General features: G+C 39.0%; 2 protein-coding genes across 6 annotated transcripts in view; both read left to right on the top strand.

Moving 5' to 3' along the window:
• The first annotated feature begins 27,220 nt into the window (after positions 1–27,220).
• On the top strand, positions 27,221–46,179 carry LOC127422343 (hepatocyte nuclear factor 1-beta-A). 2 transcript variants are annotated; one of them, XM_051665798.1, is made up of 10 exons: positions 27,221–27,706; positions 29,777–29,976; positions 31,160–31,430; positions 32,827–33,062; positions 37,912–38,072; positions 39,003–39,129; positions 41,166–41,345; positions 41,508–41,626; positions 41,911–41,955; positions 44,412–46,179. In XM_051665798.1, exons 1-10 carry the CDS (start codon positions 27,336–27,338, stop codon positions 44,430–44,432), a joined length of 1,731 nt encoding a protein of 576 aa, XP_051521758.1. In that variant the 5' UTR covers positions 27,221–27,335; the 3' UTR covers positions 44,433–46,179. The 2 variants fall into 2 exon arrangements, with proteins under 2 accessions (XP_051521758.1, XP_051521759.1); XM_051665799.1 differs by lacking the exon at positions 41,911–41,955.
• A 14,889-nt stretch (positions 46,180–61,068) lies between these two features.
• synrg (synergin, gamma) overlaps positions 61,069–72,089 on the top strand; it is a 67,660-nt gene continuing 56,639 nt past the window's right edge. For all 4 annotated transcript variants that reach the window (XM_051665356.1, XM_051665355.1, XM_051665353.1 and 1 more), the window contains exon 1: positions 61,069–61,121. In XM_051665356.1, coding sequence (XP_051521316.1) covers positions 61,087–61,121 — 35 coding nt within the window. In that variant the 5' untranslated portion in view covers positions 61,069–61,086. The remainder of the gene's footprint in view (positions 61,122–72,089) is intronic.

The following is a 72,089-nucleotide window of genomic DNA, read 5'->3' as shown; positions in this document are numbered from 1 at the left end:
TTTTGGTTTCTTTTTTCTTTTTGCATTGGCTCCGCCGAGTGGCTGGAGCTTGTTTTGTGAATAACACTTTTTCTTATAGAAACTTTTGCATTGACAAAAGATTACTTGTGCATTGAAATTCCCGGCCAGTTTGAGAGTGGACACTACGGATGACCGCAAAATATCTACATGCTCACACAAAGGATGTCTTTTATAAAGTTGATGGATTGTGTAAGTCATGGTATATACTTTTATGCGGCCTCCGAGTGAATTGACTCGACCATCTGGGGAACCGGGATGCTGGTTTTGTTTCTTTTTGTATTAGTTCCGCCTTGCTGAAGCTGAAAAATTTGGAAAGATATGGGGTGGACATGTGTTTTTTTAGTGCTGGCTAAAGTAAGAGCAAGGGAATCATTATATTGATTAATAAACATCTACAATTCAAATGTCTCAAACAGACTAAGGATAAATTAGGGAGAGTCATTATTGTTTTAGCTGAAATTCAAAGGCAAAGATTGATTTTGTCTAATCTTTACGCACCTAACACTGATGATCAGGGCTTTTTTATAGATCTTGAAGGGATGCTGCAAACCACTGGCACCCCTCATGATATACTGTAATATTGGGAGGAGACTTTAATCTTTTGATGGACTCAGTCCTTGATCACAGTGAAGCAAAAGTGTGTAAACCCGCTAGAGCAACATTGACGCTTCACAGGATGTGTAAAAATCTTGGTCTTACGGATATTTGGAGACTTTCGAACCCATCTGGTAGGGACTATAACTTTTTCTCATCAGTCCATAAGATTTATTCTAGAACAGATTTTTTTTTTTTATATCCAAATTCCTCATTTCATCTGTTGTGGATTGTTCAATTGGAAACATCTTAGTCTCAGATAATGCCCTGCTGAGTTTAGAGACGTTGTCACATATAAAGAAAAATAAAGCATATAGTTGGCACCTTAATGTGTCCCTTTTGCAAAATCCTGAATTCCAACAAATGTTAAAGACTGAAATCAATGTTTATATGGAGACCAACTGGTCCTCAGTATCCTCTGTGGGCGTGGCTTGGGAGGCACTTAAGGTGGTTCTTAGGGGTCGGATCATACAGTATGCCTCATTCATCAAAAAATCCAAAGCACGAGAATTCGTGGAGCTGGAAGGAAATATTAAAAGTGCAGAGGCAGAGCTGAAGCACCGTATGTAAGCTGATGACCTCAGAGAATTGACCCGATTGAAATATAGATATAATACTATTTTGACTAAGATTGTTTAAATTGTACACTTACTTAAATGTTGCATATGGCAGAACCCAAGATTGTGTATTGGCAAGTCCCCTTTCTGTTGGCCAGAGTGGATTGTGAGGGGGGTTGCTACACTCGGTGACCTATATGAAAGTGGAGTGTTGAGATCGTTTGAAAACTTGGTCCAACATTTTGGGATCCCCAGACCTCAGTTTTATAGGTATTTACAACTGTGCCACCTGCTTTGTACTATTTTTGGGAGTAGCACACACCCCCCTAAGGAGGCAGATGCTTTGGGAGAGGTGATTGCAGCTTTTGGAAAAGGTCATGAAGCATCAGTGTACTACTCCTTGTTAATTCAGAGTCTGGGGGATGGAGCCTTCACTTCTCTCAAGAGAGCATGGGAGAAAGATTTCAACTTGGCATTGGAGGAAGGAGTGTGGGTTAAAATTCTTAAAAACGTTAAGTCTGCATCTAGAGATGCAAGGGTGCATCTTATACAATTCAAAATTTTGCATAGATTTTATTGGACCCCCATTAGACTGTATAGGCTTGGTCTTAAAGACACACCTACATGCTGGAGATGTCAGTCGGAGGATGGAGACATGGTCCATGTTTTTTGGTGGTGTGTCGTGATCCAGAAATTCTGGTCGAAGTTTCAGAATTTTGTGTGCGATGTGGTGGGCACTCGGGTTTCGTTTGCCCCAGACTTTGTGTTCTATGTGATGGGGCGGTCATCGATGTGGGGGATGGCACATTGAGAACTGGGTTCTGACCTGTGTGATGATCGGCAGGCAGGTTATTTTGAGGGGTTGGAGGTCAGCTGGAGCGCCCCCATATCCGCAATGGTGCACGGAGATGGGGAGGGTAGCGGCTTATGAGGAAGTGTCATTGGGAAGACGGGGTGATTTAGATTTGTTTGTCCGGAAATGGGGCAGGTATTTGGAAGTTTTGGGGGGCTCTCGGGTGGGGTGTGGAGAGAGTATTATAGTATAGTTTTTAAGTGAGTATGATTATTATGTGTGTATAGGTATGTGTATGTATGTATGTGTATATATATATATATATATATATATATATATATATATATATATATATATATATATATATATATATATGTATGTGTGTGTTTGTGTATGTATATATTTACTTATGTGTGACCACAGGATTGTTTTTTGGGGAGGCGGGGCTGGGGGGGTTGTGGGTTTTAATTGTTGTGTGTATGTATATATATGTTGGGCCTCATGTAGTCAGATAGAAGACAAAGGCAGGCCTAACACAGTCGTAAAACCTAACTCAGGCCCCCACATAAGTCATAAATTACACTAATAAAAATCGTGCCAAAATCAAACAAATCCCATGAAGCCTTTTCACTAAAGGATCGAACTCTCAACTCCTATTGGATGAGGCACACAACAGAACGCACCTCAACCATGACATCATCAGGAGTAGAAATACCTCTGAAATGCTTCCGGGATTTGCTTCCAGCAACTTTGTTCGCCGTGTGTAGACGCAGCTCATCGCTGCTCTCAGGTGCAGCCTCGTGGCACAAGGAAGTAACGTCCAACTTGAAACTGTGGCCATACAATCTCCATCTCGCTGGACGAGTTGAGATTACTCTGTGTTCCACTGAACACTCTAACGGATCCGAAAGAAACCGCCGAGCAATCCGCATCTTCATCCGTTTGCCTGCAGAAGTGAAGAGATTAAAGATTTCTCTTCCATCTTCAATCAAGTCGACGTTTCTGATTTCTCCGCCAGCCCGCCGAGAATCAGCAGCCGTACCGACCGCCGACAGAGCGAGGAAACGGCCTCCCATCATCACCCGAGCCTCGAGGAACCGAGTCTGAGTTAAAGGATGGATGAACACACATTCTGCATCCTCATGCGATTCAAGTAAGAGGATTACGTCTGGGCAGAGATAGAATATTATAGTGTGTTATTCTTGTGTTTCAAGGTTTTTGCTTGAACAGTTTACGGACCACCATGTCTGCTCATAATTAATACTCAGGGTATTAATTATCACAAATTTGATTTGCTGTATTGTGGTCCAACCACTGTGGGCTGTTGTGCATTTCTGCCATTGCGGGTGAGACTGGCAAACTGAGTTTATCCATTAAAGAATCAAAGAATGTGGGACTGTTTACGAGCCGTCCACCGCGCCTCTGAGTGATAAACTAACAGCTACTTTCTCTCTCACGATCGCGAAATTGGCTTTGGGGCCGTCACTTAATTCTCTCTCTCTCTCGTACTAACCACACACACACACACACACACACACACACACACACACGTGACCCCTCACAAACATTCTGGCACACATTTTTGGCTAGTAGATAGCTTCGTGATAAAGCTCAGCTTTGTCCCTAAGCTACCATTGACTGGTTTCTCTCCGCCCACATTCGCGGCCATATTCCCTGGCCGGAAGTCTCGCGTGACATACTCTCCACGAGAGTCACGTCCGCCATTTTGTGCACGTCCCTCCTTACACACACACACACACACACACACACACACACACACTCGCTCTCTCACACACACACACACACACCCTCATGTGTTATAGGATTATTTTGGTTTCCATATCTAATCATATCTCTGTTTAGTTTGTAGTTGTAAGTCGGAAGTTTATTGACTGCACTGTATTAATTATTAATTGATATTACTGCATAAATAAACTTTGTTTATATTACAAAGAGAAGTGTTTTGGTTTGTTTTGCATACGCCTGTGTCATGCTGACGGGATGTCAGTGCTCGGATTCAAGCCTTAATTCATTGTTTTTTTCCCAAAAATCGATATTCTTCGGATGTCGATTTTCCTAGAAAAACAATCTAATATTGAGACTGTTTTACTATCTGGTTATTAGTCCCTGATTCCAGGGTGGTGCCCCGTCAATGTTAATCCTTATTAATATTCTGTTGATTTTTGATAATTGATAATTATCTTTGATGATTGTTGAATTTGAATGATCAATAAGCTAGTGTTAATTTTAATTAATGTTTCATCGATGTTAACAATTATTGATTATCTTTGATAATTGTTGATTTAAAGGATTAAAAAAAGCTAACATTGATTCTCATCAATGTTCTATTGATTTTAATAATTAATAATTATCTTTGATAATTATTAATTATTGCTAATAACCAAACCCACTCCTAAACGTAGCGCACTACATTTACTGGAGCCCCGTGTGAGGATTTAATGAGTTAGATTAAATTAATTAATTAAAATATTAATTAATAACTAAAGAAATAATTATTAATTATTTCTGATAGTAACACTGATCTAAACAACCAGTAAAGCCCTACAAATATATGTGTTTTTTGTTATTATAAGATTTAATAAAAAATGCTAATTACAAAAAAAACAAAAAACTCTCCGGCTTCTCTGAAGAGTTAAAGGAATGTTTTCACGAGAAAGAGACATCAGTTGTCTCACTTGCCTCCACTAGAGTTTCAAAACTGACCTATACAATATCTCCTACTGGCTAAGATTTGCCAACATACCAAAGTTGGCATTAAAAAGTCAGAGATTTCAATATGAACTCAAACATTACAAGACCAAATTATCTGAGCTATGCCATCCACAATACTTCTAGCTCTATACTCTGACTTCATTAAAAAAATTCTCATTTGTGTCTATTTTTATTTGTCCAAAGGAATTTTAGAAGAAACATTTGATATAAAGTTGATACTTAAAGCATAAATGAGCTATGAAAGAGCAACGTCTGAGCAACACAATTTTTTCTTTTGTTTAGCAAGCTGAAACTCACTGAAGTTGATGTTGCCTAAACTAAGCTCTCGTAAAAACACCAAGGCAATACTTTTTACAATCACTGTGAACGATTTAACATTCCTCATATAATTTTTTTCTACTGCAAAGTAACACCTGTGTTTTAGATGAGTGTAGATACTGGGAGGTTCTAGTAGAGGGCAGGTTACATCGAAGTGTGTAAAACAATATTTCCATTTAGTACAGACCACACCAACATTGATTAGTGTCTGAGCTGAAAGGGAAATGTGCTGATTCCACAACTCATCTGTTATACATTAATAGCCGGTAAAAAAAAAATGTAAATAAAGAGGAAAAAGATAACCCGCTACGTTGCTGTCAGAACAGGAGAAAATAATGCTGACAGAATAAAAGCTCTTGACACTTCAGGTTCCAGATTCTGTGGTGTATATAGGTGCACGTGAGCCTCTCAACATAACCTAGGGTCAATTTAGGTTTATATCATAATTCTTGAGAAAAGGTATAGGAAGAAAATTCTACAAGAATAACTGCGAGAAAACCCCCCAAACCAAAACAAATAAAGATGCCAAAATATTTGAAATAGAGAAATTTAAAGAATAAAGTTTTCTCTGATAGATCAGGTTATTGCAGACTTGATTGTTGTCTAATGTGTTACGTTTGTAGGTGATAGGGTCAGACAGTAAAAAAAACAAAGTCCCAGTGTGATAACACTGAGTGTCCTTGAAAGGATCTTGAAGGTGATGAAAAGACATAAAAGTTGTAATCAACTTTTGTGTAAAAACACTTGCTGCAACGCATGCAAAATATCACCATTGTCATAAAAATGGGCTATGACATTATAGCCTATAAACCCCAGAAGACTCTACATCAGTGGTTTAGTGCCCTTTGTCTTTGGAGATTGTGAAAGCATCTTTCTGAATTTTTCAAGTTTCAGAAAGCTTTACATTTGCCCGCAAAGTTCCCACAAAAGCGACTTTAGATTTTGTCGTTTCACACCAAGATGACTTTTTGATTAATAAAGTTAAATGAATAAATAAGTTAATGGATAAAAAGTTTTTTTTGGAGGGGTGGTGTTGTCTGTTTAGATGACAAAGATCACTGTGAATTCAGCAACAGTAGTCTGTGCTTACTGAAGTTTAAACTACTTTCCCCCAGTGGCCAAAGCTGGAAGTGTTGTTGAATACATTTTTCTGGGACAGATGTCCACAGGGTGGCGCCAAAAGTGAGTTGTATATTTAATTGTAAATGATGTAATACAGTCAACATGAAGGCATATTTTACTAACTCTACCCATTAACCCAGACCCCAACCCTAATCCTAACTGTTGGTGGAGTAACATTTTTATTTTAGGGCGAAAATGCAACCTCCCAATTGCGCTCACCAGCACCTGTCAATAATTCAGCAGTACAGGGTCGATTTCCAGTTTGATCATTTTGAGATTACATTAACACAGATGACATGAAATAATATTGACATTTTGTGGCTCCTCCCTTTTCCAAGAGTTTTCATAGCATTTTTGTTGTGTCAGTAGAAGGTCAATTGAGAAGAAATATAAATTTTAAATTATAAATAAAGTGTTCATAACTCCATTTAGCTCTGGTGATTCTTTGATTAACCTCCCATAAAAGAAAATAAAAATTCAAATAAGCCTAATTGACTTCTTCCTGAGGTGTATTTTCTGAAAACTGTGTGTACTTCTACTCGGCTATGTTTACTCTGCAGGGTTTTGGTAAGAACATTCCACTTCTCATGGCTGCTGATAGCCATCCTGCATGCTGTTGCATTAATGAGGCAGCTCTAAACCTAGTCTTAATCTTAGAGGAAACCAAGCAGGTAATTGCCTTTGAATGTTTAATTTTGTGTGTATTTTGGGTGGGGGGTGAGAGTTGGAGACATTGAGTGGATTTGGAGAGGAGGATCAAAATAACATTTTAGACATCACTGATTTTAGACTTCCAATTTGACTCTGGAATGGTATGGAGTTCAGGTCACAGGAAGGAACCTGAGTGCAGAAATGAGGGGCAGAGACCATTCTTATAGAGGCAGAATGAGGGGCAGAGACCAGTGCCCAGTTGCAACAAACCAACATACATATACTGTAGATCTGTTGTGGTAATTGATTTGTTTTTTTGAGTTGCGTCTTATGGCACCAATGAGTAAATCTTCCACAGATTGATGCTGGACAACAGGCGAGTAAGCGAAACTTTGGAAACAGCTGCTGAACATGCAAATACCCACCAAATGCACCACACCAGAAACATTAATAACTACAGTAACTAACACACAGTCATGTGCCCTGTAACAGGTATAGAGCCTTTGGCCTTCTTACATCTGGAATGTTTAGGAGTGGCAGGGTGTTGGCAGACTAAACATTGCAGATAAAAGAAGGCCAAGGGCTCTATATATATGGTACGATAATTTATTTCTCCTCTTCTTTCAGTCTGAGTTTAATTTGAGTTGTTATGACACACAATACAGATTAAAAATTCCATACACTGTAACTTAAAAAGTAATTGTCCATGCTGCTTTAAAACTTTATGAAATATCAACTTGACATGGAAAGTTTAAACCAAGTATACAGATTTTCAACGTAAGTTCAAATCAATATTTAAGAATTTCATTGAAAATTTGCTATTTGGTTGCTTACACTTCTACACTTCTGCCAACAAAAACATGGATAATTTAGTTATCTCAAGTTTAATCAGTGGAATTATTCTAACGCTAAATTTTAAGTTATAATAAGAGAGAGACAAAATAGCTTTTTACATTGTTTTCTTTCCCAAAATAAAATAACCTAATTGGATTTGGACATTGGTAAAGTATAAAATCTGGTAAGTGAATGTCCTCCACCTCCAACCACCCGAGTCATTTAGAAAACAAGAATCAAGCTAACACATTTGTCTCTTGTGACCTTTCACTATCATGATGTCCACATAGGCTTGAGGACAAAATGGGATTTGGTTGGCGTCTGTCTTTCCCTTCTTTCATGCCTCAGTGTGCCTGCATGTGTGTTTTTGGGTCATTTGTTTTCTCTGAGTCATTCCATTTGAAAATGTGGCAGCTATTAACCTGAGCACCAGCTGTCTGATTAATTACCCAGGTCTAGTCAGGTGTACAGGGCTATAGCCCAACATATACGCCTTAACAGAGGAACTGCCAAGAATGAACTGTAACTATTATTTTCCATTTTCAAAGAGCAGCCTGCTTGAACAAAGTGTCAAAGTGTCTGATCATTTGAGGACATTTTGGCTGCACAAACTTTCAGGACCGGTAAAGTAATCTAAGAGATTTTTAAGAAATTAATCTGACTTCCTTTGAAACCAGTGTTTATCAAAAAATTTTAACAGACTCTTTATTTTATATGTAAAAACAAATATGTTAATTTTTGTTGTTGTTTCTCTGGCATGTGATTTATGAAATACAAATGTTTTCTGATTTTTATAGACTGTGTGGAAATAGCAGAGATATCGAGTTAGAGCTGGGTGTGTCTCCTTGTGTTTACCTGAATCTACAACTCTCCTCTGCAGTAAAGTTGTTTTGTTCTGGTTTCCTTTGTGTTCACTTGATTGATATTGACCCATTGCTGGTCAGGCACAGGAAATATGCTCAATTAGATGAACATTTGGAAGACAAATTTACTGTTACTCATAATATGAGTGAAAATGATTTTGCCCATTTCTTGTATACAAACTCTCTCTTTTTTGACTATTCTTATGAAATAGAACCTAGAAATAGAATCTTAATTTTAAACTAACCTGATAAAAGCAGGCCTAATCTTTTTATTTCAGTCTGAATCCTTCTCTTATCCAACTGTAATAGGTGTGGGTGAGAAACAGATCAATATTTTAGTAAATTTGTACTATAACATTTTCCTCCCTGCTCAGTTAATCTCCACTTTAACTTTCACATTCTTCTTCTTGTGTTTTTGGTGATTCACATTCTTCATGCCCTACTGGGCAAATTGACTTTTTTTGCTAGAAATATAGATTTTTTTCTCACCCATGCCTTTCATATCACTTCTGAAGACATGGATTTATCCACTGGAGTTGTATGGATTACTTTTATGCTGCCTTTATTTGCTTTTTGGAGTGTCAACATTTTGGCACCCATTTATTTGCATTGTATGAAACTACAGAGCTGAGATATTCTTCAAAAAATCTTCATTTGTGTTCTGCAGAGGAAAGTAAGTCATACACATCTGTGATGGCATGAGGGTGTGTAAATGATGAGAGAATTTTAATTTTTGGGTGAACTATTCCTTTAACCAAACCCACTGGCGCATAGACTTAGCGCATTCTTGCACGAAAATGCCAAAACAGAGATTTTTTATAATGAGATATCAACTTCCACGGCCATTGGAGACAGCATAATGGTCAACTTGGATCACATGAGCCTTCTAAGACAATCATACAATGACTCTGATGTCAATGAACTGCATTCAGAGTGTTACGACAGTAAATTACAGTTTGCGGGTACCATACAAATGAATGGGAAGTGCTGTAAACTGACACCTACCTGACACAAAATTTCACGTAATTTCTCTTAAAAAACCTCAAACCAACACCTAAACCTAACCGATAGTGTCCTAAAAGTAAATGAGAGGTAAAGAAAACAGGTATCCTCAAAGCACATGAGTGGTAAAGAAAACAGACATCCTTACCCTAAACCAACACCTAAACTTAACCAATAGTGTCCTAAAAGTTAATGAGAGGTAAAGAAAACAGACATCCTTACCCTAAACCAACACCTAAACCTAACTGATATTGTCCTAAAAGCAAATGAGAGGTAAAGAAATCAGACATCCTTACCCTAACCCGATACCTAAACTTAACCAATAGTGGACTAAAAGCTAATTAGAGGTAAAAAAAACAGACATCCTTACCCTAAACTAAAATCTAAACCAAACCAAACCAAATCGATAGTGTCCTCAAAGAAATGAGAGGTAAAAAAACAGACATCCTTACCCCAAACAACACCTTCTTCTCCATCCGTGAAGCAGATTCACTCTCTGTCTTCCAAAAATGGCTAAAAACACATCTTTTCCATGAGCACTTAACCATGCACTCATAAAAAATAAATAAAATAAAAATTATATATATTCTTGTTGCACTCTAACCTGTCTTGGATACTACTATGCCGGTGCTAGTGAAATTTTGTAATGCAGCATTTTTCGTAGTGCTGTCTCCTTAAGATGAATCACTTATGATGTATTATTCCTCTTTTGTAAGTCGCTTTGGATAAAAGCGTCTGCCAAATGAATAAATGTAAAGAAAACATCCTTACCATAAATCAACACCTAAACCTAACCAATAGTGTCCTCAAAGCAATGAGAGGTAAAGAAAACAGACATCCTTACCCTAAACCAACACCTAATGCTAACCGATAGTGTCCTAAAAGCTAAAGAGAGGTAAATAAACAGACATCCTTACCCTAAACCAACACCTAAACCTAACCGATAGTGTCCTAAAAGCTAAATTCAGTAGTACGTATGTTAATGTAATCTTGTGTTGAAGCAGTAAACGTATTTGGCTTGCTGTCCGTATACTGGAGGGCTCGGAGCGCGAGACTTGACTCGAGTCCTGATTACCCCCGGACATTACTTATTTAGATAATGAATCTAAAGAATATGTGGAGCTAGGATGTCAGGAGAGTTGTCACAAGAAGCAGGTAAGCAGTGGCTTATATACGCTTGCTTATGGGCTGTGATTTGTCAGATTAAAATGAACATGCTCCTCCCGAATCTCTGTTAATTAACTTCATTTTAGTAGTTCGTATGTTAATGTCATCTTGTGTTGGAGCAGTAAACGTATTTGGCTTGCTGTCCATATACTGGAGGGCTCGGAGCTCGAGACTCGACTCGAGTCATGATTACCACCCAACAAGGCATAAAGATGAAAGATCGGTACAATGACTATGGTAGGAAGTATCTAGGACAGCGAGCCAGCAACAGTTCTATTTGGTAAATTGGCTTGGCGGATACTTCTTCCCCCCAAAATCTGTATATAGGGAGCACTTTACTTGTGTTTGAAGGTGCGTTCTTGTACGATGGCTGGTCAAGAGGGCTACACTGCGATTCGAACGGGAGACCACCACTCATCGTAGAAGTGGATGGGCTCACAGCATGAGAACGGGGAAGGTGAAAATGAGAGATGGCTCGTGCTGCTTTCGAAAGGGAGGGCTCACTCTGCGATTCTAATGGAAGACTGCTCTATAGAGAGAGAGAGCTCACGGCATTCGAACGGGTAAGCCCAGCATGTATTCGAACAGGGAAGGTGAGAACGAGTGTTGGTTGTGTTGTGTTCGAAAGGGAGGGCTCACACTGCGATTTGAACGGAAGACGGAGGTTTAGACGAATTACATTTATGCAGATATAGGGGGCTGTACCATTGATATATTGCATCTAATCAGCCAGCTTACGGAGGCAGCCTCACGTAAGGGCCCGATTTAGAAAAAAATGTGACCAGAAGCATAATGATCTACTGTATGTAAAGAGAGTTGCAGCTTTGCAATGCATACGGAAATGCAGGAGAAATGTGCTGGGGAATACAGTACATCTTAATAAACAGTGTGAAATAAATGCATAAAATGATCTGAAAAATAAGCGCTTTGGCTCTGTTCTGCATACTGATATGCAGGAGAATTGGACTTACAATCATTACTGAAGGATTCACTTGTGGTCATTCGCTCCTTAGGAGTATGTCTGCCCCCTGCTGTTCAATATACTTCAATAATGCTGAGAGGAAGCGAGACACGTTGCAGGATGATTATGAATGTGTTGGGACGTGGCGCATGATCCGCGTCTTGCGGAGCCGAATTCGGCCCGTGTCTGTTCGGACAGAGGCCGTGTATAACTGCAGTGTGCTGTGGAATGTAGTGATGGGAAGTCCAATTCTTTTCTGCAAACCGGTTCTTTCGGATGGTTCGTTTCAATAAACTGGTTGAAAAAAATGATTCACCAGTTAATTTATGTAATCACATAATGACGTCACTATATATAATGCTAATACGCAGGCATCATAGAATACACGCACAAACACATTCAATAAAGCCATATGTAAGGGCATATTGCTGATTATAACATTTTATTTAATTAAGTTATAATAATAAGGGTGTTTATTTTCATCAGTATTTCATTCAGTGATCTTACAACACATTCTACATTAAAGGTTTGCACCTAAAGCACCCGATACTGACACTGATATAAAAACGTGGATGTTCTACATGTTTAAAGCATAAAAAGTGATTAAACTAGTCTTAATCAACTCACCCTTTTTTACCAGCTCATCACAACTTCAGATATAATCTGCATGCACAATACTCAATAGTAAAATTTGTTTACATCTCTCGACTAAAACGTTTCGCCCCCTCATTCAAGTCCTCGGTTCACGCATGCTCATCAGCTACTCACTGATCAGCAGTTCTCAGTATTATGTCCGAAAGAGGCGATTCTCAGTTCAGTGTAGTTGACTCGAGAACTGTTATGAGTGATTCATTGTACTATTGACTCGAGGTCCATTACGAGCGAGTCATTGTACTGTTGACTCGAGAGCTACGTTGATAAAACGGTAATACAGTCAAGTCATAAACATATTTCCAGTATGTTTTATTTGTTACACTCTCTGTTGTTCAGCAAAATACACCTGAACCATACATTTCACCCCTTAATCACACACATGCTCAATGTCAGCAGCTCATCGGTTCTCAGTATGTCAGACACCTCCAAAAGAGGCAATTCTCAGTTCAGTGTACTGTTGACTCGAGAACTGTTATGAGTGACTCATTGTACTGTTGACTCGAGAATTGTTACGAGCGACTCATTGTACTGTTGAATCGAGAGCTGTTGCGACCCGAGTATTCAGTCTGATTTGTGAACTAGTTGGAGCGGCTTATTGCAAAGAAGAGTTGGCAAAAGCAGATATCACCAGTTCTAGAATCATATTACTCCTGGTTATCTGCTCATTTAGAATCGGAGTGTCAGGCACATCCGAGAGACAGGTTAAGATAGAGTAACTTGTGAATCAGAGTTGACTCGAGATGCGAACTGTTTCAAAAGATTCAGTCTGATTGAACTAGTTCAACTCGTTCACTAAAAAGAACTGGTTCAAAAGAACGACTCGTTCATGAACTGGACATCACTAGTGGAATGGTCAGAGTGAGTGCTGTGCGGTAGCGAGCTTGCATTAAAATGTCTGCGTTGGTTTGAAAAAAAAAGTTGTCATTAGATTATCGGTCGACTGGAAGGAGTTCTCTGTTGCATGATGCCCCTGTGTTCAGAATAAATCATGCTCCAATGGGCACTTTGGAGGGAGAAATAATCATGATATTCGTGTTAGAAGATGACGAACAATTGCTGGATAGAGCATGCCCTAAACAAGCTGTGGCGAGGTAATGAGGCTGACAGGAATCACCTGTGTGGCAGAACCTGATTAAAAATGCTGGGGAGTTCGAATCCCAGGGCATGCTGAGTGACTCCAGCCAGGTCTCCTAAGCAACCAAATTGGCCCAGTTGGGGTAGAGTCATATGGGGTAACATCCTCGTGGTCGCTATAATGTGGTTCGTTCTCGGTGGGGCGCATGGTGAGTTGAGCGCAGATGCCGCGGTGGATGGCGTGAAGCCTCCACACGTGCTATGTCTCCGTGGCAACGTGCTCAATGGGCCACGTGATAAGATGCGTGGGTTGATGGTCTCAGACGCGGAGGTAACTGGGATTCATCATCCGCCACCCGGATTGAGGTGAGTCACTACGCAACCACGAGGACTTAAAAGCGCACTGGGAATTGGCCATTCCAAATTGGGTGAAAAAGGGGAAAAATCCCGCTTTCAAATAAAAATGGAACTCTAATGGCATAAAGCCGGAATGGCGCCCATTCGTGGAGGCAGCTCGCACTGCTTTCCGGGTGGAAAGTTTAGATAGGAGAACATGAGCAGTCGTAGAGAGCTGTTTCACATTTTTAAAGAGCCGGAGCAGCCAGTTTGCGGAAGCAACTTCACGCTATAAAAAGAAAGAAGACAGAGAAAAAATATAACACTTAACATGGTAGCCGTCAATACTGCTAAAATCAAAAGAGCTGCTGTGACAGCTTTTGTTGAATAACGAGATTGTTTGGATGAAAGAGCTGTTCTAGTGGAGCCGAATGCTTTGCAGCGAAGTTGCATCCGATGATCCGACTGCCTGGGACTGTTCGTGGGCAATGGGCGGGGCCCAATGCCGGAAAGACTCTCATGTCAGGAGAGTTGTCACAAGAAGCAGGTAAGCAGTGGCTTATATACTCCTGCTCGTGGGCTATGACTTGTCAGATTAAAATTAACATGCTCCTCCCGAACCTCTGTTAATTAACTCCATGAGAGGTAAAGAAAACAGACATCCTTACCTTAAATCAATACCTAAACCTAACCAATAGTGTCCTCAAAGCAATGAGAGTTAAAGATAACAGACATCCTTACCCTAAACCAACATCTAAACCTAACCAATAGTGTCCTAAAAGCTAATGAGAGGTAAAGAAAACAGATATCCTTACTCTAAACCAACACCTAAACCTAACCGATAGTGTTCTAAAAGCAAATGTGACATGAAAAGCACATTTCTGAAGCAACCACGTCATTTCGTGTCTCTTCTATGACACTTTTGGCTCACGTGTCAGCTTGCGTGCTTGTCTGGGCTCGAGCTTGATCTTCGTAGTCCAAAATCCAACACTATATCAGATGAGCTTCTGCACATATTAAAAACATTGGAATAAGTGTGTAAATGTAGGTGGGTCTGTAAAATAAGCGTTAAAATATATAGTTTCTGAAATAATGCGTTAGACTACAAGTGTTTTGATATCATAAAATAGCAGTGTGTGAGCAAAAAAAAGTGTTTATAAAGTCTTAATCAGCCACTGTATCGTGATTTGTGTGAAAGTAAAAAACAAAAAACGCACAGTTGCTGTAGCACCTCTAGTGTTAATTTCACCTGGAAATGGCAGTGAAACGTAGGTTGCATTCTTGTATAATAGCCACTAAATCTTTTTTTAAAGCTAGGCATTTCACCTAACCCTATCCATAGACTACCCCTATAATCAGAGGGAAATTATTGATTGATCACAATATTGTTCAAGCCCCAATTCCAGCTCTAATCCTAACCCAAAACTTAACCCTATGATCTGATTTTATGTCTGGCAAGCTGTTCCAGGACCAATAAAGGTGTTAATCAAGGAACAACTTCATGGTTAGCAATGTGATGTTCTCTCCCAGACATTGTAATCTTAAGAATGATTTTCCCCCTGAATGTTCAAACATGTTTAGAAAGCACAGACTGCACTTTTTTAAATGCATGGATTTACAAGCTTGTTAGAGTAAAGCCTTGTGAATGGTACTCCCAAGCTGATGTAATGATTGAGAATTGTGGTGGGACAGTACTTTCCAGGCAATAAGGAAGGGGAGGTGAATGCATTGGGTCATGGAGCCCTGATGAGGAACTAAGACTCTGAGGACACCCTGACACTGAACAGAGACAGGGTTCTCCCATGCCTACTTCATTTATCTTGAGAGTAACCTCTCCTTATTGGAGACAGGTCTGCCTTCATCTATTTTCATCTAGAAGGGATTTTCACTGTGCTATGTAACACCTGTTGTACTTGCTATGAGATGCAAGAAAGAAACAGACTTGTTCACCCCCAAAATATTTTTTTTGTCATCATCTTCTCCCTCAAAACCTTTCTTTCTTCTGTGGAATACAAAAGGAGATGTTAGGCAGAATGTTAACCTCAGTCCTCGATCACTTTTATTATCTAAAAAAAAGACAGCCTAGTCTCATAGAATCACGTAACTATACCTAATTATTTTTACGTTGTACATAACACAACACTTTTCTGGTGAAATAAATGCTAGAGGTGCTAAAACAACTACTTTTATTCCCTTTAACACAAATCACCAAGTAAAATTGCACTGTTCCTCACATAATGCCATTTTATGACATCAAAACATTTTCACTATATTGCATCAAGCACAATATAATAGAACTGCTGCACTGGCACTGCAAAGGACTGGAGTACGAAACTTGAGGGGAAAGTATCATATCACAAAAAGATGTGGTTGCTTTAGCAATTGCGTTTTTCATGTCACAGTTGCTTTTTCTGACACTATTGGTTAGGTTTAGCTTTAGGTTTAGGGAAGGGAAGCAGGTAGGTTTTGTTGATTTAAAGGTGCACTCAGTAACGTTTTTGTTTTTGTCATTTTGGACTTACAGTAATACCTAGCGGTGTGGATGCAGCATCATTCAAAATCAATAGTTTTCAGTTACAGATGCTATTGTAAAAAAATCACTATGCACAGTCAGACATGATTCATTTAATCTATTTGGGAAAGTGTCTCATAACAGGGTGTAACGCTTCCCCAGTTCACTGTGGGATTCTTCCGTTACCCCCATATCTAGCATGGCTTTTAATTCCTCCCGAACCACTATTTTTTTGTGTTCGGGTAATCGGTAGGGATGACTGCATACCACTACCCCTGGGGTCGGTTCGATATTGTGCTCTATGAGATTCGTACGACCGGGAAGAGGCGAGAACACGTCGGAGAATTCTTCTTGCAACCTGGCAACCTCTGTGATTTGTGATGGTGAAAGGAGGTCTCCGCAAGTGGTTGTGACTTGATTGGTGGTTTTTAAGTTCACCTCCAGTCCGAGCTCCTCCCTCTCTGGAACCACCGTTGCCAAAGTCATGGGGATCGCCTCTCTCCATGGTTTTAGAGTATTGAGGTGATAAATCTGATGTGCTCCACCTCTATCCATTCGTTTACCTTCATAATCGATTTCCCAAACCCGCCTTGTGACCTCAAAGGGCCCTTCGCAAGTAATTTAGAGCTCGATGTGGGGAGTAATACAAGGACTTTCTCTCCCGGTGCAAAGTCCCGCAGCCGAGTACCCCTATTATACAGCCAGCTTTGAAGTTCTTGAGCCTGGAGCAAATTCTCCTGTGTTAATTGCCCCAGTGTGTGGAGCTTTACTCTGAGGTCAAGAACGTATTGAATTTTGTTTTTGCTGTTTGAAGGTCCCTCCTCCCAATTTTCCCATAGGATGTCAAGCACGCCATGTGGTCGATGCCTGTACAATAATTCAAATGGGAGAACCCCGTGGAGGCTTGCGGGACCTCTCATACTGCAAATAATAGGGGCTCGAGCCACTTGTCCCAATTTCGAGCATCTTCATGCACGAACTTACAAATCATACTCTTTAGGATCTGATTAAATCGTTCAACCAAGCCGTCTGTTTGGGGGTGGTAAACGCTGGTCTGAATCGATTTAATCCCCAATAATTCGTACAGTTTGCGTAGTGTACGTGACATAAACGTCATGCCCTAAACAGTGAGGATTTCTTTCAGAATCCCTACTCTGTAGATTATTCTGAAGAATGCCTCCGCAACACTATGTGCTGAAATGTAGCGCAGAGAGACTGCTTCCGGATATCGCGTTGGGTAGTCCACCAGAACCAACACAAAGTGATGCCCACGTGCCATCTGCTCTAATGGCCTGACGAGGTCCATGCTAATTCTTTTGAAGGGGACCTCAATCAATGGAAGGGGACACAATGGCGCTTTTGGGGTGGCCGGCAGATTCACCAACTGACATTCACGGCATGCCGCACACTACTTGTGAACATCCCCGTGAATGCCCGGCCAATAGAAATGGGCCATTAGGCGGTTTAGTGTTTTTCCTTGCCCTAAGTGATTGGATTATGATGAGATGTTATTCCAGACGGCCCTTCTGTATCAATAATTGGGTTGTATCTTCCTTTGTCTGAGTGCCCTGCATCACTCGATACAACCAATCCTTAATAATCTAAAAATACAGGTATGCGAGTGCCATGTCTGGCTGGAGGCGTTGACCGGCAATCACTTTCACTTGGCCAAAAGCATGCCTAAGGGTCTCTTCTTGCATCTGCTCCAGAGGGAAATCCCCTGCAGGGAATCCCCTGAGGGCGGGGGAAGCTGCGGCTTCCCCCTCCCTTGCATCATCCTGATGAGGAGCTGACGTAGATGGACCCAGCCAACGAATTGTCCATTATACACGATACACTTTATTACTGGACTCATCCACACAAATTCCCTTCAGTAATGTTGTAAATTTCAGCCAATTTGTACCCAAAATTAGTCGATGGGTGAGGCGGGGACTAACCGCAGCCTCGACACTATGCTTTTGTTCCCGAAATTGAATAATAATGGACACTAAGGGGTAATCGTGAACATTCCCATGCACACACCTCACCCGGCATGCTGCATCCAAAGCCCTGCCTTGAACCAAGCATTTATGAATTGAGGTTTGATTACAGCCTGAATCCACCAAGGCTCGATATGTATCCTCTTGGATACCCACCGGTATCTGGTACATCCCAGCTCGATTGGGGGAGGCCTGTGGCGCGTCAGGAATCCGAACCAATGCCCCCACCTCCAGCAGATCGGTCCAGGTTTTACGCCCACCCCGCTGGCTGTGGAGTCGCCAACCTTTGGGGGAGAGGAGAACAGCCACAGGGGGAACAGGAGGATTGGGAAAATCCTGGGTCCGAGCATCCGGTTTCCTGGCCAGGGACCCCCGGCTCTGAGGAGCAGGAATAGGAAAAGGGGAGGAGGGAAAGGAGAAAAGGCGAGAGAGAGAGAGAGAGAGAGAGAGAGAGAGAGAGAGAGAGAGAGAGAGAGAGAGAGAAGAGGGCTCGCCGGCCCCCGGGTATGCCACCAGATGGTCCTCCGCTAGTTGGACAGCCTGGTCTAGTGATACCGGATGGTGGCACTGGACCCACTCCACATTCTTCTTGGCAACCAGGTGATGAGCTGTTTCAATACCACGAGATCTATCACTTCGTCTGCATCACACTCCTCCGCCAGCAGCCACCGGCGACAGCCATCATGGAGCTGCTGGGCGAATGCGAACGGGCGGCTGAGCTCACTAAACGTCAGCAAGCGAAAGCACTTTCGGTGTTGATCCGGGCTCCGGCCAACCTGTTGCAAGTTGGCTTTCTTCAGGTCCTGATACCCCAGGGGGTTGGCGACGGGGAGTTATTGTGCAGCCTGCTGGGCTTCTCCCGACAGCAGCGGCAACAGCCGGACCGCCCACTGGGTTTCTGGCCACCCCAATGCTTCTGCTGCCCACTCAAACAACTCTACAAAGGCCTCCAGGTCATCTTCTGGGCCCATCTTAATGAGCGTGAAGTGGGACATGGTGGGGCACGCAGTTGGGGTCACGCCGGTAGATTCCACCTGGGGTATCAAGCTCCACAACACCTGTCGATCATCCACTTAAGCTGGCAGGAGGGCCTGGAAGTGCTGCTCCTGCTCCTGATGCAGCTCAAGCAGTGTCTGATGGTGGTTTTGGTGGATGCTGGCGAGAGTCTTGATGAGATCGGCGAAGGGCGAGGACTCCATAACGGCGTACCTTTCTCACAAATCCTGGGTTTCGGCACCAATGTAACACTTTCCCGTTTTATCCGGGAAATGGGAGACAGCATTCTTGGTCTCAAATAAAGTCTTTATTCAGTCAAACGAAAATGTGGTTTTCAGCGGAACATAAACAAAGGCAGGGCTTTTCAGCCAAACATAAATCTCTGCTGTTTCTCCACCAAACAGGGCACACACACACACACTCAGGATCAGATTTTCCCTCTGGGCTTCTCGTCTCCCTTTATATCTCCCCAACTCCACTCACTGAAACACAGAACAGCTGTTAGGGAAATTACACACAGGTGGGAATCCTTCCCATTCATTCCTCCTGGCCTCGCCCACCATTCACAAACCTGCGCTCAGTCACGCCCCCATCACCACACAGGGCAGTTATTGAGATTAAGCCAGTAGTATTTGACTTGTCATGTGATTTAAATATGACCACCCCCATGAGGGAGACCCTCTCATGTACCATAAAAACAGCTTTCATAAGGTTACTGATTTGACTGGAGTCTTCATCATGGGAGTTGTCATGATTTTATACATATGTTTCAGAATAACAATTCATTTCTTAAGGAGTAAAGCTTTTTTAGTGAGGAAAAAATTACCAGTTTAAAACCAGTTAGAGCGTTAATCTTAAAAAAACCTGGGAGAAAATGTAACTCACTTCTTGGTTCCACACAGTGGACATTTCACCTCCAAACTGCTGTGATACATGTAAGGAACCAAGTAATGTCGTTTTTGCTCACGGGCATCACTTTGTTTTAAAAAGTGGTAGGGACAGTTTGTGACGAAGTTGCGAAACTCATGAATTTTAATTCACGAGTGTGGTGATGATGTTTTGATAAATACTATAGTTATTCTAAATGAACAATTCAAATGCTCTAATTAATATTTTACACGTTTAATTTGAGAACTTGATCCATACGTATGACACTTTCAGGACTGGGATTTGGTTAGTCAGTAGAAAAATATATGGATCAGTACAACATGCACCTGAAAGACTGATTGGTCTCAAGGTAAAGTTTTCGGCTCTAGTTCTAGGAATTACGGGTTTTAATCTGCCCTAATAAAAAAAATTTATTTTAATAAACAAAGATTGCATCTGTATGTTAGTGGATGTACAGTATATCATAAGCGGGGACACATTTGTTTGCATTGTGTTTTGCAATTTAACTGGACATAAGTGCGAGAGGCTCAACAGGGGAGTAAGAAGAGCACGTGTCTGGATGCACGAGAGAACATCGCCACCAGCTGTCACTCAACACCACTGATAACAGCTGCACAAGCATGAATCATAACATTAAAAAATAACAAACTCCAGCACCAGATCATCACTTATTATAACACACACGAACGAATTGGAAACTCCTGCTCACGAACTGGAGATTTTTCTTCTATATTAGACACTTACCTACAGAAAGCTATTTCAAAAAGTGGTGGGGACAAAATTGGCAAAGGCAAAAAGTAGTGGGAACATGATCCACCCGTCCCACCAATAAATGACGCATATGTTTTTGCTAAAATCTCGCCACAGTCATGTAATTTTCATGAGATCAGCCTGTAAAAAGAGCAGCGTTAACATTCTTCAAAAAAGAAAGAAAGTCATGCACGTTTGGAATGACATAAGAGTGAGCAAATGATGACAGAATTTCCATTTTTGAGTAAACAATCCCTTTTTAACACAAAATTGAATTTAAGAAAAGAATGAAGTCTTAAAGGAGGCAGCTAAGGAACCAAGTGGTATGCATTGCCGATTACTCACTGAGCAACCTCAAAGCCTGTGTGATTTGACAGGGCTTAACAAAAAGAGGGAATTGAATCACTGGCCCTACACACACCTCTATTACTTGTAAGAGTAAACATGACAAGGAGACTTTAAAGTCTTGGGCACTATTCAAGAAAAGTGTACACACATACCCACACTTACTCTGTAGTGTGTGTTGATTGAGCCAACAGTGTGTCATTAAGCCAAGTCCTGAGGCCCAGAGAGCCGCAGATGCAGTGTAGCCACGCAGAACACAATGCTGCCAATAACAGGTTCTGTTTGTGAAAAGGGAGGGGAACCTGGATCCAGGAATCTGAAATACATTCTTTCTGGGCTTCCTCGTCAAGTCTTTTACAGAGATAACAAGAAGCTGTTGTCAAAGATCCATTTGCTTTCAGTGGAAACTACGTGATCCTATCAGATCATCTAGGTTCTTAATCAGTGTCACTCATGGTCCATTGAAGTTTTCACAGTATGAGGAACAATCCATCAACAATTCTTCTGAGGTGTCAAATCAACAGACAATTCTCATGTAAGAATATAGGCCACACCCATTAACCCTCCTATTGTCTTAAGAAACTGCACCCTCACCCTCAATTTTTGACCATATTGAAAACTATTTAAAATGCATAAATTCTTGATTAGTAGACTAGGGCACTAAAGACTCCCCTTAATGAAAATTTGTTATATTGTGGTCCCAAAGTGTATAATGATAGGGGGGAAAAATTCTATATTCTAAATATAAATGGAGTGACATAATTTTTAAATAATTAAAATAATAATAATAATAATAATAATAATAAAAAAATAAAAAAACACTGGCCAAGAATGTTTTTAATTTAAATTTATTTCAATCACTTTTGGCATTTTATAATATCTTAACTGCTTAACTATATTACAGCAATTTTTTATATATTCTGCTTGTAGAAAAACAACAGTGTACATTTTAGAGTTACAATTTTAGCACATGCCTATTTCACAAATGAATCTCTATTGCCTTTTCCTAGAGTCAAAATGGGCCCAGTTTGCACGTCCATTGCAACAATCTCAAACAATTTGTTGCAGTGTTAATGGGATTTAAGAAGGTGCCATAATAATTGTTTCTGCCATCTAATGTTTTAGGAGAAAAGGTCTTTTACCATTGGGGGGCCTTTAACCCCATTGTACCCTATCACATAAAATCATGTTAATAAATGTATTTACTAACATATTACCTGTTAAAAACGTCTCTTGCATGCTTCTATGTGTGGTCATTTGCATGTGCACAAACCCCATTTGAGAGGAAAGTATGCAATTTGTGGGAAAGATGCAGTACCCAGTGGAGTAGGTGGGGGAGCTAGAGAGCATTATGGGGCTAGAGGCTAAATTTGAGAACATTTGAAATATTTTTAGGTCAAATTTTATTCATATATGTACAAAAAAAAATATTTAAAGGTGTATAACATCCAGAAAGTCCAAAGATGATAGGTGAAACTGATTCTTCCCACACGAGTCAAAATTGACCCCTTAAGACAATGGAAGGAACATTCTGTTTTAAATGTTTTTTCTTAAACAATTATATAGAAAAATACAATTTATTTTGGTTAGATTTGATGGTCTTGAAACATTACAACATTTGTTTCCAGTGCCAAAAAATATGCGTTATATATAACTTATTCTTTACTTGTCCCAGGTCAAAAATGACCCTAAGACATAGGAGGGTTAATGAGCCATTGCAAACAACAAATATTTACTTGGCACAGTCTTGGACCCATAAATAAGTTTTGGGAAATTAGTTAATATACTTTTTGGCCATGTTTAGATGACATATTCAAGTTTACAGTAAATTACAACTAACCTGGTCTCATAGAATCATGTTGCTATACCTACATTTTTGCAAAAATATTTTTACCTGGCTCATTGTACATATTGCGTCAGTTTCCTGAAATTAACACTAGAGGTGCTTTACTTTTCACTCAGTTACTCACACAATGCTATCCGTATGACATCAAAACACTCTCACTATAGCCTAGTGCATGACTTGTGATACATTTAATATCTTTCTGCAAAAATATCAGCACAGTCGAAACATTCTTTTTCATGAAATCAAGATAAATACATGAGTTATTGCTGTTATTACACAGTTCTAATTTGAGGACAAAAAATCATTGCTTTTTTCAAAAGATTGTCAGGACACATTGTAATCTCAAGTGTTCTAGATACTGTAGGTAATAAGGGCATCAAGAGATGTGCTTGTAGTTTCAGTATCAATGTTTGTTTTAGAATGAAAGTAAGTTTAATAGAGGTTTACTCCAAGATTCAGGCCGGTACATCTTATTTCAAGTAAACCTCTGTGAAACTTTTGTTTGCTAATTTAACACTGCTGTTTAGTATACTGCCAATTAGACAACACATTGTGGCAGATGTTTTAAAGGAAAAACTAATTCTTAAGCAGAGATGTGGAACGGTCGAAGAGTGCATGCTGAGGGTAAGGTCCAGTTTACTGTGTGGAACGAGACATGATCAGTGGCTGCTGAATCTCACACACACACACACACACACCATACCTTCTGTGCCCTTTTCGCCCAAAAAGTTTCCAAGCGTTCCGCTCTATGCTCCAGACTGTGATGGAGGGAGGTTGTGGGTGGAGGAGGGGTAGAGGGAGGTCACAGATCCAGTGGCTGCCAAGCACAGTTTGGGTCAACCAGCTATCCTCATAGTTAACCTAAAACCTCTTGCTTCATAACATGCACTGAAACCACCATGAGCTGACTTGAACTGGATTGAGCTCACTTTGGAAACTGGCAGTATTTTATATATATATATGTGTGTGTGCATGTGTGTGTGTGTGTGTTCTTTGTTTTGTTTTTTCCATCGGTAGAAGGATTTATTGAACCAAGCTTGTACTGAGCTAGTGGGGGGCATTCCCTGCTGAAAAAATAAAAAAATATTATGTAATAAATTAATAACCACTTGCTTGATCTGAACACAATAGATCATTTTAAAGCTTAAAATCTGGACTTTACAATGTATATAGCTGATCCTACCAATTCTTAAATAATGCTCTTTAACTTGCTGACAAATTATAACTGTTTTATTCTCATAATTTGCAAATTTGTTATAACAACAAATATATTCAGAGTTGGTAATTATATTATATGTTATATTATATATCTTTGGAAAGGTCTCGGTTAGTAAAATGCAATGAGCGAATTTGTTTCACTCAGAGGACAGACTGCAGTGAATATTAGAGTTTGAAATCCCACTCACACACATAAATATAATAAACAGGAGTCTTTTTGTGATGTTTTTCCTTATTACTTCCTGATACATACATATAACATAGACAATGTCATATCTTAACTTACAGCAGACTATCCCGATTCAAACAAGCTCAAACACAACATAATATGTTAAGTAGTTCTTGAAATATTCCTCAAAGAGTATACAATGAAAGACGATGCACAAAAGGCCACTAAGCTCACGTTGTGTGTGTGTGCGTGCACACTTGTCCGAGGACTTTGTGTGTGCACACATCCACATATGTGCTCAACCAAAGGATTGGGATGCTCCTGAACACTTAATATTTCTTTATTTTGTAGTCTAATCCATTCATTTCCAATGGCTGGTCACTTTTGACCCGGAACAACACAGGTGTAACAATGTGAAATAAAAACTGAAAACTGAGAAAAAAAAAAAAAATTGTGGTTCAGATGCCCTGTATGAACAAAGTCATCAAACTTAATTCTGACTGGATGAAATAAACTACAGTTTTTTTTTTAAAACAAGTCCATCGGTCAGTTTTGACCAGAACACAATATAAGGGTTAAGAAGTTTTTTTTATATTCCAAGGACCATATGGCCTGCAGAACCCTATAGCAAAAATGGTTCTTAATATGAAGAGGGTCCTTTGCTGAACCTAAGGTTTTGTAAATATATATATATATGAGAGTGTAGCTCCACACACTACAAAAAGAGCATGGGGTATTCTATAAGGTGTGCTGATGCTGTGTGCAAATAAATCCAGAACTTAAACTTCATGTTGTACTTGCATGATGCAGCTCAGGCAATCTATCACTATTCCTTCACCACAAAATTTTCCTCTACTATAACATCTATATTCAAATATCAGCCTGTTCATGGGAAATGTTGGGCGTAGAAATCCAAAGAGTAACTTTGTTGTTGGTCTCACTCTTTTCCTAATCTTTCAGGTAACTTGTTATTTGTGAGTATCATGTGTTTCTATGGTAATGTCGTTTGTTCTTGTTTTCATGGTTGAGCTCATACCGCACCTGGGTGAGGTCTGGCTGCAAATGACTATTATTTGCATGCACCGTTACTGCCTCTCCAACTGCTCATCATCCACAACTCACATATTCCAACTGTCCCTGCTGGTGCATGTATGAATAGCAGTTTTGTCCTTTTTTGTTATAGCTGTTTAGTAGTCTACAAATGAGGCAAATATTTTACAAATGCATCATGTATCTCTCTTTTCATGCTTAACATTATTTTATGCGTATATACTTAATTTAGCACATCGACTGATGCACGTGTATGAAACACTGACTTTTATAAGCTCGTGGTATAGATGTTAAAAGAGTCATGAAAGAAAGCTCTGGGATGTCAGTTTCTCGAACACACTCTGTTACGCAAAGTCCTTCCACAACAGGTCTGAACCGGCTGAGGCGTTGCTTTCTCGAAAAATGGTTTTTACTGTTTGTTATTATTTGTTGTTAATGGTTAAAAAAAGTGCATGAGAAAATGACTGGGTCCATGGCCATTTTTTATGTGGACCAATAATATAATTTAGGAGCCGACTGTAAATAAATAAATAAATAAATAAATAAAAACATAAATAAATAAATAAATAAATAGCATGCTGTAAAGAACAATGTAGCCTATATTTTCGCGTGGTATGGGCGACACTGAAAAATGTTAACCTTCATGTGGTAATATCTAAATGAACTACTTTTATTCTAGTAAAAATATTATTAAAGCCACCGAATCAACATGAATACATTAGGTTGCACAAACAAAACTAATTTTAAGGGTTAGATCAGGTAGAAATAGCTCCTTAACAATTGCAGGTTACCATTTTTACAGTGCATCATATATCGAATATCTACTAAGTCTAAAGTACAAATAAATATGTAGGCTAATTATAATGAAAAATCACATTTTTATCCATAATTTGCGCCTGTTGTTTAAATCTGTTCTGACTCTGGATCAGAATTAACTTGCTTTAAATGTTCGTTTTCTGTTCAGATATGGCAAAATAAAATGTTTTATCACATTTGCAGGCAATGGAATTATCACTGTTAAACAATCTATCTAATCACATTTATTTGTCAAATTAGCGCTTTTGGAAAGAACAGGGCGCATAGTGGTATTCTCAGATGTAAACAGAAAACAGCTCTCTTTCTCTGCATGTATAAAAAAGCATTAATAAAATCCTAAATAGAACTTTTCTTTATTAAAACTTTCCAGACTGATTGACACTATATTGATATGGTTTGATGGCCCGTGTTACAGCATCAAGTCATCGCATGAGAACTCTATAGGCTAAATTCTGCACGGAACTTCCTTAAACTTTCTTTGCCTGATTTTTATTGTTTTTTTAAAAGTAAATTTAAATCATTAGTTTGAATCTCCTACTGAAACATCAGTGAACAGTGCTGAGGCACCTGCTAATGCGCATTACTGATGGCAACTATGACCTAATGTGTTTATAATTTATCATAAATGTGTTGCATTAGAATCCTTGCAAGAAATATTACTGCGAGGTTGAAACAATATAACTAGGTGTAGCTAGGCTACCTTTCTTCTTAAAATTCTTATCATTCTTATCAACCCATTTTCACAGAAGTCGGAAAAGTCGACAAAGTCCAAAGTTCTTGAAAGTTCCGCTGACAACAGAGGCCAATAAAAACAGCGCTGCTCTAGTGTGTAAACACCGCGTACCTGCGCGTCAGTCAATATGACCCCAGACTTATTTGCATAAAGGTCCTGAGCAGCCGCCCACTCATTACCATATTTTATATTGCCTGCCCTCTGGAATCATCATGGCAAGTCACATCATTCTGTCCGACAGGGAAGTGGCCTAACTTCTCGTAGCAGGTGTCTTCAGAGGAACTCATTGGAGGCGTGAGGAGGGGGAATCTGACATGCCGTATTTCCCTCTTTTCCTCCTTGCGTGCATTTAAATGTTTGCAAAAATGGTTTCTAAGTTGACATCTTTGCAACAGGAGCTTTTAAGCGCCTTATTGGACTCCGGAGTTACTAAAGACGTGCTTCTTCAAGCTTTGGAGGACCTGGACCCAAGCCCGAGCGGTTTTGGAGCTAAACTAGATAGTCTGCAGATGTCACCGTCCAGTTGCAAACTGAATGGGAGTGATACGGATTCAAAGCCGGTTTTTCATACGCTGACCAATGGACACAGTAAAGGAAAGTTATCAGGGGATGAGGGCTCGGAGGACGGGGATGATTACGATACACCACAGATATTAAAAGAGCTGCAGTCTCAAAACACAGAGGAGGCAGCAGAACAGAGGGCAGAAATCGACCGCATGTTGGCGTAAGTTTATTTTCTGTACAAAAAAAAGTACAAATTAAATATCACTAACACGAGTTGGGCTACAGAGACGTCAAGGAGCCTCTTAACTGACATTATACTGTGGTCAAAGGCCTTCTATTAGTTACTGGGGAATTAATACAGTTTGACAAGTACTTTTGTCATTAGTATAAATAACCGAAAGTTTATATAAGCTACTTGGGTTACACCGGCATTAAAAAGTCCACCGAAAAAAGGGTTACAAATGTGCAAATGTAAAGGACATTTAATAAACACTAACACAGCTAGGCAAGACAGTATTCTAAACAGTTCTGCCTGAAATCGTGGAAACGAAATGTTGTCATTATTTAGAACAATATATCTACTGACCGGTGTTTACACATTTAAATGCACGCGCCAGTGTTTCCTCTTTTCACGTTCTAGTTACTAATTATCTACATGGGTTATTTCTTTAACTTAGAGATATATCAGCTAAAGAAGATCTATTTATTATTAACCACCTCTGCCCTCTCGAAAGAAAATAAATACACGCAGACAGTGTCTGATTTAAATGCCCGTTGACTTATTATATTATATTACTGCACACTGTTATTATTATTATTATTATTATTATTATTACTATATGTTCAGAACAACAACAACAACAACAACCGCAACAAAATACCACGGTCTATAAATTAAATTCTCATTCCAATTTTATAGGTCAATTTTATTTGCCTACTTGTTTATAATTCTACAAATTTCCATAATCCTTACAGCAACATCATCATCACGAAATATAGCTGGAAATCAAAACTAAAGCACGTGGAGTTGAGTTATTAATTTTATCCTATAAATCATCAACTGAAAGACACACAGTGATGAATGATTAGCGTGAATGGAGATCTAGTTATTCATTGTCGAATGTTATAAACCAAGTTTGCGCACAGGCATATGTGTTGTCATTCTCCAAATCAAACAGTCTGAACAGATTTCAACAATTACCTCTGTATGTGAAACTTCTTCTGAAACTACCAATGGTAAGATACTTTTTTATTTACTATTATTTATTTATTTGTTTAGCTATTATTTGTTTTATGTAACTTTAATAAATTGTAATATTTATATAGCCAATATTTGTTTTACATTATTAAACATATTACATTATTAAGCATCTTAAAATATGGCTATATTTTGTTGCTTAAATCGCAAACTTGATCCAAATATAGGCCGAACTATTTTAGGCAATACTTCGGACATGCTTTCCTCTAATTTGTCGACCTATTTCTCGATGTTTCTTTACTGAAGGTCAAAAAAGCAATGCAAAATTACAATTAGATTTTTTTAAAATTAATTAGCATATTACATGTATTGCTCTAAACTATAAAATAGGTAGTCTAAATGTAAATAACGAAATCTTGGCGTCCGTGGTGTTTTGGATTAAGCTAGCGGCCAGAAACACTTTGATGTTTATATTAGCTAAATAAACATATACGTTGTTATTATTTTGAGCACATCATTTTATTTAGCCTAAAGGAAAATGCTTTTTAATAGCCGATCAAATTTGTTTCTCTACTTCAAAATCTTCATCTTAATCGTTTTAGTTTGAGCAGTGAGCACTTTTTGTCCCATGCAGCCAATGTTTTCCCCAATTAAACCAGCGCGTGTAAAATAAAGAGCAATGCTTAAAAGCGTGTTTAAACCACAGGCTATATTAGGGACTTATTATTATTTACCTCAAATGCCTTTACAATGTTCTCACTGAACAATATACAGCTGTTGCGATGTCTCTCTCAGTTATCTCTAACTTGCCCTTTTGTAATTAAATCACGGTACTTGAATTGCACGCACGCAATGAACACTTTAACCTTTGGAATTATTTACAACCCATTGAAAACGTTGATTAATGACTGTTTATTAGCGCGGGGAACAAATGAACGCGCTTAAAACACTTTAAACTTAGATACTGGAAAACACTAGAGGCGCAGAGAAAGGGAAAACGTTAAATGGATTACAGATGCAGTTTTATATATTTGAAAGACGTCAGACTCGAAATTAAAAGGAGTGTTTTAGTAATGTTTGCTTTCTCTTCAGCGAGGACCCGTGGCGCGCGGCCCGCATGATCAAAGGTTACATGCAGCAGCACAATATTCCGCAGCGCGAGGTGGTGGATGTGACGGGCCTCAATCAGTCCCACCTGTCGCAGCACCTGAATAAAGGCACGCCGATGAAAACGCAGAAACGCGCGGCGCTCTACACCTGGTATGTGAGGAAACAGCGCGAGATTTTGCTACGTAAGTTCATTTGTATTTCTTGCTGCATGCTTATGTGACTTATTAAGGGTCATAGGCCTAATAATTGTTGTATTTCATGAATCTGTTTGCATAATCCTTTTTGAAAAGTGACTGTAGTAGGCACCAATTCTGCATGGTATCCAATAGGATTCAAAAATATTAATAATAAACCCTGTTAATAATAAAACCTTGATGCATGAATTATTTAATTACAAAAGAAAAATCTTAATGTTTCTTTTTATTTCAAAACAAAAGAGACTGTATACAAATGGCGTTGGATAGAGGCACAATGGGGCTAAAGGCACACCTTATGGGAAATGTGTTTTTTTCTGATCACAAAGTGTAGGCCTACCAAGATAAAAAAATATTCTTTTTATAGAATATTGATGGAACAACATAATCTATGTGAAAAGAAATAATAACAGAAGGTTTTTATAGGTGGAGAGGGAGCCTTTTACCCCGCAATTAGGTTAAAGTGATATCATGTAAATATAGGGACAAAAGTTATAGGACAAAAATAGCCTACTTATTCAAATGCACTTAAAAAAAGAAATGACAATTTTCTGTTCATTTCGATCACATTTGGCATTTCATAACATCTCAAGTATTCTATTAAGAAATTAATCTCCATTGTGATTGGATCAGTCAAGTTGAGCCCACTCTGAACATTTTTCATTACAAATGACCCCATACTGTACCATCCTTGAACAAAACTGAAAATGATCCATATTTCTTTTCTCAAAATAAATGTGATAATTTCAGGGATTCTCATTAGCTACATAAATGTGCAATATTTTAAATATAATTCAATATTAGCTCTTTACCTCAAAATCAAACTTTAGACACTGCATGCAATGACTTTCTGGATCAGGAATATTTTGCAGTGTATAGTAACAAACAGGTGTTTAGGAAAGTACTGTGGAAGTTTTTGTTACTATTTAGTGTTTTGGGTGAACATAAAATCAAAAGTGCCTTTTAATCCGGGGTGACTTAAGCCCCATTGTATTCTATGTATTTGTTATATGTCCTTAACAATTTAACTAAGATTAAAAAAAAAAAAAAAAAAAAAATGTAAGATAAAATGCCATGCTTACCCCATCTCACCCAGTTGTATTCAAAACACTTTTTGTCCTGTATGAATATACCCACTAAAATTACTGTAATTACTCTCTTTATGTTTCAGAATTTAACCAGACCAACCAAGGCTCTGGTAGCAACATGTTGGACAAAGGCAATCAGGATCAAGTGCTACTTTTTTTCTCAGAGTTTAGTCAATCTGGACAGGGTATGGTGCAGCCAGGGGATGATGCTGGCATTGAACCTGCTTGCAAGAAGCTTAGACGCAACCGCTTCAAATGGGGACCTGCTTCCCAACAGATCCTCTACCAGGCTTATGAAAGGCAGAAGAACCCCAGTAAAGAGGAGAGGGAGGCACTGGTGGAGGACTGTAACCGGTAAGGACGAAACAGAATGCTAATTGCTAGCTGTCAGTGTCAGAAAACAACCAGGGTTGGGGAGTTACAGGAGTTACGGAATACATATAACGCGATTATGTAACTGTATTCCACTACAGTTTCAATTTAAATAATTGGTAATCAGAATACAGTTAGATTCAAAAAGTATTTTGATTACTGAAGAGATTGCTTTGCATTTTATTGTCAATTTTTCCATTTGGTATTTAGTCTATTCAGTTTAAAAACATTTTACATATAAATGATATGATACAAAGAGCATTTGAACAGCGGTGAAACACTTTTTTAAGATGTGTTACATTCATACGAGTAGACAGAGAAGTAAGTTTGAAGTAGCCTAAGTTTGGAGCAGCAGAAATGGAAATAAACCTTGTGTAAATTGTCATGTAAACATTTAGCTTTATGCTCAGCTAAAATGCTATTTATAGCCATTTTACATGCACCTGTTACCAGACACGATCATATTTATTATCAAGAAAATCCACATTAGGTCATAATTTTTTTCTTTAGTAAGACCTTTGATATTAGGGCAATAATCATATTCTTGATGATAATTTTTGTATTTTTTTTTCTGTAAAAAATATCTAAAAATCCTTAAAACGAGATAAAGTTGCTTTTTCTTGTTTTAGAAGCAACACTGCTTAAGATATTTAGGCTTTTTTCAGAGCATGTATTTTTAACTTACTGTACTGGCAGATTTTTTTTATAGTCAAAACAAATGAAAAAATCTACCAGTGCTGAAGAAGTAATCCAAAGTATTTAGAATACATAATTTACCTTGAGTAATCTAACGGAATACATTACAAATTATATTTTACAGTATTTATGCTGTAATTTGTAGTGGAATACAATTTTAAAAGTAACCCTCACAACCCTGAACACAACTTCCCATTTTAAATTGTGACACAATTGTAAGGCAGCACAAACACTTTTTTTTGTTTTAAGTTAAAACAACAAGATTTTTTTTAACAGTGTGTAGTAGAAATGTTTACTTGAATTACAATGCATACAATATAATAGAACACAGAAGCTAATAGTTTGTATTGCCAAGCTATGCTAACATTTTTATTCTTGACTGGTAATATTGTTTAAAACAACAAAAGCACAAGCAAATATAATATGAGGTATACTTGTTATATGATGAGTCAATTTAGTTGTTTACACTGTACAATTAACACATTCAGTTAGATAACATTAGGCCTAAAGGAGTCTTGTCTCATAATGAGCCTCTTCTGGTCTCTGTCTTGACACGGATTCAACGCTCTTTGGTATTGTACTTGACTCGGACTCGACCCTCTCTGGTCTTGGCCTGGACTCATACTAGGATGAGCTGGTCTTGACTACAACACTGTTAATATGTTTTTATTACTACATTCAGGGCTGAGTGCCTACAGAGAGGAGTATCACCATCTAAATCTCATGGGCTTGGCTCCAATCTGGTCACAGAGGTGCGAGTCTACAACTGGTTTGCAAATAGGCGGAAGGAAGAGGCCTTTAGACAGAAGTTGGCTATGGATGCCTACAGTGGACCAACTCACAGCATTAACCCCCTCCTATCTCACAGCTCTCCACATCACCCACAGACCAGCAGCTCCCCACCAAGCAAGATGCAAGGTACTGACACATTTACTGTAAGCTATTATACAATAATACCATTGATCTCCAGTTGGGTTGTTGGCTCTTTGGCAGTAAAGCCTGGAAATGATAATTAGCACAAACTTCAACATAATCCTTTCACGAGAGCAAGAAGAAAGAGGTGACATAGTTGATGACATCAGGGAGACAGCAGAGAGGACAGCAGTGATCAATGAGATCGAGTGAGCTGAGCAAATGGCATTGTTATTCCCAGCTTTGAAAACAGAACAATCTGCATTGTACCTGCAATCTTAGCTCCACTGAAGTCAGCAGGCCAGAGTGAGATACAAAGAGCAGCCACCCTTGGATAGGGCTCAGGGTTAGGCCCGGGTCAGGCGAGCACAAGGCCAACTCACTCTTGAGGCCTACTTATACCTGTAGGGGCATGGCAGTTTACCACCATCCCTGCTCCTCTGTTATCTAACGAATTTTATTCCAGGAGAATTTATTGACTTAGTTGGATATGGCAAGACTTTGGCACTAAAAGCAATATACACCCTTTGACTCAGCTAGCTTATTACCTATTGTTGCTCTTTCATGTTTGATTACCAAAGAGTCTGAGTGCTTTTGCCGTGGGTGTTTTTTTTTTTATGTGCAAACAGCGTGGAAATGAGTGGCTTGTCTGTATACAAGTAGTGATTCCCCCAGCACACCTGACCAGTCAATGACCTCAAGTTGTGTATGTATATGTATGTGGAAGTCTGTTAGGATGGGGGTGGGTGAGTTGAAGTCAGGGGTGGAAGACAGTCTTCTCTTCCTCAATTTTAGTCAAGGAGCTTACAAGGTGTCCTACCAGTGCCCTGTCAGCAGCATCAGCTGTTTTTTTGGTGTCAGAAGCTGGCCTGACAAGAATGGCACAGCAGGCTGCCTCATCACGTTGCCAGGGCACTGCCTGTATTATGCATGCTTAATTGACAATTAAAATCCTTTGATAAGGGACTCCCCTCTTCCCTGCTCTCTTTACCCTCTCTCGGCAGGGATTCCTTTTGTCTGGGGCATATCAGAAGACTGTAGTGACTGTAACTGAGGTTAATTTATCTCTGCTGGGCCAAGGGGAGGGACACTCCAAAGGCCCTCTCGCCTTTATAGGCTGGGGTATAGAGTCTGAGGCCAGGCTCTGAGCAAAACAGAAGGCGCTGTCTGCTGTGGTATTGGCTTTTTTCGGGCTAGACAGGACTGATGAGTCCCTTCTGCTCGAGGTATGGAGAGTGATCTGGGGGATTCCTGGTCTCAGCCCCCCCTCTCGGAAACTATGTGAAACCCAGGTTTTAATGAAGAGGTCATTACCAGGTCAGATCGGAGAGACGGCACTAGTTTTTATTGATTCTTGTTTGGCCTGTTGAGAAGCCATTTTGCCACTGCTGGAAGGTCAGCTAATATGTGCTTTTGAGGGCTAACTGTTATCTCACTTCTGTTTGTGTTATCGGTAATTTTGGGAAAGCAAACCACAGTCAAAATGTTCTTTGATCTTATTAAGATGTAATATGCTGGTTGTCACATTAAAAATCTTTTTTTTATATAGGTTTTTTGAATCTACTTTGTTATTAAAGAAACTTACAATTTTAGAGAATTTACGCTTAAACTAATATGATTTCATGTTGAGTACTATTATCTATGTTGTTGAGGTATCCCCCTCCCCACAATAATGGCAGAGGACAACCAGAGGACAGGAGAGTTCAACTGTCCTTGCTTGGTATATTGGGGGCATCAGAAAGGCTGAAAGGCCACGGACGTCCTGCTAAGACCCAGGAGGCCTCTCATATGCGGCAATGCTATAATGAGCACTGCCTGGGGATGAGGAGCAAAGCTTTGATATTACATGTGTCCCAGGGAGAGCTGAACCCTTTAAAACCTGCTGAGGTCTACTGCTACCACTCCCCTTTAGAATTTTCAACCGCAATTTGCCTTTTTAGTTTGGGAGTTTTCCGGTTGCAACAGCATTTTGCCTTACACCAAAAGGCAATTACAAAATGCCTTTTCACTTCACTATGCAAAATAGATTATTCTATAGTGATATACCGACATATCGGTTAGGGGTGCGTTTCCAGTACAACTATGTAACTAACTGCTTAACCACCATAGTACGATGCATCACTGGAGAAATTAACTAGCTAGTGACAACTGTTTCCCGAAACCGTAGTAACTATGTCACACATCCATCGTTTTAACCACGCTGGTTCAACAATAAAGAGCTCTCGTTAATGACGTTACGTAGGGGGTGTGTGTGCAGCCTAGTTTTCTAGACAGGTGGACAGTCCACATCTTTGTGCACTGTCAACGCATTCACCCGCCGTTGACTGTGCTAAAAGAGTATCGAAAAGTATCTTTGTGGGGACACTGTGAACTTTTGGGTGGGCAATAGTTTCACTCTTTGTCTGCCCGGGGTTGTCCCCTTGGTTGTTTCACCATCTGAGCACAAAGAAAATCTAGGGGGACAATTCCCCCTAGCGCCCCGTTAGACCTGGCCATTTTGAGTAATTATTGCAAACCAATAATATGTATATTTGTTCTATAAATTGCTTTGGATTAACATGTCTCCTGAATGCATAAATGCAAATAGATAAGCATTATACTGACCCCTGGTCACCCTTTTCTCTAGATAACGGAATCAGTCCTTGAAAAACCCATATGGGTCGACCACTTGTCTTACAATATGTGCACATTTTCTGATTAGTCTATTTATTACTATGTTTACAGTAACAAATGTTTCTTAACAATTCCACATAGCTTTCATATAATGTTCTCAGTCATTGCATTTCGGTTCCTGGTTCCCTGAGAAACTGAGCCCTCCTTCTTGTCAGCATGGCCCAGACAGCACAGACCTGAATGATTGAACGTAAGAGGAGATCCCTGCAGCCCAAGTGAATGCCTGATGGAGTCGGACAATAGCCCGTTCTCTTTCTGACACTTTTAGTGGGTGCACGGCTGTAAAGTAAAGACTGTTTATGGTTGCTCGACCATTGTTTGGTGAGCAGGTTGAAGGCCCAATGGAGCGCTTTATTGTCCTGTCCTGGTGTTTACAAGACGCCTTAGAGAGTTGTCAGTGCTGGCTGAGGGCTGAGGGGGGCAAAGTTGTGTCTGCCCTGAATTCTCCAGTGCAACGAGACATGGTAAAGGGATCGATTACTTGTTTTAGTTTACGGAGCTTCCTGTCATATTAATTATCTTCGACTACTGTTGAGGTGTACTTGTGAACAAGCTATGTAATAAAGCATTGGAAAAAAACAAAACATATTTTATAATCAGATATGTTCATAGAGGAGTGAGCCTATCTGTGGAGAATGGGATTGGCAAACATCCATTTGATAGTAGACGGTCTAGATTCCTGTGGCCCTGACATGACAAGAGTGCCCAACGAAGATAAAAAAGGTCTAGACAGAGGATTACAGTTCGGTAGAGTGAAATTCACTCATAAAATTTTATTTCACATAGATTATTCCTGCAAAGCTCTGAGGGTCACTGTGGTGCAGTTTTTAGAGCTGAGAGCAGACTTCATGTACACATTCAAGTGGCCAATTTGTAAGGTAGTGTCATGAGTCTCACAAAACCTGTCAAGGAAATGTCTTGGTCATGTTTATCCCCAAATCAATACATAAAAATATTAAATATTTTTTTATAAAGCAAATGAAGCAAACATTTAGGACTATTATGATTTTTTGCATTGTGACATTATTTTCAAGAAACTTAAGCCCATTTTACACCCCAATTCTCCATACCGTAATGCATCTGGATGTTTTACTTTTACTATTAACATTGTTTTCAATGATGATTATTATAACCAACACCAAAGTCTTTCTAACAAGTCAGTCCACTGGTGACCTTCTTTGGAACAATCTCAGGCAGCTTTTTTCTATGTAAACAAGCAGCATACAAGTGCATCTCCTATCAACTTGAATGGGGAAATAATGAATTCTCCAAAACGGTTGGTCAAGACTATGATTAAAGAACATATTTAAAATCAGCAGTAAAATCTAACACTAGAATTGTAAATTTTGCCTCTTTTTTTTTTCTTTTTCACCCAATTTGGAATGCCCAATTCCCAGTGCATGCCCCTGGATTTGAACTTGTGAGCTAGTGAACTCCAGGGATGGTAGCCAGCATCTTTACCACTGAGCTTCCCAGACCCCCTTAAATGTTTCTGGGATGTATAGCTAATGCACATGGGAGTTATCGAGTTGATTGACAGGAGATGTCTGTATCTAAAAGGTGACTGGCTCTTTTAAAAGGCGGGACTTTCTTTCTACATCCGTTAACCATTGGGCATTCCAATTTCTCCCATTGGATTTAACAGAAGTGGCCCATCTCTGCTAAATAGTCTCTGCAATAACACAGTCATATTTTGTATTGTACAATGATTTTTTTTTTTTTTAAATCAGCAAAAATGAAAGACAGTAACAAGGGAGTACTACTAAAATGCATCAATACTTTACAATTTAAATAATATATATATATTTTTCACATTTCAGTAATGAGAATATCATACTGACCATCTTTTTTCAGATTGCGGTAATGAGAATTGCGGGATAAAATGTGTGTAAATGTCATGACAATAATTGTGTATATATATATATATATATATATATATATATATATATATATATATATATATATATATATATATATAATACAAAAATAATAATAATTTTGTAGTAGGTGTAAAATAGGACCAGGGCATTTTCTTGACAGGTTTTGTAAGAATCACCCAGTCAGTGAACTAAAAGCGAATGTGTGAGACACACATTCTGCAAATGGTGTTTGAATGCATTTTCTTTCTTTTTTCTCTTTCCCTCCTTTCCCACCCTTTCCTTTCCTTTCCTTTCCACAACAGGTGTCAGGTACAGCCAACAGGGTCCCGGCGAAGTCAGTTCCTCCACAGCTATCAATCACCATAGCAGCAATGCCATGGCGACCAGCCAGTCAGTGTTACAGCAGGCCTCTCCGGGGACCCTGGACCCCAGCCACAGCCTCCTGTCACCTGATGCCAAGATGGTAGGCACTCCTGGGTCAAGATAAGATAACGCCATGTCACTCTTGACACAGAAACACAAAGTAGGGCCTGATAGATACAACCTTTACTCAGTAAGTAGTCTAACAAGCGCAGCATTGTACTTCCCTGCAGAAGCAGACGGCAGGCCTTGGCCTACAGTGCACGGCGGGGCTGATGTTAGTAAATATTAGCCGGTGGTAGTGTGAAAGGGGCACGGCCATGGCTGTGCCAACAAACCTGACAAAGAAACATTATGTTTGTATTGATTAAATGCCCCGTTGAGGGAGGAGAAAGGTGGAGTTTTGCTTGTTCTCTGTCAGTTGAGTGACAACCGCGCTCAATGAAGTTAAATCTTTCTTTTCCATTCCCCAGCACTATCTAATTACTAATGTTTGAGTTGGGTGAGATATTCATGTACCCTTTTGTTTCAGTACCATTTTATGTGCATACATTTTTCCGGCAAGGCTGCAGTGTTCCACTGACAGATAAGTAGTTTGCACTATATGTTGAATTTATCATGGCTTTATGGTGCATTTCTGTCAATGGGAGGGTGGAAGTCAGCGCAGGAGGAAGGGAGTTTGACAGCAGCTTATCTAAGCAGTCAGACGGTTGTCTGAGCACGGCCTTCTTGCAACTCTTATTCAAATAAACCCTCTGTGTCTCTCTCAGAGCTCCGATACCTTCTTAAGATAAGAGTACAGTTAAAACAGTTCTGACAGAGGCATTCTAACCGTTTTATTGGACAGTGAACCGAAAAATGAAAACTCTTGTCTTTAGTCACCCGCATGTCATTCCAGCCTTATTAAAATATGAAAACACAGATTAGACACTAATTTCCACGATGGGAGGATCACCTCATGAAAGTTATTTAGAGACATTGAGTAGAATAAGAATTCTCTGTGGCTTTGCTAAATAGTGTGTTTTCTTTACAGATCTCGGTATCAGGTGGAGGCCTTCCTCCTGTCAGCACACTGACCAGCATTCACGCATCCCACCACGCACCCCAGCATACCCCCAATCTCATAATGCCCCTCTCTGGAGTCATGGCCATCGCACAGAGTGAGCACTCTACCACCACTTTCTTTGTCTTTCTTTCTTTTACTTTGGGCCTCATTCACCAACACCCTGTGTACAGTAGACATGAGCAGCACAACATGTCGCGACCATCGCAGTGTGGCTGGATGCAGCGCGACTGTTGCGTCACGACGTTCTCTTTCTGACGTGCTGCATGCACTTTATGCTACGGCTGATTGTCTGTGCATGTCATTTTCTTTGAACGTTTGCTTTTACGTGTTCATTGTAGAATGCATAAAGCCATTGCAACACGATTGGTCGCATCCGATGTAGACAGGGTGTAACCGTGCGTACACATGTATTTGTGCATGAAACCCCTGTGTCCCCGTTTTCACTCAGAAATTAAATTTGCACTTAAATTAATTCAACTTAACTAAATTAACAATAAAATTTAAAACCAGTTAAAACTACACATACACAAAAACCAGACTCTCATATTACGGTTAAATGTAATTTAAATATTACGTAAAAAATTTGTTTTTTTTACGGTATGACTGCTTATTTTAGAGTATGATGTGGGTTATAGCTCTATGAGATATGGAGATCATTTAATTCTTGTGTTATGTTCGTTTTGTGTTTACATCTTTTATGATCCAGGTTAAAAATAACCGGCCCACTAAGATTGTTAATAAATCTCTCATATTGCATATTTTCCCCCAAGATATTGCATTAGATATTTTTTCGTACTTATGACAGGTTTTGTACTTCTTTTTTGAACATATTTTTAAATAATACGTTTTTTTTATTGATAGAAGGATTCATTGAACGGAACTTATACCGGGCTAGTGGGGGCACTCCCTGCAGAAATTTTTTTAAATAATAAGTTATGTAATAAATTAATAACCACTTGCTTGGTCTAAGCAAAATAGGTGTCATTTTAAAACTTAGAATCTGGACTTTACAATGTATATAGCTGATTCTACCATTTCTTAAATAATGATTTTTAATTTGCTGACAAATTGGAACTGTTTTGTTCTCATAATTTGCAAATTTGTTATCACAACAATTATATTGAGACTTGGTAAAAACATAAAAAAGATGAGATAGCTATGTGCTATATATCGTTGGAAAAGTCTCAATTAGTAAAATGCAATGAACATTTGATTTCACTCAGAGGCCAAACTGCAGTGAGTTTTAGTGTATGAAATTCCCACTGACACACATAAATACTGTATAAGTGTCTTTTTGTGATGTTTTTCCTTATTACTTCCTGAAACATACATATAACATAGACAATGTCATATTGTAACTTACAGCAGACTATCCCGATTCAAATGAGCCCAAACACAACATAATATGATGAGTAGATCTTGAAATATTCCTCAAAGAGTGGACATGGAAAGATGATGCACAAGAGGACGCTCAACACACGTTTTGTGTGTGTGTGTGTGTGTGTGTGTGTGCACATGTCAGAGGATTCTGTGTGTGCAAACACACATCCACATATTGTATGTGCTCATATAAAGGATTGGGATGCTCCTGAACATTTAATATTTCTGTATTTTGTAGTCTAATCCATTCATTTCCAATGGCTGGTCATTTTTGACCGGGAACACAGCAGGTGTAACAAAGTGAAATAAAGCAAAAAAATTGTAAAGAAAATGGTCAGTGGTGTGTTTTCAGATACTAAATGTGAACAAAGTGAAGAAATTTTATTCCAATTGGATTAAGCAAAAAACAAAAACAAAAACAAAAAATTGTCAAAATGACATAAGGTTAAGATTTATATATAAATATATACAGTAAATCATTCTATTGAAATCATTATATTGACATAAATCATTCTGTTGCAATCATTTGAGCATGTCTTATGCAAATTACTAATTGCATGGATGCACTCCTTCATCAACAGAAGGTAAGAACAAATTTATGTGCTAACGCACCTGTTGTGAATCCAGCGGAAATTTTGCGTGTGAATTATTTCTGCAATCAGAAATGCGTAAGCATTTATTTGTGAATGAAACTCTTTGTCTTTGTCTCCTCTTGACATAATGACATAATTTCATTGTCCTTGCATGCAGGTTTGAACTCATCACAGGCACAGACAGTACCCGTCATTAACAGCGTTGCAAGCAGTCTGGCAGCGTTGCAGCCTGTACAGTTCTCGCAGCAGCTGAACAGTCCTCATCAGCAGCTTATGCAACAGTCGCCTGGCCACATGAGCCAGCAGCCCTTTATGGCCTCCGTCTCACACTCACACAGTCAGTGGATCCACCTTCCTTCAAGATCTGCTTATAATGATCTAATCAAGATATATTCAAGATCAATTAATTAAGAACCATTAATCATGCATAAAAAAGAAACAGCTCAAAATCATCCTCAAGGTACTGATGTGAGCTTCTCTCTGTGTGTTGTCTTTACAGTGTATTCACACAAGCAGGAGCCTCCCCAGTATTCTCACCCTTCTCGTTTCCCCCCCACCATGGTGGTGACGGATGCCAACAGTCTCAGTACCCTGAGCTCAATGTCCTCCAGCAAACAGGTCAGTCATCCACAACATTTACCAGTACACATGAGAATCTCTTGGATCAACTCTTACTGAGATTGTTGTTTCTGTAATGGGAGGTCACATCTTGTCTGCATGTTCTACATGTTTCAATCAAGCTTCTTATGGAGAAATAAACCCATGTGGGATGGAATCATAAGCTGTAATCACTTAAAGCTTCAAACTTAAACTTTCACTCTACATTTCCACACTCCCATTCAATATTTAATAGTTGTGACTGTTTTTTGACTTTTTTGCTTGTCTAATTCCTATCACATTAGGATGCTCCTGTAAACAAGATGATGCAACTAGGGGGTCTCTCCTGGGTAAATACTGTTTATATATAGTCACTCTGTAGATTTGCATTGGGTGAGGATTGTAGACCCTCTCTCAGTCTGGGTTAAATTCAAGTTAAGCTGTACTGAAAACATCTGTGACACTTACAATGGAAGTCCATGGGGCAACTATTGTATATATTTCCCCATTGACTTGTAAGTCCATAACTGTTTTTTTGTTTGTTTCTTGGAAATCTGAGGTACTAGTCCAAATTATCTTATGTGGTAATCAACATCATGCCACAGATGCTGTCAATAGATCATAACTTGTATGCATTTAACCTGGAATATTCCTTCAAGCTAAGGTCACCTGACCAAAAATTTTAATCAATATTTACTGTAATTACTAACATTTCAGGTTTAAGTTTTAAGCATTCAAATTTTAAAGGGATAGTTCAACCAAAAATGATTTACTCACCCTCATGACATCCCAGATGTGTATGACTTTCTTTATTCTGCTGAACACAAACAAAGATTTTTAGAAGAATATTTCAGCTCTGTAGGTCCATACAATGCAAGTGAATGGTGACCAGAATTTTGAAGATCCAAAAAGCATATAAAGGCAGCATAAAAGTAATCCATATGACTTCAGTGGTTAAATATTTATCTTCAGAAGTGATATGATAGGTGTGGTTGAGAAACAGATCAATATTTAAGTCCTTTTTTTTGCTATAAATCTCCATTTTCACTTTCACATTCTTAAAGTGAAAGTGGCGATTTACTGTATATTAAAAATGGATTGAAATATTGATCTCTTTCTCACCCAAAGTGATTGCAATGCTTCAGAAGATGCAAATTAAACCACTGTGCTTTTTGGAGCTTCAAAGTTCTGGCCACCATTCACTTTCATTGAAAGGTCCTACAGAGCTGAAATATTCTTCTGAAAAATCTTTGTTTGTGTTCAGCAAAAGAAAGAGAGTCATACACATCTGGGTGCATGAAAGTAAGTGATTAGAGAATTAAATTTTTGGGTGAATTATTCCTTTAATTGATGCAATTTCCCTGCAGTTAGAATAGGCATTATGTTGAGTTTTTCAGTTATCTGTTGGAAAATGGCTGCCAAGATTTTATTAAAGCAGAGAATCTGTGCGCACACTCGACCTGCTTCGATGTCTTTTGTTTAGCCGAGCTTGTTGAACATCACAATCAGTGGAGCAAGCCAAAATGTGGATACTCCTCAGAATTCCTAATTCCTTTGAACAGACTGACCAATCAGTCACCCGTGATCCCAGCCTGAGCACGGTTTGATTGATAAAACCTCCTTTCACTTTCTTTGACACTTTTTTTTTCTTTCTTTCTTTCTTTCTTTCTTTCTTTTTCTTTCTTTCTTTTTCTTTCTTTCTTTCTTTCTTTCTTTCTTCTAAATGAGACAATTGCTGACATATAGTAAGATTATAGAGCAACACAATTAATGTGGAAAATATAGTCTAGAAGATAATTTGGTCTTTAATCAAGACTTTAATCAAAATGTCTCTTCTATCTCTCTGCAATGCCACTCTTAAGTCAAGTTGCTGAGGTCAGGAAATTATCCTTATTGTTAAACAAAGTCGTCGCTCTCCTGCTTTTCTAATGTGGACGGGAGTGCATGCAGTAATTATGCTGCTTCCCCTTTACCCTGCACTCTGTGACCGCTCTAGCCTGAAATGCAGTCTGTAGTCACAGCTTTCACACGGCCAATTTCCCACGCTGCTGCATCATCAACAGCATTGGGCCTGATGGCTTGAACCTACTGCCAGCATGTGCCTTACTTATCAAGATCCTTAATCTCACCATTTACAATAACCTTTTGTATTAAGTTCTCTATTCTGGATCATCTTTAAATATCTGAATTATCTTACCTTTGTGAAATAGTTAATATTCACCAAGTAGAGCTAACAATGGAATGCATTTATATATCTCAGGTATGTGGTCCCTCAACCCCCTGTGCTGAGAGAGCAATTTCAAGTCTCTTATCAGTGTGCTGTATTTAGACTGGGTGGTGCTGCCGTGGGCGATGGGCGCTTTGGGGGACATTACAAACTACGCTCAGGCTTTATAACCCTCCTGTTTGCTGAGCTATTCCACTCAACCCAACAACAAAAACTTACCTCCACTCTGAGACCTACATCTAATGAGTGTAGTTGAGCAGCTGGCCGGCACCTTTATCGGGTGAGGCTGTTTGTCAGCCAACGGGTCATGACAGGGTCACCTGCCTCACCCTCTCCAAAGAAAGGGAAAAAACAGAAGACCCAAACAATACAAAAATGCCAGTTTCAATGGAAAAGAACACAGTAGAATTAGAGGAAGGAGAATGAGGAACATATTTGGTCAGGTGTGGCAGAGGTGTAAAGCTGATAATGCCTGTGACGCCTTAAGAAATTCAATACTTTGTGGATCTGTTCTTTTGCATTGGCAAGGGAAACATTTGCTTTCTTGACCATTTCCTTTTTCTTCCTTTATTTTTGCAGTGTCCGCTGCAGGCCTGGTGAGCATATACACCTGACTTCTTTGACACCTAGCAACAGGAGCACATCCTCCCCATTCCCCCTCATCACACCCGTATCTGTGGCAACCCCTAATAAGTGCTAATAGCACACTGGACAATGAGTTAGTCAATAAACCAGGGGCTGCGGTTGAGGGCGGGATGGACGCTGTGAGCAGACCACAATCAAACACTGTTGGTTAGTTTTGTTTTATCGTAGAGTGACAAGAAGAATGGTTGTCCTAGGTTGTATGATCAACAAGGGGAAGATGCCATTTCACACAAAAACTTTTAGTGACAGTATTTGATTTCCCAGCATGGATGGAAATAAAAATTCAATGAACATGGATCATCCTGCAATTTTGAAGAACAAATGGATAGGAAATATACACAACATGGTCAGATAAAGCTACAGATACAAAGACATACTGGAAGTCCAAAAGTGCTCCAGTGGAAAGACACCCAATGTGCTTGTCAATGGACAGAATGGTTGCTTTGCACAGACGGTTCCTGGAATAGGACCACAATATGTGTCCAAGTATTTCTAAACATGCTCAATGAAGGCATAATTGAACTGCTGATACAATGACAATCATAAATGTTAACCTAGAAGCAACAGTGGGGCTTTATAATGTATGACTTTGATGAAATTAAGTCTTCCATGAGATCAGCATGCATAGACAATGTTCTGTACAGTTGGATGTAAATAGAAGCAATTATTTTATTATTATGTCATTAGTCTGAAGTATGTAAATATTTGATAGTCCATGTGGCGTGCTGTTTTATTTGTCTTGCTGAACATGTAAACTGCAATTCAGGACAATCTATGGAACAGGAAGGAAGTGTTAGACTATATGCAGTGTGTTAGAGAACACAGTTTGGATGTGTGGCGGGGCCTGTGAAGTGGTATTTCAACTTTGCTAAAAGTAAGATAGAAAGATAAATGTTAAAGCACAGTCAACAAAACATGATAAAAAGGACTTCAATGGACATACTGATCTTTCAACTTTGAATATCGGCATTAGTGTTGTCATTCAGATAGATAAGAATCGATTATCTGTGCCAGCGTTCACATGGAATTCCATGGCATGACAAACCCTCATCCAAGTAATACTGGATTAGTGCTGAGAGACGGTCAATCAGAGAAAGAGATAACTCTGTCTACTCGGACATGAATCATGGTGTTCCTTCCTAATCTAAATACTGACCCACAATCAAGCGGTTATTGTCACTGGTAAAGGAATACATGGTAAAATGGAAAAGAGTCTTCTGCTGAATTGGTCCATTGTGATCAGTAGTAATTTCATTAAAGTTGGGAAAGAAGTTGTGTCAGCCAGGTGGCCATTTCAAACAGTATTACCTTCTCACGCAACTCTGAACTACCAGGAAGCATTGTGAAATAGTTTTTATTGGGATTGTCAATAGTTTTCTTACACATTTACTGGCACATTTTGATAAAATGAAGAATGACATATTTCCCTTTCCCTTTCTGTCCTGTATGAGAGTTTTAATACTTTTCAAAAGGTCACTTCAAAGTTTATTGTTTTTTTTAACATTGTTGACTATGTACCCACTGCCAGTTGACCTGAGGCTACAGTACTGGTGTATTCTCCTGTTTTATGGTGGATTTATACAAAATGTGATTCTCTCCTCGTATTATTTTTGTATAAAATGAAATCAATCTTTTAAAATCATTATTTATGCTTTATGGAGAAAACAAAGTTGATGTTGAAGTAAATAATTTTTCTCCAAGATTGATAATAGTGCTCTGTCTCTGTTTACTCCTATGGTATCAGATGGTAATACCATATGGTACTTTGATATATAACATTCTGTATGATTACCATGTTCATGTACCATAGTATTTACATGCTACTCTAAAGTGTTCCCTAAAAGGTACTACCATGGTACTTTTGGTTGGAAAATTTTCACATGCTGCACATGCACGTTTAACATAATTAAGACCATCTCTGGCAAATGACTGGATGCGGGTTGTGTTTCAGCTGATCGAAGGCATATATCCACTTTGTGCAGCGTTCTTTTTAGTTCTCCATCTTCAAGTATCCTATTACTGTTCTTCTGAGTATGAAACGGCTCCAAATGATTCAGTGTTTGTGTGAGGTGTGTGAATGATTCAGATTTAATTGCAAACTGATTCAGACTGTTTTACAAACAACCCAGATAGCACACCTACATCTCTGAGATGTCTGTTTTTAGATCTTTTCATCTGGAAAGCATCACAATCTAATTAAAATCTGCTAAACATCTTAAAAAATCAGATTTACAAACATTTTAAATCATAAACGTCTCAAAGACATGTTATGGACTCGATCTTGAGATTGACTCAGCCCCTTCTGGACTCGGACTCAACTCGGACTCGATTGGTTAAAGACTCGGACTTGACTAAGACTCGACTAAAGTGTACTTGAACCCAACACTATTGTGTAGCCTTCCACAAGCTTCTCACAATAAGTTGCTGGAATTTTGTCCTGTTCCTCCAGACAGAACTGGTGAAACTGAGTCAGGTTTGTAGGCATCCTTACTCGCACACGCTTTTTCAGTTCTGCCCACAAATTTTCTATCAGATTGAGGTCAGGGCTTTGTGATGGCCACTCCAATACCTTGACTTTGTTGTCCTTAAGCCATTTTGCCACAACTTTAGAGGTATGCTTGGGGTCATTGTTTATTTGGAAGACCCATTTGTGACCAAGCTTTAACTTCCTGGCTGATGTCTTGAGATATAGCTTCAATATATTGACATAATTTTCCTTCCTCATGATGCCATCTATTTTGTGAAGTACATCAGTCCCTCCTGCAGCAAAGCACCCCCACAACATGATGCTGCCATCCACATGCTTCACGGTTGGGATGGTGTTCTTCGACTCGCAAGCCTCACCCCTTTTCCTCCAAACATAACGATAGTCATTATGACCAAACAGTTCAATTTTTGTTTCAGTAGATCAGAGGACATTTAGATCTTTGTCCCCATGTGCACTTGCAAACTGTAGTCTGTTTTTTTTATGGCGGTTTTAGAGCAGTGGCTTCTTCCTTGCTGAGCAGCCTTTCAGATTATGTCGATACAGGACACATTTTACTGTGGATATCTTCACAAGTTCCTTTGCTGTTGTTCTGGGATTGATTTGCACTTTTCGCACCAAACTACGATGATCTCTAGGAGACAGAATGCGTCTCCTTCCTGAGCAATATGATGGCTGCGTCGTCCTATGATGTTTATACTTGCATACTATTGTTTGTACAGATGAACGTGGTACCTTCAGGTGTTTGGAAATTTCTCCCAAGGATGAACCAGACTTGTGAAGGTCCATAATTTTTTTTTTCTGAGGTCTTGACTGATTTCTTTTGATTTTCCTATGATGTCAAGCAAAGAGGCACTGAGATTGAAGGTAGGCCTTAAAATACATCCACAGGTACTCCTCCAGTTCAGTACACCTCCTATCTGAAGCTAAATGGCTAATTGTCTAAAGGCTTGACATAATTTTCTGGAATTTTCCAAGCTGTTTAAAGGCACAGTTAACTTAGAGTATGTAAACTTCTGACCCATTGGAATTGTGATATAGTCAATTAAAGGTGAAACTGTAAACAATTGTTGGAAAAATAACTTGTGCGAAAAGTAGATGTCCTAAACGACTTGCCAAAACTATAGTTTGCTAATATTAAATGTGTGGAGTGGTTAAAAATTAGTTTTAATGACTTCAACTATGTATATGTAAACTTCTGACTTCAACTGTAAACATACACATCAAATAGACGTCTGGGTGATGTACGTGTGCTATCATGGACTTTGACCGATTCATTGGAAAGAAACGACTTACAAAAGGGGTTCACTGGCAAATTGGGCATCGCTAGTGTAACTGGTCCTACTCGACCCGCACTGAGCGGAATTCGATCCGTTGTCTTCGGCATTGGAGGTGGGCGTGCTAACAATTGCTAGTGTGACTCTGATGGCAGGGAAGTGAGGTTTACACACTGCACAGCTACCTACCAGCTGGCTTCTGTTACACTAGTTCTGATTCTAAACATCTGACAGAAAATACCGGAGATACAACTTGATTGCTAAAATATTTGTCTGGGAAAATGGAATGCTGTAGCTTTCCACAATGTTAACATAGCACTTAATTGATTTGCTTCTAAAAACTAGTGACGGTACTGTTGAGATACTCCCCACTGAGAAGTTTACCCTGCTGAAAAGACCAGCATTGCTGGTCACCAGCTTATGTTGTGTTTTGGGTGCTGGTCCCCCAGCAGGGGTAGCTGATGTGCTAGTGTCCTTTTAAACTAGCTTAACCAGCTTCATCAGAAAGAAAATGCTGGTCAACAAGCTTCAACAGCATGGTTTAGCTGGTGAAAAGCATGGCTATGCTGGTCAACCAGCTAGACCAGAACCAAACCAGCACTAACCAGCATAAACCAGCCTAGACCAGCATGGGAATTGCATTCTGGTTAATCTGGTCTTTTCAGCAAGGTAGCTAGCTAAACTAGCTTTGCTATTTTTAGCAGCAACACTGGGTATAGAAAGAGACGGTTGGTACAGATAACATCCCTGATAGCACACGTACATCACCCAGACGTCTATTTAATGTGTGTATTTACATCTGGAACACGTATTTTTAATATGTCTCTAAGAGGTTTTCTCTCAGATTTTACAGCAGATGTCTTTGAGGCGTTTATGATTTAGAATGTTTGTAAATCTGATCTTTTTAAGATGTTTAGCAGATGTTAATTAGATTGTGATGCTTTCCCATTGAAAAGATCTAAAACAGACATCTCGGAGTTCATCACATGGTCTTAATTGTATAGTGGATAAGATTAGATCAATTTCCTCATACTAAATATTATAGACTAGTATTTGCCAATTCCCAAAGTGTTGAAATTTTACAATCCCTTTTGTAGTTTTTCTTTTTTTTTATTTATTTTTTTTACCACTTGATAAATTCCATTCAACAAGTACCCCTTACCAACCTCTCCTTCTCGTGACAAACACTATTTGTATAAGTTATCTGACTGACTGAAATCTCACACTGTATGTTGTATTGCATGTGTTTGAGTTTGTGTGATTGGTAATGAGTTTTTGGGGACAATGTCTAACACAATGTAACTAAACCTTAGGACACGCTCTGTGGTGATCTCAACCCTGATAGCACACGTGCGTCTCTGAGATGTCTGTTTTAGATCTTTTCATCTGGAAAGCATCACATTCTAATTAACATTTGCTAAACAGATGATCATAAAAAGATCAGATTTACAAACATTCTAAATCATAAATGTCTCAAAGACATCTGCTGAATGTCTTTTTGACATCCAAGACATACTTATAGCATACGTTTTATAGATTTGTTGAAGATGAGCAAACAACGTAAAAAATATGTACATATTTTATGTGTACATGTCTGGGTTATGTACATGTGCTTTCAGGGAAACTTTAAAGCCCTTTTTTTAATTTGTCACAATATAGTTTTAACTGATAAGCTTTTGACCCTTTAAAACTGCTGTAATTGATTTCTGTGCTAGAAATCACTTACATTTGACTTCTAGCACAGAAATCAAGCGGCATTTCAACAAATCAAGTGGCATTCAAGCGGCATTTCCAAAACATTTCCAAACAGGTTTCCCCAACACTGTCCCTGTCTTTCATTGCTGGCCCTAAACTCACACCATTTGTAGAGAACCGCTTTCCAGTTTTCTGATTGGCTAACAAGCAAAGGCCACAGTCAGATCTTTTTTTTTTTTTTGCCATTTAAAGATCTAAGGCTATCACAGGGACAGTTGTGATATCCGTGATATTTGCACAGACTTTTTTTGTGTGGTATATTAAAAATACCTTAAGGTTAAAGTTCAGGAGCTTCTCATTAATTACAGCATTGTCATTTACTTTGAGTAGAACGTTTGGTGAAAATTCTGGATATTTAAAATATGCTGGGCATTTTGGACATCTTGTGCAGCAGCGTGAGAGAGGATGGAGGTGCATGTTTGAAGAACCTCCCTGTTGTTTTCTGTTTTCCTCCTACAGGTCTGAAACAACAATTTTCAAAAGTCCTGCTCTATAACAAAACTTAGAGGATGAGCCACATGTTTTTGATGGAAACAAAAACCATGCCAATGCCACACAGTAAGAGTGACCACATTGTTGCTCTATGGTCATAGAATATGCAGGAAAACATAGCTCCCTGTTCGGCTGAAGGGTAGACAATATTACGCATTTGTAATTAAGTAAAGTTCACTTGTTCTCAAAAGATACTTCATCTTGCTGAAATAAAAGGCACAACATGCATTTATTTTACAAGAGCTACTTTCAATACTTTCAGTTGTGTGATATTTAAATTTCAGACAGCTCTGATTATTCTAATTCATCTGTCATTAGAAATACATTTTCTATAGTTGTTTAATACTTTATTAACCCTTAAATTCATGGGTGTTTCGGCAAACATTATTACGTACTCGGGTCTTTAGAAACCTGTCACGTAGATCTATCACAAATGTATCTACAAAATTCCAAGACAGAGTAAAATTTTCAAAACATTTTCAAGACAATTAGAAAATAATAGAATAGAATATATTCTGATATATTTGTATGTTTTATTTTTATTTATCAAAGAGATGACGCAACAAATTTAGAACAGGATTAATTACTTTACACTGAAATTTCATGAGATGCAACCAACTTTAGTCAACTGTCAAGCACATATTGAGCTACACATAACATATAAGCTGCACATAAGCTACGCACATGTATTTTCATAGGCACTTTTTGAGTCTAAATTGATGCACAACTTTCAGTAGTACACCCAAATGACAATAGCCTAATCATACTGTTCATGTGTTACACCTGCTATAGTTTACTTTCACGTTGCTTCTTCATCAAATAGCAGTGTCAAATGCAAATCAAGTCAATCACTGAAACATCAGCACCACCTTGAGCAGGAAACAGCATGTAAAATATGTATGTGCACACAGGGTTGTGAAGGTTACTTTTGAAATGTATTCCACTACAGATTACAGAATAAATGCTGTAAAATGTAATTTGTAACGTGTTTCATTAGATTACTTGAGGTCAGTAACGTATTCTAAATACTTTGGATTACTTCTTCAGCACTGGTAGATTTTTTCACTTGTTTTGACTATAAAAACTCTGCCAGTACAGTAAGACAAAATACACATGTTAAAAATACATCCTCTGAAAAACATAAATATCTTATGCAGTGTTGTTTCTATAACAAGATAAGGCAAATTGATCTATTTTTACAGGAAAACAATAAAAAAATTATTATCAGGAATATGATTTTTGCCCTAATATCAAAGGTCTTACTAAATACAGACAGAAAACTTATAAAAATACGATTCATGGAAAAAAAAAAAGAAAAAAAAGAGAAAAGAAAAGTAAAGACATCATTACATATCTTGGGTCTTTAATGACCCTGTACACTTGTGGTAAGAAAGCAGGTATAAATTTTTTTATTTTTATTTTTATTTATTTTTTTTTCAGAATTTTCCTTTTTTTTTCAGAAGAGAGAGATGGGGGGTGGGGGGGGGGTGTTGGAGGGGTTGAGGAGGCCGATTGCACCACTTTTAGTGAGCTGCTGGCGCCCCCCTTACATGGCACCCCTATGCATTGCATACCTTGCATATATGGTTTTTGCGCCACTGGATTTTATATTATCATCAAAGTAAATTCTCCGTGAAGAATGTCAGTTATATATATAGTTAAGGGTGTAAAAGTAGACACATAGAAGCATATTTGGAGTTGTTCAGTCAGCTAACCAAATTTTCCCTATTGCAAGATGACCAGTTTGACCTGTGATGGCTATGTTAAACTTACTGTAATGTGACTTTAAAACTTTGTTGTGGACTTTTTTGTCCTCAGTTGAATGCCGCTTAAAAGACAGTCATACAGTTATGAAAGAGAGCATCCTGCTGGGTATAAACATGTAACCCAATGATGTCACCCTGTTTGGTTATCAATGAGTCCTTTGATTTTGCTCCCAGGGAGCCACCAAAGATCTTACTGCTGGTCTCTTTTACTACACTTCCCTGAAAGAAGAAGAGCTTCAGAAGTGGAGAGAAAGAGAGAGAGAGAGAGAGAGAGAGAGAGAGAGAGAGAGAGAGAGAGAGCAATGCTTATTAGCATTCTATGGAGGTGCTGCGTTAACAATGCAGCCAACAACAATGATTATAACCATTGTTTCAGTTCAATTCAAGCTCTCACAGCGCTGTAAATGATAGCCTATAATTTTAGCAATTTTAACAAACCTAATAGTAAAAATACAATAAGGCCGGGCCGTAACCACAATATACATTGAGGGGGACAAGTCCCCCCCAGTAATCAGATATGTCCAGATTGTTCCCCCAAATAATTGATATCCTTGATGCTGTTCTGCTGCAGTCCATTATGCACCACTGTCTAATTGTCATTAAGTTGTTGCAGGAATAACATAATGGATTAAATAAGTTAAATTTTTAGCATGCACAGTGGACTAACACCGCTTGTCAATGTCATTTGAGATAGCCAATCAAATCGATGAAGGCGGTACTCAAGTTTAAGAAGCTGAGCTGGAACCTTGTGGATTATTCCAGCACACACGCATCAGTGTCAGCAGTTCAGGTTAAGAGTGTTTGTGTCATGTAAGATGTTAGTATATAACTAAACATGCAATATTTGCCCACTATTTTATTATTTAAATGTTGTACAGACTAACAATTTCTTGTGAGCAGGAGCTGTCAAGCTTCATAAAGGACAAATACTATAAATCGTTATTAAAGGTTCAGTATAAAGACATCATAACAGTAGTCCATATGACTCGTGCATTATATTCCAAGCTTTCTGGGGCCACACAACAGTTTTGTGATGCATGGACTACTTTTAGTAACAATGAGGGACAACTTGTGGGCAGTAAATCATTTTGTGAATTTTCTTTTTGCTAGCCAGCTGATGTCATGTCATTTCACAGATACATCTGTGATGAAAAGAAATGAAAATTATATTTGTCTTTTCTTTGAGACAGCACAAAAAAGAAAGGAAAGATGACTAAAACAGGCAAATTGCTAACAATGCAGACACAGTGTTTGTCTTGTACTATGTGAACTAAAAAAAAAAAAAAATGTATCTTTTAAAACCAAAAAATATAAAATGTTATGCCTTTATCGCATTTAAAGCCTTAATTCAGAAAATGTAAACAATTTTAATAAAAATAAAATGTATTAATATTAATATTAATAACCTTTAATTTTTAAAGGACCAAAGAGGACAATTATATTTGTGACCCCCCCCCAATTGGTAATTTAACCAACAAATATTGGTTAAATTACGTGAAATGAATGATGTCTAGTGATAATTTGTTTTGAGGTAGTGAAACAACCATAATATCATAAGCGGCATTTGATAATGAGGAATGGTTTTTATATTAGATATTTGTAGATGCAACAGACACAGCAGGGAAGGGCTGGATCTTTGCTTACGTACAAGACTCAGAGGTCAACATGAGAGCAAGCTGGACACACAGAGAACAGAGAGAAGGGACAAAGGGACAGAAAATGGAAGTTACAAACTGGATCTAGCTGTGTGTTTAGTGATCGGAAGAGAATGGGCACTACATCAACTCCAGCTGGGCCCCAAAGGGTTTTAATGGGCAAGAGAGCCTGGCAGGGGTCAGAGGTCAGGAGGCCAATCTTTGCCAGGGCTAATTGGTAACATTGTTTCAAACTGAGATCAAATTTATCCTTTGAAGTTGAACACTTTATAATGTCTTTCAAATTATGATCTTTATTTTTTGTTTCGATATAAAATTTGAAAGATGACTATCGAACATATGGGAACATTTTCTGTTACATTAATATCAAATATCACACGTAAATATTAACTCATGACCCACACAATAATCCAGCCCTATTACTGTCCGACTTATGATGAGGGGTAAAAAGCAAATAGACAGTAATTCATTATATCTTAAGCTCCACTGTCTTATTTAACCCTCTGTTATTGTTCGGGTAATTTTTGACCCATTTGACTTTTCTTTTTAAATTTAAAAATGGGTTCAATCATTGGAGCAGTACAAGATTTGGTTATCAATTATCTAACAAATATCAAACAATTTCCCCCAGCCCATAAATTTTAAGAGACATTTTAGAAATCTTTTTCTTAATTTTAGAACAATTTGTGTTGTCAAGTATCCTAAACGAATACATTTGAATTGTAATCAATATCAAATATCAGTATAAATATTAACTAATGACCCTCATAATGGAAAGTGCAATAATTTCAATGTAAAACAAACTTACATTGAGAGGGGATCTATAAGACAACTAAGAATAGTGAAATCACACTGTCCATAAATTTTTGAAGCAATGCCCGAAACACACAATCAAATAAACAAACCATAAACAGCAGCTGGTATTCTTGAAACAGAGTATTCATCTATTGTATCAAATATCCAAATATTAATCATTCATTGTTCCATATCTAAGGGATGTTCTGGAAGCACACTGTCTACTGCATGTAAACAGACATTTTCATGACCCTACAAACTGTGAAGGAATTTATCATTGGTGTATTTGTGATTCTTTCTTGGTTTATTGATCGATCCTCTACACAGACCCACGGAGTGAATGGCAAAATGAGAATGGATCAGTTGAGGCAAATACATCTTTAATCTGCCTTTCAGCTCAGAGACTGATCACACTGTAAAAGGGAATCCTGACAGAGAGCAGTGGCCACGCTGATGCTGTCATGGATGCTGGTGAGGAATACAGTGATTTATAGAGATTGGTGGGGTGCTCTGAGTCAGTTGTGGGTTAATGTTCACCTGGGTCACAGAGCAACTGCTGGAACCTGCCTGTATTCACATCAGCTCCTCTGACGAGGCTGGCCTTAAACTAAACCCACTGTTCTCAGTGGGGAAACAGCATCCTTCATGCCTCCTGAATGGATCCTAATGGTTATGTAAGGTGACTATTCAGAGAGCTGAATGGGTTTGGGTAGGAGAGAAATATCATTGTTGTCCAGTGTATTAACAAACCCAAAGCATGTATACCTCCCCTTTTCATGGTACCGTTATACAAAAGCACATTTGTAACAAAATGTGATGTTTCAAAACCCTTACTGGGTTTTCTTTAATTGTTTTTATGGACTGTAGTAAGATACAGTGGCCCCAAAAAGCATTTTATTGCATATATAACAAAATATTAAACCTATTTTTTGAATTAATTTAACTTATCTTAGTCATTTTGTAATTACTTTAAACCAACTGATTCCAATGTCACTTTTAGTGGATACATTGAGTTAGTTCCCCTAAGGTTCACATACTGTCCTGGCAGAGTAACCTTAACACAGATGTACTTCATCACACTAAATATGGACATGCCCAAATGTTTTTTGTTTTCAGTTTGGACAGTATATCTTATATATATATATATATATATATATATATATATACAATTGAAGTCAGTAGTGTACATACACGTAGGTTAAAGTCATTAAAACTCATTTTTTGTAACCGCTCCACGAATTAATATTAGCAAACTACAGTTTTGGCAAGTTGTTTAGGACATCTACTTTGTGCATTACATGAATAATTTTTCCAACAATTGTTTACAGACAGATTGTTTCACTTTTATTTGAATATATCACAATTCCAGTGGGTCAGAAGTTTACATACTCTAAATTAACTGTGCCTTTAAGCAGCTTGGAAAATTCCAGAAAATTATGTCAAGCCTTTAGACAATTAGCCAATTAGCTTCTGGGAGGTGTACTGAATTAGAGATGTACCTGTGGATGTATGTATAAGGCCTAACTTCAAACTTCAAACTTTGCTTGACATCATAGGAAAATCAAAAGAAATCAGCCAAGACTTCATAAAAACACTGTGGACCTCCACAAGTCTGGTTCATCCTTGGGAGCAATTTCCAAACACCTGAAGGTACCACGTTCATCTGTATAAACAATAGTATGCAAGTATAAACACCATGGGACCATGCAGCCATCATACCGCTCAGGAAGGAGACGCATTCTGTTGCAAAAAGTGCAAATCAATCCCAGAACAACAGCAAAGGACCTTGTGAAGATGTTGGAGGAAACAGGTGGACAAGTATCTATATCCACAGTAAAACGTGTCCTGTATCTACATAACCTGAAAGGCTGCTCAACAAGGAAGAAGCCACTGCTCCAAAACCACCATAAAAAAGCCAGACTACAGTTTGCAAGTGCACATGGGGACAAAGATCTTACTTTTTGGAGAAATGTCCTCTGGTCTGATGAAAAGAATTGAACTGTTTGGCCATAATGACCATCGTTATGTTTGGAGGAAAAAGGGTGAGACTTGCAAGCCGAAGAACACCATCCCAACCGTGAAACATGGGGGTGGCAGCATCATGTTGTGGGGGTGCTTTGCTGCAGGAGGGACTGGTGCACTTCACAAAATAGATGGCATAATGAGGATGGAAAATTATGTGGATATATTGAAGCAACATCTCAAGACATCAGCCAGGAAGTTAAAGCTCTGTCGCAAATGGGTGAGTCTTCCAAATGCACAATGACCCTAAGCATACCTCCAAAGTTGTGGCAAAATGGCTTAAGGACCACAGAGTCAAGGTATTGGAGTGGCCATCACAAAGCCCTGACCTCAATCTGACAGAAAATTTGTGGGCAGAACTGAAAAAGCGTGTGCGAGCAAGGAGGCCTACAAACCTGACTCAGTTTCACCAGTTCTGTCTGGAGGAATGGGACAAAATTCCAGCAACTTATTGTGAGAAGCTTGTGGAAGGCTACCCAAAATGTTTGACCCAAATTAAACAATTTAAAGGCAATGCTACCAAATACTAACAAAGTGTTTGTAAACTTCTGACCCATTGGGAATGTGATGAAAGATATAAAAGCTGAAATAAATCATTCTCTCTACTATTATTGTGACATTTCACTTTCTTAAAATAAAGTAGTGATCCTAAATGACCTAAGACAGGGAATTTTTTCTATGATTAAATGTCAGGAATTGTGAAAAACTGAGATTAAATGTATTTGGCTAAGGTGTATGTAAACTTCTGACTTCAACTGTATATATATATATATATATATATATATATATATATATATATATATATATATATAAATGCATTTTGAACTCTAACAAACTTTTGTTAGGTTTTAAATTAGATGTTTAGAGCAATGCAGTTCATACATATTCAGAGACCCAGTGTAGCACAATGGCAACATTTGTTTAAAGCAATTAAACAATACCTATTTTTATTAAAAACAGTAAAAGACAGCACACAACAACACAAGCTGACATCCTGAACTGTATCACAACAACAGTTTTGGTGGAAAAAACTTCATATTAACCCTTAAACGCATACCTTGGGTCTTTAGTGACCCTGTACCTCATCCATTTTTTGGAATTGTGCCCACACCTCTTTAGTATTCCTCAATATATCTATAAATAGTGTAATAGTTTGGGTTTTACACTACCAAAAAGTACCAAAAGTGTATAGTGTCATTAGAGACCCTAGATATGTAAGAGTGTTTTTTTGTTTTTTGTTTGTGCACTTATATCAATTATATTTCTTATGATTATTTCATATCTATATAAGTTTACTATCTCTGGATATCAATTTCTTTGTTTATTACAAAAGAAATTAGTACATACAAATAAATACTATATCAAGTTGATTTTCTGTGTGACGATGAATTATCAGTAACCCATCTGCATGTACACATACATATTTTACATGCTGTTTCTTGCTCAAGGTGGTGCTGATGTTTCAGTGATTGACTTGATTTGCATTTGACACTGCTATTTGATGAAGAAGCAACGTGAAAGTAAACTATAGCAGGTGTAACACATGAACAGTATGATTAGGCTATTGTCATTTGGGTGTACTACTGAAAGTTGTGCATCAATTTAGACTCAAAAAGTGCCTATGAAAATACATATGCGTAGCTTATGTGCAGCTTATGTGTTATGTGTAGCTCAATATGCTTGACAGTTGACTAAAGTTGGTTGCATCTCATGAAATTTCAGTGTAAAAGTAATTAATCCTGTTCTAAATTTGTTCTGATTTGCATAATCTCTTTGATATATGAAAAATAAAACATCAAAATATATTTTATTTATCATTTTATAATTGTGAAAATATTTTACAAATGTGACAATATCTGGGCATTTTTGATAGATACAGGTGCATCTCAACAAATTAGAATGTCGTGGAAAAGTTCATTTATTTCAGTAATCCAACTCAAATTGTGAAACTCGAGTATTAAATAAATTCAGTGCACACAGACTGAAGTAGTTTAAGTCTTTGGTTCTTTTAATTGTGATGATTTTGGCTCACATTTAACAAAAACCCACCAATTCACTATCTCAAAAAATTAGAATATGGTGACATACCAATCAGCTAATCAACTCAAAACACCTACAAAGTTTTCCTGAGCCTTCAAAATGGTCTGTCAGTTTGGTTCACTAGGCTACACAATCATGGGGAAGACTGCTGATCTGACAGTTGTCCAGAAGACAATCATTGACACCCTTCACAAGGAGGGTAAGCCACAAACATTCATTGCCAAAGAAGCTGGCTGTTCACAGAGTGCTGTATCCAAGCATGTTAACAGAAAGTTGAGTGGAAGGAAAAAGTGTGGAAGAAAAAGATGCACAACCAACCGAGAGAACCACAGCCTTATGATTGTCAAGCAAAATCGATTCAAGAATTTGGGTGAACTTCACAAGGAATGGACTGAGGCTGGGGTCAAGGCATCAAGAGCCACCACACACAGACATGTCAAGGAATTTGGCTACAGTTGTTGTATTCCTCTTGTTAAGCCACTCCTGAACCACAGACAACGTCAGAGGCGTCTTACCTGGGCTAAGGAGAAGAAGAACTGGACTGTTGCCCAGTGGTCCAAAGTCCTCTTTTCATATGAGAGCAAGTTTTGTATTTCATTTGGAAACCAAGGTCCTAGAGTCTGGAGGAAGGGTGGAGAAGCTCATAGCCCAAGTTGCTTGAAGTCCAGTGTTAAGTTTCCACAGTCTGTGATGATTTGGGGTGCAATGTCATCTGCTGGTGTTGGTCCATTGTGTTTTTTGAAAACCAAAGTCACTGCACCCGTTTACCAAGAAATTTTGGAGCACTTCATGCTTCCTTCTGCTGACCAGCTTTTTAAAGATGCTGATTTCATTTTCCAGCAGGATTTGGCATCTGCCCACACTGCCAAAAGCACCAAAAGTTGGTTAAATGACCATGGTGTTGGTGTGCTTGACTGGCCAGCAAACTCACCAGACCTGAACCCCATAGAGAATCTATGGGGTATTGTCAAGAGGAAAATGAGAAACAAGAGACCAAAAAATTCAGATGAGCTGAAGGCCACTGTCAAAGAAACCTGGGCTTCCATACCACCTCAACAGTGCCACAAACTGATCACCTCCATGCCACGCCGAATTGAGGCAGTAATTAAAGCAAAAGGAGCCCCTACCAAGTATTGAGTACATATACAGTAAATGAACATACTTTCCAGAAGGCCAACAATTCACTAAAAATGTTTTTTTTATTGGTCTTATGTATTCTAAATTTGAGATAGTGAATTGGTGGGTTTTTGTTAAATATGAGCCAAAATCATCACAATTAAAAGAACCAAAGACTTAAACTACTTCAGTCTGTGTGCATTGAATTTATTTAATACACGAGTTTCACAATTTGAGTTGAATTACTGAAATAAATGAACTTTTCCACGACATTCTAATTTATTGAGATGCACCTGTATACGTGACAGATTTCTAAAGACCAGAATATGTAAGAGTGTATGGTGAAATTATCATTCATCTAAGGGTTAAATGTAATAACTTGCTAAAGTCACACAAAGTCATTTTTGTTTTTGTTTTTAAATAAACAGCGGCTCCCTAAAAACTCTTTCTAGGAGAACAAATTAAAATACATGAATGCTTATGTCTTAGAGGGTTAAGCGTCCAAATTATTGTTGGGTCTGCTTTTATTGGGAAAATAAAAGTATGACATTAGTTGGCAATTTATTTGCCTAGAATTTGATGGTTACAAAATAACTAGCTAATAATTGCAAGCAATATAATATTAGCAGATAATTTGGTTAGTATTTTATTTTATCCTCAGGTGATTTTCTCCAAAAAGATGCTTGACTAAACAACACTGTAGTTTGATCTTAGTGTAAAGAAATAATGACTCTGGTAGGATGCTCAAAGCACCACTCTTTATACAATTGAATTATTCAGACTTTCATGCGTATGAGAAAAACATTACAATGGCGCCATCGCCTGCTCAATATGGAGAATTTCACAAATATCACAAGAAATCCAAGTAGGTTTACTGTTGTTTGCTCAAATTGTGAAAACAAAGACTGTTTCTCTTAAATAAAACAGTCATTTTATTTTCGAAAGAAGGGCTGTTTGCAAACTTCATGAATATTTCATTAGAAAAGCACACATTAAAATAATCGAGACTGTAAAATATACGATTAGGCTAAATGTATTAAACTGTAATATATCAAACATATAATATTTTTAAATAGATTGTTTTATGCAATCTTAACTAAGACACAGGATGACGTCATAACTGATATGACGCGGTCGACGCACGTGACCCCGGAAGTGGCGTGCGTTTCTCTTGTCCGATGACGTCACTTCATTGATCTGTTTAAGATGGCGCTTCGGCCCGGATCAGGGGGAGGTGGCAGGTACAGAATATCTCACTTAAACGCTTTGTCATCTGTGTTTCATTCTCTATATTAATCTGCTGAAGTCAGTATATGTTAATACACGAGTCTGCTTGAAAATGCCCTCGTTAATACCGCACAGTTTCGCTGTATTTAGATGCTGGTCAGCTGGCGATGTGACGTTTGTAATACAGCTCTCAATTCTTAAGACGACATTAGACATCAGTCAACATTTATCTGTGTTTATAATGCTTAGTTATTGTTCCTTTGCTTTACATATGGACACGTAATGATATTAATGCTCAACGATTATTTAACCGTTGATGAGCCAACCGTCTAACATCCAAAAATAGGCATTTAGTGTCTGAGAACCCAGTGAGCTGCCTTCTTAGCATTTGTGGGTGTCTATGATGCCCTAAAATTAATATTGAACGTTCACACGCGCCCATAATGTCCCATAATGCTTTCTAGGAATGCAGCTCACTAGGTTTTCAGAAACAGCCATTGTCTGTGCACGCACGTCTGACGTAACCGGGTGTTTTTCAGTGTATGTACACGGTTGTATTCTGATTTCGAGATGTAAAGATGTTTTGAGGGGGTGATGCTTATTGTTTGCTGGTTGCAGGGCAGGGTAGACCAGACCCACCCCAACCAGCATGATGTATGTTTGCACTTAAGACATCTACCTGTCTGTGATGTGGATCTGGTGACCTGACAGCTGCCATTATTGGCACAGTGCAAAACAGAATTGTCTTTTATTTATTTTTTTGCGACTTTGCCAAATATATTTGGATATTGAGGTAGGAAGACATTGTGAAGCAGGCATTGTGAATTTGCCAAAGTTTTCATAAAGTAGACTCATATCTTTCAGAAAGGATGAAAAGGACAACTTCATGTTTTATTTACCTAGAGGGCTTTAGTCTCTGCTAAACTGCTTAAATAATGGATGTCTGGTTTCAAACTACACAGCACCAGGTAATTCTAATACTTGCTGTGAAACCAAATAACCACAGGGTTCTACATAGAGCCGCTCTTTTTCTGTTATAATAAAAGATCATGAAAAGATCAACAAGTTTAATTCAGATTTATGAACTAACTTTATTAACAAATCCAGGACCCTGCTACAAAAACATATAGGTGTATCAGTTTCCTTATCATCATGGCTTTTAGCACTTGTCTAAATTATGAGGAACAGGCTACACTACATTTTGATTTTGTACTACACATGCATGTGAATTGCTCTTAACTTGAAATACTGAGTAAGCTAACACGTACATTTTAATGGCACTTGACATTTAATGTAAATCTTTGGCTGAAATTAAAATGACCATGTAAGCTCAACTTAAATACTTTAAGTAGAGGAAACCTAACTAGCTAGTACTATCATGAACAAGCTAGTACAGTGAATGCTAGCATGCTGAATGCACGTTAATTGGAAACACTATGCTTTGATTAGCCTTGTGACTCAACAAGTAAAGCAATATACTGTAGAACAATCAAGCTGTAAGAATAAGCTTTAAATCTAAGTAAAAAACTAAATATGTATAAATTTAGCTGAAGATGCATGTTGAGATCTGTCAGGGTTTAGCACTTTACAGAAGAAACTGCTCCTAAGTTTAATGCAGTGTGCTGGATAAAGCTGTGTCTCTATCAAACAGCTGCAGTGGAGGGCACACAGAGTTTATTGTAACAGTTATAGCTGTATTGTTGCTGCCAAACAATGCAATCCAAAGATGCCTATCAATTCTGAAAGTCAAAAAAGAAAGAATTGAAGACAGTGATGTAATTTCAAAGATACAGTTGTGTTTGAAACTCACTAAATAAATAAGACTGCCCACCCACATTGACCTCACACAAAGGTGTTTGAAACATTTGACAGTTCTCAAGTTCCGGTATCGAATTCCTGAAGGAAGGAGCTAATTATTTGTGTCATTAAAGACTCCTTCATTTTAGAGGCCTGTTTAATTTAAAATATTGTTTGGTTAGGATAATTGATTTAATTTTAAGTATTTACTGTTACTGATTTGAATGTATGGTGGTTAACTTAAAAATACTTACTGTAATTTATTTAAAAGCAAAAATAGTGAAACTGTTTAGGAAATGTTTCTTGTTTAGTAGCTGACTGGGTAAAATGTTATAATCAGTACTTTGCTGTCATGAGTTTTAAAGTACTTACAATGTAAGCAAAGATATTTTTTTGTTTGTTGAGGAAATCAAATGTGAGAAGCAGCTCTTTGGTATGTTGGGAGGCTGGATGGCTAATATACAGTACAAGCAATGGAATCTCTGAACTGCCAAATGGTTCATACAGTTAAAAGATAAATAGTAAACATAAAATAATTCAAATGGAGTATATTCTACTTGAATTTGTTGATTTATGCAGTCTGCATGCTGATATTTTTTTGCGCATTTGTTCCTTAGAACACCTAAATGTTTATCTGTAATTCTCATAGCAGAATTTATATGAGGTTGTTTTACTAGCTTAAGTTATTTTTTTAAGACTCCTAAAAAAAAAAGCAATTGCAGTGTTTCCCCTATATGCACCACTGCTGCTAAATTATGAGCGCCACTGCCAAAATTTGGTTAATTAATTTTCTTGATGCAACGTGACACTTGCTAGGTCTGTTCGAATAGGGTCGCAGACCCTATTTCCTAGCAGGGAAAGAACAATGCCAAGGTTCTCCCTCCATTGAAAATTTTAAGCTAAATTTCAGACCACGAGGCAAATTTACATTTACGTTTGGCAGACGCTTTTATCCAAAGTGACTTAGAGGAAAACATAAGCGAATCGTCTTAAGGAGACAGTGGTACAAAAAGTGCCATATTACAAAGTTTCACTAGCATCAGAATAGTAGTATTCAAAACAGATTAAAGTGCAACAATACATTTCTTTTTTTTTTGTTTTTGTGACTGGTTAAGTACTCATGGAAAAGATTTGTTTTTAGCCATTTTTTGAAGACAGAAAGTGAGTCAGCTTCACGGATGAAGTTGGGAAGGTCATTCCACCAACGTGGTAATTACGTCGTACTTTCCCCGAAAGTCCGGGAAAGTGTTTTGGTGCCTCTTTGTGTTGGTACAACAAGGCGATGTTCCTTAGCCGACCGCAGGCTTCTAGTGGGCACGTAGCTCTGCAGAAATGATTTTAGGTATGCTGGAGCAGACCCAGTGACTGTTCTATATGCCAGCATCAGAGCCTTGAATTTGATACGTAAATTAACCATCAGCCAGTGAAGAGAGACAAGGAGTGGTGTAACATGCATTCTTTTTGGTTCATTAAAGACCAGATGTGCTGCTGTATTCTGGATCATTTGCAGGGGTTAATTGCACATGCAGGGAGGCCTGCATTGAGAGAGTTACAGTAGTATTATTAATGACTTTTACAGTATTTAGCTGTTGTTTACATACTGTTATTATACCCTGCTTGACGAATACTCACTGGTTGACCAGAGTCTCATTCAGTGTAACGTGTGGTTGCCGTGACAGCCACGGGTACGAGCTCAATCGCTAAACATAGCTGCTTGGTTGTTTGTGGCTTATAATACTCTGAAATGACCAGTTGTGAACCCATTGTTTGACCAGGGTTCTCCATTTATTGGTATAGGTGGGATATGGCTGCCTCATGCTCTGTCTGCTCTGGGCCTATGGATCTTATGGATGCCCATATCCAATGCCCCACCTGTCTGAGCATTGAACACCTCAGAGAGGCTTTAGTAGATCCCTGCTCTGAGTGTAGTTTAATGCCTTTGGGGGTAAGGCAGCATCGGCTTGCAAAGTTGGACCCTGGTTTTCAGCGCATCCCTCCACCAACCAGGACTTCAGCTCTGCCGTTTAGCAACAAATGCCCAGCAGGTAAGGCTGAAGGATCCTTAAAGTAAAAATGGGCCTCCTTGGCTGTGTTGGCCCACCAAGTAGCTGAGCTCATGAACACTGCTCAGGGTCTTCAGGCCTTATTGGCAGTCTCTCTTCCTGCCACCAACCATGTTGTGGGTGAGGGTTCGGGTGTGTGCAGCCCTACCTCTCCCTTGCCCAGGTGCGTGTCGGCATCCAGGGAGGAATTTGACACTGTGTCCCTGGCTGCTTCAGACTCCTTAGTTGCAGCCGAGCAGGACCACTACCCTCTTTTGGATGGCACCATCTCTACATTCCCTGCCACATAGTGATGAAAGCTCAAACCTCCGTGGTGCTGAATCATCAGTAGTGTATTCATTACAGGACACACCCTAACCTGTGCTAGGCCCCTCAAACCGTTTGCACCATCCAGTCTTCCAGCCTGAGGATTTTCTAATGCCAAGCTGTCCTGACTTTACTGATGTTATTTTTTCTGCCTTTTGGTCAGCTCCATCGACCAGGCCTGATTGGGTGGCACGTACACTAGCGGCAATGGCTGATGCCCAGGATAGGGGCCTTGGTAATATGCCTCCAGTAGAGCCATGTATTTCTTCCTTGGTACTGCTCCCAGATGAGGCCCTCAGATAAAATCTCTGCTGCCCCAGCCTGGAATGCAGGCGTATGGATGACCTTTTTGTCAGGATATATAACATCGTCTCAGGCTTGAATCGGGTGGGAAATTCCATGGCCTACCTATTGCTGGCACTCCATTTTTAGATGACTACAGCTCCACCGGATGGTGCAGCCTCAGAGTTACTTAATGCTTGCTTACAGTCTTTGGGGTCAGTTGCTTTTTCCAGTGGGAAGACTCTTGGACTCCTCACTCAGGCTAGACATCCTATCCTTTGTGGGTTTGAAAGATGTGGATTTGTACTTTCACATCCCCATTGCACCCCAACACAGACGGTTTCTTCAGTTTCAGTTGCATTTCATTACAAGACATACCAGTATTGCGTTCTACGTTCAGTATTGCACCACATCACCTCAGCAAGCTGTCAGAAACACGTGGCGCCTACTAGAACATGTCAAGGCCTTGGGGCTCTTCTACAGTCAGTCCGTGTGCTTCCTGGGCATGCACCTGTACTCCAGAACAATGAAGGATACTCTCACAGTGCACAGGAGGTGAACTGTACAGAGGGCCGTAGCGAAGTTCCAAGTTCGACGCAGACTGCCTCACATCAACTTTTTACGACTGGCTGGACTACTCACTGCGGCCTCAATGGTCATTAATCTAGGGCTGTTGCACCTATGGCCATTCCAGCATTGGCTAATAGCCAGACGGTTGTCGGCAATTCACAATCGGCTTACCCCAGTGCGGGTTACAGCCAGCTGTTCCGCCACCCTTGTGCTCTGGCGACAAGGAGGGTTTCTTTGACTGGATGTGCAGATGGGGCCACCCCCTGCATGTAGGGAGGTGGTAACCACAGATGCTTTCCTCACAGGATGGGGAGGATTGTGGCAACATCGGGGCAGGTGGAGTCTATGGCTAGCGGCTTGTCACATCAACCTTCTGTAGCTGTGGGCAGTACTTCTTACTCTGAGACACTTTAAAAAGAGTTGTCAGGGAGACACATACTGGTGCGGATGGACAACACTACAGTCGTGTTCCTCATCAATAACTAAGGGGGAACGAGGTCTCTTTCATGTTTCCAGCTAACACGGGTTTTACTGCTGTGGGCAGACAGACACTTCCTGTCAATCAGAGCAATGCACATTCCCGGTCACCACAACGGCGTGATAGATTCACTCTCCCGCTCTGGTCCAAAGCTGGGGGAATGGTGTCTCCACTAGTGGTCGACAGTTATATCGCAGAGCTGATAAATCAGCCAATATTCGGAATTTTGTAATTATCGCATCGGCCAATACATTTTCCCTTTTGGCCGAGTTGTTTCTTGAGGGCACTGAGAATCGCCATGTGAAGTGACTGAGACATGGAAACGACCAGTCACGGTTTGTTTTGTTGTTATGTGCCATCTTGTTACTACAGTAATAGACCGGTGTGCAACACAGTGTCATTTAAACGGTCCACATATCAGAGCCATGGCAGATGCGTTTGAGTTCATTATGTTAAAGTGCTCGCCTGTTTCATTCTCCCTCTCTCTCCTCAACAGTACCCAGTCACTTTTAACTGTCTTGTCTAATGATAAAAGGCAAATATCAATAAAACTAATTAGAGCCCGACCGATATGGGATTTTTGAGATGATACCGATTTTATAGGGGGAAAATTCACCGATTACAGATATGGTGGCCTATATAGATCATTTTTGAGCTGGAATAAAAACAGACCTTTTCTATGAGGATTGTGCACCGATATGACTATGCAAAGGTACTCAGAAGGCTACTTTCTTAAATATTTTTATCAAAGAATATTTGACATTATTATTATACATTGTCAGCAAATTCTAGAAATGAACACTGAGAAAATAAAGACAATAAATAGCTAAATAAACATGAGTACTGTATGTTCAATATCAGTCAGTTGCTGACCATTTAAATAAAGAATAAATAAAAATTATAGCTAAAACATATTTGTACTGTATGTTCAGTATCAGTCAATTACTGACCATTTAAATAAAGAATAAATTCAAATAAAATAAATAGCTAAATAAACATCAGTAGTACTGTTTAGTATCAGTCAAATGCTGACTATTTTAATACTACCAAAACAATCACAAAGAATAACTCATGGTTCGCTGCTGTCAAGTCAAGAGATATCCCCGTATTCTGCTATACAAGTTCAGGGGAAACTTTCAACTGTGGAAAACCAGACTTTTAAATAAAACATTTTGTAAATGCAACGACTGGAAATGTTCAGTTGAAGCGAATCCTAAACAAAACAGTTTGGTGAATACATGTTTTCACATTAGCTTCCACTCAGCTGACAAGCAATGAAAGTAGCTATGTGGTTAGCTAGTTAGCTATAAGCTCAATGTCACGGAGAGTAAAAGATGGACGTTGTTTATTTACTTTATAGCATTGCGTCTCACCAACTAGGTAACAACGTAGTGTGAAATCAACACTCAACAGACATAATCCACTACCGCACCGTTGTCTGCTGGGCTACAAAAAGATGCTCTGGTGCTTACCTTTCAATCTGCTATGCTACTGACTGCACTGACAAACTAGAGCTGGGTAACAGCAAACAGATATGATAAACATGAGTGACATGGTTGTCAGGGACAGGGTTAATGTTATATTAGTTATATTGAAAAGAGAAAATGATGGAGTCATTGTTTAATAACTTTCCAGAATGTATTTCAGAAACTAGTTATCATCTTACCGTGAAGACACCGCTTAACTCCGCACCGCTTAACTGTCTGCAGAACCACTGTCAGCTCAGCTCTGTAAACAATGGAGTCGGAGCACACACTGCTGGACAAACTACATTATGACACCAATTTTAAATCACCCCAAGCATTGTTTTCTGCATTGTATGTTCTGAAAAAAAGTTTTTATATCTGCGCACATCGGAAAACATATACGCCGATACCGATATATCTGTGAAAGGCTAATATCTGCCTGGCACTAAAACTAATATCATATACCATCTGCAAATATGCGCATATCTCGTTTAAACGGATGTAATAAACCAACCTCACACAACTTCAGCAGATCCAGCATCCTGTGGAGCGCTCATTTATTTACCTCTAAAGCATGTATTCTATAAGCCTCTCCTCAGCAGTTCCCTGTCATTTTTAACTGTCTTGTCTAATGATAAAAAGGCAAATATCAATAAAACTAATATAATATACCGTCTGCAAATATGTGCATATCTCGTTTTAACAGATGTAATAAACCAGTCTCACACAACTTCAGCAGATCCAGCATCCCCTGAAACACTCATAAATCTTCCTCTTTGGCACGTATTCTCACAGTCTCTCCTCAACAGTTCCCTGTAACTGTTTTAGTGATAAAAGGCAAATATCAATAAAACTTCTATACCGTCTGTAAATATGCAGATATCTCATTTAAAAAGATGTAATTCACGAACTTCACGAAAATCCAGCGTTTTCTTCCCGTCAAGTGCTCATCTAATGTCTTCCTCTGAAGCGCGTATTCCATCAGTCAGAATAAAAAATGTCAGGATCAGCAGGCGATCCAGGCCATTTAAACTGTCTGAAGATTGCTGCTCGTGCTGGATCCGAGCACGTGAGAGCAACTTCAAAGTAAAAGCGCTTCATGTGTGCTATTAGTAAATGTCTTATTCATTAAGCACTGTATATACAATTGGTTTGATTCTGTATTTTTTTTAGAAAATGTGATTGCTAACGTGGACATGCCATCCATGGTTGCTGGACTACTGTGTGTACTGTTATTTTTTTTTCCTAGTAAAGTAACAATTGCTTCATGTGCAAATAAATTACAAAAATTTGATGACTAAACAGAAATCAGAAGAAACTGCTATCTATCATTTAAAACAATATATATATATATATATATATATATATATATATATATATATATATATATGTATATATTATTTTTTACAAAGTTAAGTTTATAGTGTGAAATTGAGTAAATATAGTGGTAAATAAGAGTTAAATAAGAGGAACTAGCCTCCTCAGAGCAGTTGTTCAGTTGATTTGGGAAAGATACGGGACTGCGTCAATGGACCTCTTTGCCAGCTGGACGAAAACACATTGTCCGCTGTGGTTTGCATCACAGGAGGAACAAGGGACATCAGGTCAGGATGCCTTGCCCCACGAGTGGCCAGATCTTCTGCTATATGCTTTTCCTCCACTTCCACTTCTTTGGGCCGTCCTGAACCGTGTACAAGAGAGGCACCACAGGCTCATCCTAATAGACCCCTGCTGGCCGGCAGTGCCTTGGTTCAGTCTCCTGTTAGCCCTCATGACTGGTCCACCACAATCAATGCCGATTCAGAGGGACCTATTGTCCCAGATGAATGGGACGCTATGGCATCCATCCCGGAGAGGTTGAGGCTCTGCGTCTGGCCTCTGGGGTTGAGCAGACACTCTCACAATGCTCGGCAGGTATCAGGAATACTGTCATGAATGCCAGAGCTCCTTCAATATGTATTAAATATGCCAGTAAGTGGAAATTGTTTGTTTCATGGTTAATCCATTTGACTGTCCTGTCGGCTCAGTGCTGGACTTTCTACAGCACTTACTGGGCACTCCCCAGCCACACTAAGGGTGTTTGTGGCAGCTATAGCAGCTTATCAGGACACTGTGGGAGATATGTCAATTGGTGCAAATAAACTTGTGGTGACATTTCTTAAGGGAGCTATATGCCTTAATCCACCAGTGCGCAGAGTACATCCTCAGTGGACGTGCAGGTGGTGTTTAATAACCTGTGTTCGGTGCCTTATGAGCCTCTTGAGCAGGCTGATATTAAGGATATTTCTATGAAGACTGCTTTTCTCTTGGCTATAACATCAACTAGGAGGGTGAGCGAGTTGCATGTAAGTAAGTCTCAGTAAGTCCTCAATGCCTCAGATGGGGGCTCGAGGCCAATAAGGTCAGTCTCTGGCCGAACCCGACTTTTCAACCCAAGGTGTTGTCACCTTTCGCCCAGAGGGTGATGCTTCTCATGTAGGCCTGTGTCCAGGACGGACATTGTGGCAGTATGTGTCAAGGACTGCTTCATGGCGTACCACCAATGAGTTGTTTATTAGTTTTGGTGCCTGCCGGAAAGGTGCACCCTTATCCAAGAAATGTCTGGCTCATTGGGTGATTGACACCATTTCCAATACATACCATTCGGTAGGTCGTCCAGTTGCTGCATCTGTGAAGTGTCACTTCATGGGCAGCACTGCGTGGTGTGCCCCTCTCTGAAATATGTGTGGCAGCTACGTGGGTGTCACCTTGCACATTCACAAGATTTTATAGATTTAATGTGGCCTCTGTTCCTTTAGTTAGCTTTGCTGTACTTCCAGACAATGTTTAAGACTGTGTATATAGTCCTTGTGACTTGGTTGTACTCGTCTTCCACTATGTTAATCCATCTGTGGTGGTCTGGAACAATGAAATAGAATGCTGACTACTGACGTAACCGTGGTTCTGTGTATAGTGGAAGACCGGCAGAGTCTCTGGTCACTCGGACAAATGAGAATGACTACAGAGACAGACCATGACAGGAACAGATTCATATATGGCTTCCGACTTGTCCTTGGTCAGGGTCACGTGTGACAAAGCAATGCAAGATTCTTGATATCATGCACAAGCGCACAACACCTTTCTCTACGTTAAACCATCTCTGGTGGTCTTCCACTATTCATAGAGTCACGGTTACATTAGTAACCAGCATTTGGCTAAATCTAAAGTGAATATTATAACAACATGAAATGCATCTTGCACTATATAATGGGTTAGATGGCTATACATTTTTAAATTCTGTGTCAAAGCTGCTGATGAGATGCAGCTTATTCTCTTTAGTGTGGTTTTGTGGTTATAACTAGGTGTGCTGATAGTGATGGATGTCTGGTGATGGTAACAGTTTGAAATGGTGGCTTGATGAGGTGATATCCCTGCCATGATGTCACAGCAGATCTCTGTGAATGTTAATCTAGTTTAATCCAGTGTTTTATTTTTTTATCCTCGCTCTGTTGTATCACAGTCTCTGTGAGAGCTCTGTAAAGCCGTAAGCCTGCGGGTGAACAGATGCAACACAGAGAGACAGATCCTTGCCAAAAGACAGTTTTCTGCAGGGCCTTACTGGAGTGTTAGCCCACATTTCATGCTATTCTCAAAGCAAACAAAATTAGGCTAACTCTAAATGAGACTGTCAGGTTTCTTTCACACTAGCGCTTTTGCTGCGAACCTAGACAATTGCAAGCAGTTTTCATAGTTTATTTGAAGAGGTGGTTTGTGGTACATGAACACCAGTATAGTTCGCATTTCGCAATTAGTAAGGAAGTAATTAGGCCTGCATGCTCCCGGATGCAATTATTAGCCTATAATGCATTTCTCATAGCAGCTTGTCTCTTCGGAGAGCAGAGGCTTTCTTCGCATCTCTTGCAATGCAACAGTAACGGGATTTCTGAAAAATAAAGTGTAGTTTTCCAGCAGCTAACTTCTGAATGGGGTACAACCCTGTTGGAAACAACATCAGGGATGACCAACCGTTATTATTTTGGT

Source organism: Myxocyprinus asiaticus, chromosome 31 (assembly GCF_019703515.2).
Source record: "Myxocyprinus asiaticus isolate MX2 ecotype Aquarium Trade chromosome 31, UBuf_Myxa_2, whole genome shotgun sequence".
In the NCBI taxonomy this organism is placed as follows: Eukaryota; Metazoa; Chordata; class Actinopteri; order Cypriniformes; family Catostomidae; genus Myxocyprinus; species Myxocyprinus asiaticus.
This window is presented reverse-complemented; position numbering and strand designations above follow the sequence as displayed.

Bases quoted from the DNA above. Each gene is read 5' to 3' on its own strand.
- LOC127422343 (XM_051665798.1), top strand. From the start codon at position 27,336: ATGTTTGCAAAAATGGTTTCTAAGTTGACATCTTTGCAACAGGAGCTT. The intron at 38,073-39,002 runs GTAGGCACTCCT...TTTTCTTTACAG, and splicing joins TGTCACCTGATGCCAAGATG to ATCTCGGTATCAGGTGGAGG. The intron at 41,956-44,411 runs GTAAATACTGTT...TTATTTTTGCAG, and splicing joins AACTAGGGGGTCTCTCCTGG to TGTCCGCTGCAGGCCTGGTG.